The sequence below is a fragment of the Embiotoca jacksoni genome, unplaced genomic scaffold (assembly GCF_022577435.1).
Source record: "Embiotoca jacksoni isolate LCO1_2020_lvr unplaced genomic scaffold, fEmbJac1.0.p SCAF_1, whole genome shotgun sequence".
In the NCBI taxonomy this organism is placed as follows: domain Eukaryota; kingdom Metazoa; phylum Chordata; class Actinopteri; family Embiotocidae; genus Embiotoca; species Embiotoca jacksoni.
The window spans coordinates 12,823,985-12,891,210 of NW_027185229.1; the positions used below are offsets into that span (position 1 = coordinate 12,823,985).

At 41.6% G+C, this 67,226-nt stretch overlaps 1 protein-coding gene across 4 annotated transcripts; it reads right to left on the minus strand.

The window, feature by feature from the left end:
* Positions 1-423: 423 nt before the first annotated feature.
* On the minus strand, positions 424-46,172 carry klhdc8a (kelch domain containing 8A). 4 transcript variants are annotated; one of them, XM_069171678.1, is made up of 10 exons: positions 45,838-46,172; positions 41,331-41,382; positions 38,945-38,990; positions 22,103-22,539; positions 21,095-21,305; positions 14,890-15,054; positions 14,568-14,786; positions 4,511-4,612; positions 3,406-3,554; positions 424-1,658 (listed from the first exon to the last, which is right to left on the minus strand). In XM_069171678.1, exons 4-10 carry the CDS (start codon positions 22,265-22,267, stop codon positions 1,605-1,607), a joined length of 1,065 nt encoding a protein of 354 aa, XP_069027779.1. In that variant the 5' UTR covers positions 22,268-22,539; positions 38,945-38,990; positions 41,331-41,382; positions 45,838-46,172; the 3' UTR covers positions 424-1,604. The 4 variants fall into 4 exon arrangements, with proteins under 4 accessions (XP_069027779.1, XP_069027692.1, XP_069027867.1 ...); XM_069171591.1 differs by lacking the exons at positions 38,945-38,990; positions 41,331-41,382 and having other exon boundaries at positions 22,103-22,299; positions 22,452-22,539; XM_069171766.1 differs by lacking the exon at positions 41,331-41,382.
* Positions 46,173-67,226: the final 21,054 nt, after the last annotated feature.

Genomic DNA, 67,226 nt, shown 5'->3' on the forward strand with positions numbered 1-67,226 from the left:
TCATTATTGTGCATTTTGAATGGGTAGCAGTAAGTCTGCCGTCACTGCTACTGGCCACCTTCAATCATACTGAGAAAACTCTAGTAATCCAGTTGGTAATGGTGGTGGTGGAAGGGGTGTATGTGTGTGTGTGTGTGGTTGGGGTGGGGGGGGGGGGATTCTGGGGTGGACAAAACATTAGGAATATATGGCTCTTGTATTGGATAGCACTAGATTGCACGTGTGTTCCTCAGTAAGTGTAAGGCTTAAGAAGGTTTCTATTAAAATGAATTTACATGACATTAACTGACTTATTATGTAATGATATACTGTCAGTTTATGTTCCTTCACTGTGGAGGACATTCATCTGTTTAATGAGTCAGCCGGTGCCTTCACAAGTGTGTGTACGTGTGAACACTGCCATCTCGTGGGAAACAAGTGCAATTTCAAGCCAGAGGTTCAGTTTATTTCACTGAATGTGACCACTCGTATCCTCTAAACTACGTGTCGGGTGCAGGACAGAAACAGGATTGACCATTATGTTGCAGAGTTAAAAATAAAAAATATTCTAGAAGATAAATTTTGAGCACAATAAATAAAAAAATAAAAAAATACAGGTTAGTCAAAGGGTTTTGCTGCAAGAACAGCAAACATGACACGAGTCAGCAGGATATTTATGGAGTCACAACAACCAATCCGTTAACATCACAACCTGAGTGAAGTATCAGGTGATGACTAAAGCTGCACAGCACATGTTGCACAAAATGAGACACTACAAACATAAATTGTATTGCTGCAGGAATAAAATGGGCACAATCAGCTTGTAAGTCTGTCGTCTACAACAGCACTCTAGTCATTATTTCAACAACAAACATAGTGTCACTTAATACACTGTTTCCTTTCATGTATGCAATGTATTACACAATAACTATGATCATACCCACAAATGTGCTCTATTATTTCACAGAAGAGTGATATTACAGCGTAGTGTAATTACTACAAGATATTGCACGAGAAATTATTGATATTAAAAACCTCCACGCGGTGTTAATTGCTTTAGTACAATTTTTGTAACAGTACGGTTCATTTACCAAACATTAAACAGTTTGTTCTGCTAGATATTAAATAATATACAGGTGGCGCAGTAATCCAGACAAAATGAATAGTGTGAAATTCACTTAATCTACACCTGCTAAATTGTAAAAAGCTGCACACAAATAAACACATAAATAGACACAAAAGCAAACAAAAAATAAATACCGTAAATGCAATATAATAGGTCTTCCATATATATTCTGTCTACAATACTAGACATAATAGCTACAAAATTCTTCTCCAATTCTGAAATGCAGAGGTGTTACATACTTCAACGTATCAAGAAACAACTCAGTGTGAAGAAAGAGCCAGCTCCTCCATTGTGCATGTGTGCTAACTGGTTCTAAGTGTCAGTTAAATCCAGCAGGGGGCAGTGTTATCTCTTACATTACGTGAGATAAGCCATTCTGTCGGCCATCTCTCTCAGCGTTTTCAATGCTTCCTAAACATTGTACCCCAGTCTGTTTCAGGAGAGGTGAGAAGTGGAATCACTGCATTTGTCTGGTGTCAGTCACGTCAGTCACTGCAGGCTACAGATACTCTTCTTCTTTGACGTAGAGGATCTCATGGGCCGAGCTGGGAACCTGAAAGAGTCAGAAGGATAGGCAGTTAAAGTCTGCAGATATTTCCCTACAGACACCGGATTCAATACTGATACCCAAGTAAATTAAACACACATAGTTCCTGTCAACAGTTCAATCCCTATTTTAAATCTTTATCATATTTATTGTATCATATTTGAACTATAACAGGTAAACACCAAAGCGAGAGTACTTTATAGTACATTCTGTAACTGACTCAGAACAAAACAATTCAGACTCCCTTTCTTTCTATTCAAATGGACCATGACATAAGATTGATGATGTTATCTGAGGTGTCTCGCGTTGGAAAATCACTGCCGATCATATAAGGAGTAATGCCAAAAGACATGTCGGTCCAATGACTGGAACTGATTGCGAGGACTACAAAAATATTATCTGTTGGCTTTAATGACGCAGTGTGACATTGGTTGCTTATCTTGCGACACCATGTCCTACAATTTACTTTACTTTATGCACTCCGAACAAGGCAGCTTCTTGCGTATCAGCCGCACTCATCAAGCCAAGTGTACAAACCGGTGCTGACCAGGTCCTTTTTCTTTCATACAAGATCCAATGAACTGGTTCACAGTCTACACGGGCATCCATTTCTTTGGGTATTTTCCCGTTTCGACTGATTCTCTGTAATCCATGGGGATACACAGTGTACATTTGCTTACATTTCAGCAAATATTGTTTTCTGATCCATATCTGGTGGCACATGGCAGCCGAACCAGAACGAAACTCAAACTACATCTAGATGCCTGTATTGCTTGCAATCAGACTGTTAAATAACTCACCTCTGGCCAAATCCATCCTACATCAATAACACGGTTGTACTGTTGTTTACCGTGTTTGTTTACTTCATTGCACTGCTGTTTAGTTTAATTTAATATTATTATATTTGTATATAATTTGCATTTTAACATTTTTCATATTTAATATATTTTTTTTACTACCTACATTTTTTATTCTGTCATTTTGAAAGCTTTCGCAACCTGCAGATGCTGCTGTAGCAAAAACAATTTTCCATTGCGGGATTCAGGGTTCACTATGCACGATACATTATGCGTTATGTTTTAGATATTGAATCTTATGTGAAATTGTAATGAAAAAAAAAACATTTCCTCTGTAAATTTTAAATCCAGATGTACAACACAGAACAGAGATGATGAGCAATTTTCAGGGAACTCCACAGATTTTACATATCAAAGTCTGTTTACAGATGTTAAGCACTGTGACTGCATATGTGAACAAATATTGTACAAAGCCTTTTGCCGCTCCAGAGGGAGCTTTGTGAAACCTGATAAATTTCCTCAGCTGATGTCACTTGAGTCAATATGGGGCTTAAAAGCTTGAAAAAAAAACAAATCTGTGGGTGCGGAGCTAGAAAGATGTGAGCTCATCAGACCTGTGTGACCCTCTGCTCACCTCTGCCTGGTGGCTGGAGGTTACAGGCTATACGAGTCCCTACTACCATAACATGCCGTGTTGGTGGCTGTGTTGCATTGTGGGCAATGTATGTAAGAGCTCGGTCTTGACAAGGAAGAGGAAGGCATCGGATGAAAAAGACGGTACCTCTGGTTTTTGCTGCATCAATTTCGATCCAATATGAGTCTAACAGTGCTGCCGATGTAAGTGCAATGTTAGCATCTGTCACCATGGATACCAATAGAGGTTTTGAAGTTCCTGTAATTGTGCTCCTTTTAACTGGAAAGACTGTGTGTCACCTTTACAGTCATACTGATAGTACCTGGTTGACTCCTCCCACCACCAGGAGGCGGTCTCTAATGACAATGAAAGAGGCAGAGCATCTGGGAAATGTCATGGGAGCCAACCCCTCCCACTTTTTCCTCTGAGGATGAAAGGCCTCCACTGTGTCCAGAGCAGAGGGCTCATGACCTAAAGAGGACATGTAAACACACACATGTGAATCAAAGGCTCCGAACAAGTCTTCAGGTCTTACTATACCAGATACGATAGTACATTTCTCAGCAAGAAGTGCAGAAATGCATTAGGATTTCATGAAGGTTTTTTTTGTTTTTTTTTACTCAGACTACCTACATTTTGAGTAGAGTGGTGTGGATGCAGAAGTGCCACACGTGTGTGTGTGTGTGTAGCGTTTAAGCTATTTGTCAGTGAATAAATTCTACAACTCCTTAAGACCCAAGCCTGTTTAAAGAAAAGCGAGTTAGCACTGACATTAGCAACGGTGCGTTAGCCTAAACTGAGCAGACTCATTTAAGGTGGACTTCTCAAAACAAGTCAAGTTCTTAATAAGTTAGCTGCTGGGAGTGAGTGGATGGTGGGCTTAATCGTTGAATAATAGTCGAATCCTGTATGGGAGGATGAGAAAATCAAAGTTCCGATCTATTTACTGTGAGCCTCGTTTTACCAATGATTTGTAAATAGTGTTTTAATGGCACGCAGCATTTTCTAAATAAATATTGTCATGAGAGTAGTCACAATTTATGTGAAAATTGAGCATTTTCAGTCAAATAACTGCTCACCACCCACTGAAAACAGAGCACCTACACCTTCCAGCAACCTGAAGGGAAAACCCAGTGTGATTAAATAAATCCATGATCAAACCAGCAGTTAATCATAAAACAAAAGATAAGATAACATGTTATTATCAGGAGCCTAACACATGCCTTATTCTTGGCACTTCCTGCTGGATTTCTTTTATTTTGTAGATGTTCAATTTGCCACGGCAAATTAATTTGTTTGTATTTAATGAGGCTTTTCAAAGTAGACGTGCATGAACAAAGTGGGTGACACACAAGGTTCACAGAAACAAATCAAGTGTGAGGCTTTAATCCGTAGAGTTCAGCAGCAGGGATTATTTTGTCTCTTACCAAGTCCCCCTGCAACAACCATCCGACCGCGCAGAAAGGCTGCAGCAAAGTCAGCTCTCTTTGTTTTCATTGCCACTGTGTCCTCTGACTTCAGCCAGGCACCTGAAGAAGAAGAAGAAGAAGAAGAAGAAGAAGAAGAAGAAGAAGAACATATGACAGCTGGGGAGAGCAAATATGTGTGCACAAGCTTCTAAACAAGCTGAGTTGAAATTGGGGGGGGGGGGGGGGGGGCACTGGTGTCCACCTTCAGCTGGAAAGGATGCTGCTAAATTTTCAGAGCATGACCTGCACAAACAGGTGAACCATAAGGCAGCTAGCCAGGACACGGACAGTACGTACGAACACACACACACACACACACACACACACACACACACACACACACACACGCAAAGGCTATAGCAAATCCAGACTTTAAACAGTGCGAAAGGCAGGGGACAGGAGAGGATAGGGGGGGATAGTGTTGTCGTCAGCCCGTTGGCACATCAAGACATTGAAATATCTGAATTAGTAAATAGTGGGAGAACAACACAAGGATAAATGCTGGTGGATGTAAAGATAATCTCAAACAGCTCTCAACGATGTGTCGCTCATTGTACTGTATTTTAAGCATCAGTTTGCCTGTTTATGTTTCCAATATGTGACAAAGATGTAGGCGGCACAGTACTCTGTGCTGTAATGTGGGTGGCCTCGTTCGTCGCCATAAGCCGTGTTCCGACTTGTTCCGACTTGTTCCGAGCGGCCCTGGTCCAGTGGTCAGTGGTTCACCACCGCCCGGAGCAGAATTAATGGTTTAAAAGTCTGCGTCAGAGTGATTTTTATTTGAGCCTGTGGCTCGGAGAGTAAGATCAATTTCACGCCTTGTTGAGTTCAAGAGGCTGTCGCTGTGGCATGAAACAACGAGAGATAGCTGACCCTTTTTGTTTGAGTGGACCCGGTCATGCTGACCACTTCACTTCCACGGAGCTCCAGCTGAACTTTTTCAAAATTTCTTCCACATAGGAAATCTCCATCCATTCCACATGAGCAATGTGCTGACCGGAGGGTCGCATTTTCTTTCTTTCTCCAATGCGGAAAGCGCAGCAGCACACGCTGCTCCCCAGACATTACAGAATGTCAGCTACTGTGGTACAGAGATGCTTTCGTTACCACACTGGCTCGTTCTGGTAAAAGGGAAGCAACATAAAACCAGTTCTAATTTGTTATCCAAAAGTTATTTATTAAATCAAAAGTTATAACACAAATATAAGGGTGAACTAAAAGGGGGAAAGAGGGCAAACTGGGAGCTTCGAAAATCAAAAAACACCGAATGAGACTGACAAAGATCGAGCTAAAAAGTAAAGGCTATGAATAAAAAAATAAAAAAAAGCCTAGTTAACCTACTGACAACTTAAAAATACAACAAGTCAGTACCACCTTTTCCGAGTGTTTGGTCTGGCCCTTAGCTGTCATCTTCTCACTTAATGCGCACCAAACAGCACAGCCAATTCCAGGCTGTAGACCACACATCCTACTCTGCATACAAGAGAAACAGAGACTACACAGAGGATGAGGAATCTTAGGGGAATAACAGCTGCGTCGCTTAAGCTAGCCTACATCTTGTACTTGAGAACCAAAGAAAAAACAACATGCTGTGAGAAAGACTACAAATTCAAATTCATAACATCAATTTCAGTTTGGAGTGGGTGTAGGCGTTGCCACTGGATGGTGTAGACGTCAAAGAGACTTCTCTCATGCGAGGTGCGACCAAAGAGTTCAGAGTTCTTGTTACGTAACATATGAGCGCAATGCAGCAATACAGCATGGATCTGTTACTCCAACTGGAATTCCTGGGTCATATTTCAGTCCCTTACCTGTACCTTAAATAAAATGCCCCCACCAACACAGACTGCTACAGTCTGTTTTCAGTCAGATGGCAGCCAACAGTCACATTTATTTGCCACAAATATCCTGACCAACCAGTTGGAGCAGCTAGTACAGTACACATGATCCCTCAACAGCTTCTCAACCATAACATCACTGCAGCCAAAACTTGAGCCTCACTGCTGGGAAATGAAAGCAGGTGCAGTGATGAGTGAGGACTAATTCTTACCCACCATCGAAATAGCTACTGTCAGCTTTAATCCCAAAATATTGGAAACAGCATTAAAAAAATAATCGTTCAAGTCACAGGTGGGAAAGACTTTACCTTTTGAATGTATCTCCTTAATTACCTGACACTTTGAGAGTGACTGGGTTTTCCACAAACCTGTCGGATGTGGTTGGAGTTGAAGTGACAGCTGAAGCACTCCAGATGATAAAAAAAAAGTGTACTTGATAGTGATGGAAATGAAAACATAGCCATCAAAGTGGTGTTTCTCTTTCCCCATCAGATTCTGCAGAAGTTTTCTTTTTCACATTGAGGCTTTGTTGCTGCCAAGTGTTGTTTATCTAAAGGAAACCCAGACAAGAGAAAATCGTGACAGAGGGCGAAAGATAATTTCATTTGGGAGCGAGGAAGAGCGAGAGAGAATTAGAATGGTAGAGACAGGACAAGAAAGGAAAATGAATGTCTTACTCTTTATCTTTGTCTACCTCGTCTTTCCTCTGGATCTGTTTCTTGTTCTTATCTCTTTTTGTACTCGTTTTTCCAATTCTCCCTCATTGCCTGTCTCTTACTGACTTATCATTTCTCCCTTTTGCTCTCTTTGCTCGTTCTACCTTTCTTTCTAATTTATTCTCAATCTTTGTTAAACAAGAGGTTGAGGGCAACGAGGTCAAGAGAAACAAAACAGAAGTAGAGAGAATGAAAAAGAGATAAGAAGCCAGATGGCCAGTCCTCCTACATGTTGTAGCAGTGTGTATTGAAGGGCTGTGTTTCATTTTTTCAGCCTGGGTAAGTTACACCGTAGAGAACAGAACAGAGATCACAGCCAGCCATTCATTCTGCTCTGTTCTCTACTCAGCAAAATCCTCTCCTCTTTTTTGTGTATGCTACCGTTGTGCATCATCAATCTGTCCAGTTCAATAAATTCCAGAAGTTATTTTGAATGGGGCTATACCGCCAAAATGTGTCTGTAGTCTTTAAAACTGAACCAAAAGCAGATTGGAAGTAATGTTTTATTACTGACCTTTCTCTACTTAGTCTTTGATACACTCACTTTTGATTTAGATATACATTTTTACCATGTAAGAGTGAATTTAGAGGGTGCGGGCTTTGAGACTGATGCTTCCTATCGCCAGCTTTTAAGGTACAGCTTTAGAAATATCAGCTTAAACTGGCCTTGCTGTGATAATTTAGTAATTTTGTCTGCATGCCATTTTTTGTTTTTTGAAGTATACTAAATAGTATTTTGATCAAGGCTTTGGTTAGATATGTTGCCCATTATCCATTCTCCATCATTTTATAAGAGTCTATTCACCCTTAAAAGATTATGTTGCAAGCGAGATGGTTTGGTGAGTTAGTCAATATTTAACAACAATTAAATAAATGTAATCATCTCTACGTAAAGAACGGACAGTTCTTGGTATGAAACTGAAATTGGATTCGCTCAAAAAGGATTATTAGAATTAGTAATTAGCTGACGCTGGTGGCTAACACTGCAAGCCTACAACTCAGGGACCTCGTAGTGATAAATTCAACGGACCAGAAACAAAGATTTTGGATTGATACACACACAAGGACAAGGACTAAACTCTATTTTTGGATTACCTACTCCTTAAATTAAAGGAGCACTAGTTGAGGATTTCAACTTAAAGGACAATATTATTTTTGCACTATTTTATTTGTACTTTTGAAAGAGCTCTATTTTATTTTATTTTTTGATTTTATTTTTCTGTACAAAAGTCAGTGCTGTATATATAGTTATTGTTGCTGTAAAGCAAATACATTTGTCAACTGCTTCATAGTAACTCTGTCATTGAGTTATTCAGGCATACTGCTATCGAATCTAGCTTTATGTTAGCATCTCCTACACTGTCACTTGGTGAACACTAGGGGCGCTACACATGTCTCAGGAATTAGCTGGCTGACATTAGTCTCGTTAATTAAGCTGCCGCTGAATGCCGCCGCCATTACAGAGTGCGGCGCAAACTTAATTTACAACTGACCTGTATTTATGCGCATGGTAATGTGAAACTAAAATATTTCATGTTGCACTGTCATACGACAGGCCGGGTTTTGTTTTGTTTACGAGAAGCTTTTGGGGTTTACACACCCGAGACCCTGGAGTCGAGATGGCGAGCTACCCATAGAAAAAAAAAATCACCTTTGGTGGACACGTTTCTGCAGGATCTACCCTCACTTCACCATTAAGGACACAGATTCACACATCTGAGATCAGCTTCTTAAAATACTGGTTATGCAGCAGAGAAAAGTGAACTAAACTCCTAAATAGGCCCAACTGTGACAAAAAAAGAGAATTAACTCAAATAGGGTGAAACAAACTTTAGAAAAAAAAGAAAACTGAAGTGAGCCATGCAAAATTGTCACTGGGTTAAAAGGTTATTTTCATTTGCTTTAAAAAAAAAAAAAAAAAAAAAAAAAAAAACTTGCAGCAGCAAACAACAACAGGACCTCCAGTACTGGTAACTCAAGAGATACACGTTAGAACTTAAGAAAACTTAACTAAAGACAGACATGTTGACTGTTCAAAAGTTAACTAAATGTGCACGCTACAAATAGAAACTAAGGTACTGTCCAAAATGCTGAATAAAATGTAAGTAGGATAAATGAAACAAAGCCGTGTGTGTGATTTATTTAAATGAGAGATGCACTGTGACCAAACATAAATAAACCAGAATAACACTAATGAACTGCAAATGCACACTCAACTGAAGGTGTGGGACTGGGGGCGGGTTCCCAACTTAGATTCCTTGTGTGGCTGCGGGTGCAGAGGTGGACCGAATGAAGCCTGGTTGCTGAAACGTGCAGGAGGCGAGCTACTGTAACAGCACCCACCTGTCACCTGTTAAAGCGGCCCAATCCTTAATTCTGCACCAATTTAAACCAATACAATTTGAATGGGTAAGTTATATTAAGATTCACTCCCAGTACAGTTGTCATGAACAGGGAAACTAGCTATAGAGACCAAACTCGTGTTTTAGCATGCAAGTAGAAAAACAGAAAAAAAAAAAAGTATTAACAACAAGAAATGGAAGGGTGCCACACATTTAAATATCTTTCAGTATTGCAATGGATGACGTGTTATTGTTGGACTCAAAATGGATGCAAAATGGTTGTTCTATTAAAAAAAAGAAAAAGAAGAAGTCTTTGATCCTTTCTTATACATTAATTCATTGTACATACTGGAAACATACAGCTGCATGTCTCTGCTCTGTGATTGCCGGCCCCACCAACAGTTTCATGTTTTGTTATCTCTATGCTGTCCTTTTCTCTCTCTGCTCTCCTCTCACCCCGACTGGTCGAGACAGATGGTCGCCCACCTCTGAGCCTGGTTCTATCGGAGGTTTACTCCTGTTAAGAGGGAGTTTTTCCTTCACTCTGGAGGTTTTTTCCCTCCTAGCTTGTGAGAATTGTTGGATTTCGCTGTATAATGCTGTAAAGTTCTGCTGTAAGGACTTTATTGTGTTAAGTGCCATGAAATAACCTCTTTTGTGATTTGGTGCTATATAAATAAAGTTGAATTGAATACACCGATCTACAAAGAATGCAAATTGTGCTTACAGTGTTACAGGCTGGAATTGCAGTTGTGTCAACACATCATGCTACAGACTTAAGGACCAGTCCTCTGAGACTGAGTTGCCACTGCAGGACTGATTCCTTTTTGCTTTGGAAGGATTACGCAAGTCTTCAAACCCAGATTTCCTTTGTTGGGTGCAGGGAAAACACCAGCATGCATTATTCTACTCTGGTGGGAGATGTCAGAGGACAATAAAATGACAGAGAGAAAATACAGACAGAGGCAATACAGACAGAGAGAGGGGGAGACAATGGACAAGGATTCTCTGAAGACGGGGCTTTGTAGTCTGTGTGGTGGTAATTTCGTCCATAGCTCGCCTCTGTAATTGCCCCTCATGATTAAAACTAGAAAAGGATGGTCCTTGGTTCTCGGTGTTTGATGAATTGCATCCGTCACATTAAATCTTTGACACTGGCGACCGCAAAGATGATCCTTTTAAACAGAATGCATCTCACCACAATGTTGTGGCAGTCCTGATAATTACATATTGGCCTAAGAAGGCAGGCCACTCTTCTTCCTTCTGCTTCATTCCATCTGTTTTGTTGTGTTTTGGTCTTTTTACCATCTAAGGAAAGGCATAAACTTGCTGCATTATTTATTCTGTTAATTTTGACTGAGTTATATGTACTTCAGCAGGACATGAAAGTGTTGCTTTGTTAGATGCAGTAAAAACATCGGAGTTCATTAGTCTGGTTGAGGGTTTGATACAGAACAACAAATGCATTTTACGTTGACACGAAGACACCAACTTACATTCTTCTGGGCCTCATAGCTTTTATTTAGATGCAGTTTAGACATAACCTTTTCTATAGTCAAGAGAAAAAAAATAGGCTTATCTTCATAGTGAATTTACAATACACAAAGTGCCAAATTGATGCAGAATAACACTGCAAGGGTCAACTGACTCAATATCTGTCAAGCATCTCACTAACTAACACTATGCCTGCTATGCTTAAAACAAAAAGCAAGAACAACACAACAAAGCCTGAGAAACACGGTGAGAAGGTGCAGTATCTCACTGGGGTTATCAAGCGGGCACCTCCCTTCACCAGTGTTTTGTCAAGTTAGGCCATGATTTTCTTAAGTATTCTTCAAGCTCTTCCCCTGATGCTTCAAGCTGTCCACTTCTTTCCCTACTAAACAGCCTCTTAACAAAGTTAAATGGGTCCCTTAAAAAGGAAGCCCTAACTCGTTCCTTCCTCCCCCTTTTCCTTCTCAGCTGTTCTGCCCTCCAAAGTATTGCTAATCGATTTCTAAGTTCCTGCTGCAACACCTCAATGCCCTGTCTTTACTCCTCATTCGCCTTCCTTAATTGCTTCTTTAGTTGCCTTCTTTCCTTTACTAATCTCTCTATTTCTTTCTGTCTTCTGGTTTTAACTACCTCTTTGCCCTGTTCCTTCCTTTTCATCAACATCCCAAATCTCTCAACACCATACTGGTAGATTACATCTACTGGTTTCTCTAACTGCGCCCCCTAAACTGCAGCCCCAACGGCTACTTTCACCTACATGCACGAAATTTGGTGGACGTGTATCATACCTAGATCTACAAAAAAGTCTCTTGGCACCATGACCTTTGATACAATTGATCGCATTGTTTTATAACAGAGATTAGGACATGTTACGAGTTTAAATCGTACTTATCAGATAGATTTCAGTTTATTCATGTAAACAATGAGTCTTCAAGACAAACAAGAATTAGCTAATTTTAGTTAGCTGTTTAGGCTCAGTGTTAGGCCCAATACTTTTCACTTTGTACATGCTTCCATTAGGAGATGTCATCAGGAAGCACTGCATAAACTTCCATTGTTATGCAGATGACATGCAGCTATATCTTTCTATAAAACCAGACAAAACAAATCAGCTGGTAAAACTTGAAGAATGTCTGAAAGACATAAAGGCCTGGATGACCAACAATTCCCTATTTCTAAATTCACACAAAATGGAAGTTATTGTACTTGGTCCTAAACACCTCAGAAACTTAGTTACTCAACCAATGCCGCCTACGTGGCTCAGATTGTAGAGCGGGTTGTCCACTCATTGAAGGTTCGGCAGTTTTAATCCCTCGCTCCTGCTGTCCACATGCCGAAGTATCCTTGGGCAAGACACTGAACCACCAAGTTTCTCCCAATGGTAGGCGAGTTTATGTGTAAATGAGAGGCAAAAACTGTAAAGTGCTTTGTAAGAGTCTAAAAGCACACTATATAAATTCATTTTATTTACCATTTAAGTGTCATCACCTAAATCAATTTATAAGAAGCTTCAAGTGATGAAACTTCCTCTGGAGACATAAAAAATGTTGGGTGACATTGTTCACATGTGCAGCTGTACTACCCAACAACAATAAAATGCTGGTAGTACTTCCTGGCAAACATCAGCTGGTCACAGTGACTGTGTGCAGTCTTGTGAACAGTGAGGTTGAAATATTTCTGTGCCTAGCAACCTGTACTACAGAATAGTAGTGCTGGCTAGCCTTATAATCAGTTGTTTGTCAAGAAACAATTTCCTCAAAAAGGACATTGTTATTTGTACAAGATTTACAAGTTGATAATGATGTGAGAAGTGAGATACAATATGTTAAACTGTCACATTGAGATGCTACTCTTTTCATTGTTCATGCTAACCCTGGGTAACCATGTCTGAGCTCCAGCTTAATACCCCTCACACACATTAGCCTGATAGTGAGCTTTTGATTGAATTGTTTTTGGGCTTTTTATCCCTTCATCAGGTAGAGATAGTGGAATGACGACAGCAAATGAGGTGGGAACATATGGGAAAAGGAACTCCGGCCAGATTGGATCTGAGATTTGTGGTTTATGTTCGGGCATTTTAACATAAGGTCAGACTTGCAGAAGGGAAGCAAATAACTATGATTCTGGCTCACACACATGTCTCCATTGCCAGTGGGTCTGCTGCGGCATTGCTACTGCCTTTCTACATTGAGTTTCCTTTGGATAATGACAATCAGTTTAAGGATCGACAGGTGTGGGGATGCCTAAAAGAAGACAAGATATTCCAAAACAATTGCACCAACAATAATGTAAAAATGCTTAACTCCAATTTTTCCCCCTGACGTCCTAAAAAAGATCGAAGGGCTTTAGTCAAAGGAAAGACAGGATGCAATAGGTTATAATAAGGGATGAGACGAGTACTCGGTTGAAACGAGTATCCGGTACGGATAATGTACTTTGGACGGTTACGGGTATCATCCGAGTAATTGTGTCGCACTGACAGCCTGTTCAGTCTCCACAGCGATCAACTGCAACTCACAACTTTTCTGGTTAATTTCTGGCATCTGCTCGTTTCAATTAGGTTTGTGTAAAATACCTTTCGCCGAGTTACTCGGAAAACTTTGCTCTTACCGGACAAATCGCAAAGTACAGCTTGTGACTCACTGCTTTCTGCTTCTGCCAGTTGTTTCCTTTTTTCCATCGGCTCGCTCCTTCCTTGTTAAGATATATTCACTCAGCTGACCACTTTCAGTGAGAATATAGTGTAAGGCTGAATGCATATTGCGATGCGGATTGTCTGCATAAATCAGTCAGCTTCCCGCCGTCAGTTTATTTGATAAAACAATAAAACCAGGCTAACGATCACCCCCCCCACACACACAGACACAGACAGACACAGACAGACACACACAATTTGCTGATCAAAGTAAGGTATATTATTATTTTAATTTTATTTTTGATATGGCTAGCCAGACATTTGTTCTCACTATAGCTCAACAATAACAATAAATAAAGCAACAAACTTGTTCCATAAATAGTTCTCTTACTCTTGGGATAAAAACATTGCTCTGAAGCTCAATTCTGGGACTGTTCTGTAAATAGTTTGCTAATAAATAATAAATTTAGCCATTTTTGACCAACTTTTGCTTGCCTGGAAACTCAGTAATGTGAAAATAGATGTTTGGAGTTAAGGCACTAGTTTCATACCGGCCGAGAGACTGAAGGGATCAAATCAAACTTTTAAATCTATCTACCGTGTTCCATTGAGGGTAGAGTGGACATAAATTGACTTGACATGGTGTCTTTTTCATCATTGACAACTAATTTAACTCTAGAGGTTTTCGAATAGTTTGGTTTTGTACCGCTATTTTACAATGAAATACCAGTCCCATTTGTAAAGTTGGACTTTTTTGTTACATTTTGTCAAATGAAAGTCATCTTTTGTTGAAGAAACGCATGTTATCCTCATTTGCCTTGGACTCAGAAACAGGCGTTAACAGTGTTTGTGCATATGCGGAGTTATTTACTGTATTAATAGTGGCATTCGCAGGGTGAAGACTTTTGTAAGTGCTTTAAATACAAGTAACAGACCAAAAAAAGGAACTATTATAAGGTATTAATGTATAATTGGGATATGCTTCTATACCTTGGCTGGTGTCAAAAATGTTGACGTTCTTGGTGAACTTGGAGCTCTGGTGTCCTCCACCCTGCCGCAGTCCTCCTAGCAGATAAAGCTTCCCAGCTGAGTCCCAAATCACACCCCCATACGAACGTTTACACAGCATCATGGGTAGCGTAGTCCAAGAGCGTGTCTCTGTGTCATACACCTCAAAGGCTTTCAATGGCCGCTTACACTGACGGCCACCTGTAAGTAAAAATGTCCCTGTTTATTATAATTTTTATTAAAGACATCATTATATATATTTTTTTTAAGTACAGTGAACCCAGCCACCCTAGTCTGTGTATACCTGCCACATAGAGCTTGTTGCCCAGCAGATGCGTGTTGGCATCATAGCGTGGGGTAGGCATTGGAGGAAGTAGCGCCCACACGTCCTTTCTAATGTCATACTGCTGCAGGATGCTACGAGGGAGCAGGTCAGCACCCATTCCCCCTACAGCCAGAGCCCGGCCATCTACACACAAGACAGAGTTTTCAGCCATATCATAATACATGATGAGTAAAGTAAGGCCAAACTTTTTCTCAGTCTAGCTGATGGGAACACTTCCCCGGCATTTTAATTTATGAAGTGCAAAAAAATCTGATGGCTACATGCAGAGCCGGATGAGAAGTTAGCTTGTGACAAGGCAAGAGTCTGTGACAGACATGGGATGGACAGGGAGTACAGCAGCAGAATAAAAATGCAACAGTCTGGTACTTTGGAATGACACCTCAAGCATGAGAATGGAAGTGGGGGAGTGTATAGAAAAAAGAAAAAAGCCACATTAATCATCAGAGTCAAGAGGAAGAGGGTCAGGGGGAAAAAATATGCATTTTTATTATGTTTTTAACTTATTAATTTTCCAAATATTACTGCATCTACATTACATTTTGGGAAAAAGAGTAGCTCATTACCTGATGTTCATTATCTAATATTTGGAAAATAAGGATCCAACAAATGTCAATAAAAATGACATCTGGTCAATTCAGTGACTGACTATCCATTCAGAAAGACCATATTTGTTTTAATTTGGCTCTATCGATCATTTTGTCAGACAATTTGTCTCTTTTTCAGTTGCTGGGGATGAGTTTTGGGATGAAACTGAAAGCAAAGGGCCGAGGATCGAAGACTGGTCAGAGAGATGGAGAGTCCAGCGTGATAAAGCCTATATTCAGCCAATAAGTCTGTGTACAACATCTATCTATGTTCCAGCAGACACTGACAGATGCACCGCTGAACACAAACTCATCTGAGGCTGTGGAGAGAAGATCTCTGAAAAGACTGCTTATACAGACTGTAAAACTTGAGGATAAATCAGCCAGAAATTTACTCCATTGACATCAGACAGAAAAATTTCCCTGGTTTCTGTTTATTAGAATTTAAGTGTACTAAAGTGTTGATCTGAAGTTCACAGTGGAGTGCAGCTACTCTGACTATCTTCTCTACAATTTACACAAAAGTAATAATTGATGAATATGAAATTCTTATTTACAGCAAAACAAATGCTAAATTGTTGTATAAATGTGAAATCCAACAAATTTCCAAGTCCTTTTGTGGCATGTTGGCAGTTATAACTACAGTTATGTAATGCTACTCTGCAATATTATTCTTTAGATTGTTACCTAATGTTCATGACTGTCACATTTACTGTACACCTGCATTGTCAAATCCTATAAAATACTTTGTATCTATATTTGTTTGACCTGTCTGGGCTTTGGATGAACAGGACTTGAAAGTGGCAGTTCAGTAGCAAAGAGAACGGCAAACCTTAAATGTCAGAGGTTAAAATGAGACCGGTTCTTCCTGTCATTGCCTAAGGAGGGTCTGGTCATTGATCTGTAAACCCTGATCCTAGTTGGATGGATGTGAAAGTAGGGTTGAGTGTTATATTTTGGCTGAATGGCGATATACATATATGGCGATATACAGTGGGTACGGAAAGTATTCAGACCCCTTTACATTTTTCACTCTTTGTTTCATTGCAGCCATTTGCTAAAATCAAAAAAGTTCATTTTATTTCTCATTAATGTACACTCAGCACCCCATGTTGACAGAAAAAAACAGAAATGTAGAAATTTGTGCAAATTTATTAAAAAAGAAAAACTGAAATATCACATGGTCATAAGTATTCAGACCCTTTGCTGTGACACTCATATTTAACTCACATGCTGTCCATTTCTTCTGATCCTCCTTGAGATGGTTCTACTCCTTCATTGGAGTCCAGCTGTGTTTAATTAAACTGATTGGACTTGATTAGGAAAGGCACAAACCTGTTTATATAAGACCTTACAGCTCACAGTGCATGTCAGAGCAAATGAGAATCATGAGGTCGAAGGAACTGTCCAAGGAGCTCAGAGACAGAATTGTGGCAAGGCACAGATCTGGCCAAGGTTACAAAATAATTTCTGCAGCACTCAAGTTTCCTAAGAGCACAGTGGCCTCCATAATCCTTAAATGGAAGAAGTTTGGGACGACCAGAACTCTTCCTAGACCTGGCCGTCCAGCCAAACTGAGCAATCGTGGGAGAAGAGCCTTGGTGAGAGAGGTAAAGAAGAACCCAAAGATCACTGTGGCTGAGCTCCAGAGATGCAGTAGGGAGATGGGAGAAAGTTCCACAAAGTCAACGATCACTGCAGCCCTCCACCAGTCGGGGCTTTATGGCAGAGTGGCCCGACGGAAGCCTCTCCTCAGTGCAAGACATATGAAAGCCCGCATAGAGTTTGCCAAAAAACACATGAAGGACTCCCAGACTATGAGAAATAAGATTCTCTGGTCTGATGAGACCAAGATTGAACTTTTTGGCGTTAATTCTAAGCGGTATGTGTGGAGAAAACCAGGCACTGCTCATCACCTGCCCAATACAATCCCAACAGTGAAACATGGTGGTGGCAGCATCATGCTATGGGGGTGTTTTTCAGCTGCAGGGACAGGACGACTGGTTGCAATTGAAGGAAAGATGAATGCGGCCAAGTACAGAGATATCCTGGAAGAAAACCTCTTCCAGAGTGCTCTGGACCTCAGACTGGGCCGAAGGTTCACCTTCCAACAAGACAATGACCCTAAGCACACAGCTAAAATAACAAAGGAGTGGCTTCGGAACAACTCTGTGACCATTCTTGACTGGCCCAGCCAGAGCCCTGACCTAAACCCAATTGAACATCTCTGGAGAGACCTGAAAATGGCTGTCCACCAACGTTCACCATCCAACCTGACGGAACTGGAGAGGATCTGCAAGGAAGAATGGCAGAGGATCCCCAAATCCAGGTGTGAAAAGCTTGTTGCATCATTCCCAAGAAGACTCATGGCTGTACTAGCTCAAAAGGGTGCTTCTACTCAATATTGAGCAAAGGGTCTGAATACTTATGACCATGTGATATTTCAGTTTTTCTTTTTTAATAAATTTGCACAAATTTCTACATTTCTGTTTTTTTCTGTCAACATGGGGTGCTGAGTGTACATTAATGAGAAATAAAATGAACTTTTTTGATTTTAGCAAATGGCTGCAATGAAACAAAGAGTGAAAAATTTAAAGGGGTCTGAATACTTTCCGTACCCACTGTATATATTTACAACTCAGTGGGTTGAGTGTTTATTTGTAAGTCAAAGCCACATGTTGGCAGATCACAGATTGTGATTAAAATGCAAACAAAAACAGAGTGTTTTCTTCCCTGTTTGAAAATATACAGCTGCAAAATATATAAAAGTAAAAATAAAAAAAATAAAAAGAAGCCTAAATTAGATTTTTTTTTTAAAATAGGTGTCTCTCTTCAGTTGTTTTCAACATTAAACAGAGAGACGTGCTGCGGTAAGCATATCGTCTCATTTCCGGTTTCCGTGGTGTCTGTGTTACTAGTAGCGGTGTTGCTGCCCTCTCAGCCTCGAGAAGCCGGATAGTTAGCAGAGCCAAACAGTGCAGCTCCTTTATCCCCCGAGGGATAGCGAGGGCAGCAGCCCAGACCCAGAGAATAATGCAAGCCGGACTCGTTCAGCCCCTACTCTCCCCGCAGCAGCTTAAGAGAAGCTAAGGGTGACTCTTTGAAGGACATGCAGCAACAGACCAAAGAGATCATCAAAGGTTGAAATGGAGACATTTTATTGTTTTATGAAAAATATATATGCTTATTTTGAATTCAATGCTAGCAACATGTCTCAAAAAAGTTGGGACAAGGTCAAAAGTGAAGAGTTATGACTGAAAGATTGTGCGGGAAAATAGTGCAACAATCTAAGAATGACGTTCCTCAGCGTAAAATTGTAAAACAAAAAAATCTCTGTTCGCAAGGGACAAGGATGAAAACCAATATTGGATGGCCGTGATCTTCGGGCCCTCAGGTGACACTGCATACAAAAACAGACTCAAATCTGTAGTGGAAAACACTGTCTGTGCTAAGAAATACTTCTGAAAACCATTGTCTGTTAAGACAGCTCATCACTGCTTCCACAAATGCTGGTTGAATCTGTACCATGCAAAGAAGAAACCATATGTCAACATGATTCAGAAAAGCTGACGCCTTCTCTGGGCCAGAGGTTAAGCTTCACATCAGGGAAGGAACCATGAATGCTGAATGATATATACAGGTTTTGGAGCAACATATGCTGCCACCCAGACAACGTCTCTTTCAGGGAAGGGCTTGCTTATTTCAGCAAAACAACGCCAAACCACTTTCTGCATGTATTTCAACTGCATGGCTCTATTGTAAAAGAGTCCGGGTGGTAAACTGGCCTGCCTGCAGTGCAGACCTGTCTCCAGTTTTAAAAAAATTGTCGCATCATGACATGAAAAATACAACAAAGCAGACCCTGAACTGTTGAGCAACTAAAAACAACCTGTATCAGGCAAGAATGAGACAATATTTTACTTCCAAAACTCCACCAACTGGTCTCCTTAGTTCCCAAACATTTACAAATTGTTGTAAAAAGAAGTGATGCCACAGTGGTAAAGATGCCTCTGTCCCAACTTTTTTGAGACATGTTGCTGGGATCAAACTCAAAAAAGCACATATTTTCCATAAAGCAATAAAGTTTCTCAGTTTCAACACTTGATATGTTGTAATTGGTCTATTTGCAATGAAATATGGCTTTACAGGAATTGCAAATCATTGCATTATGTTTTTATTTACATTTTACAGAGCGTGTAAAATTTTTGGGAAACAGGTTTGTATTATAATCATGAAAACGACAACAAAATATCTGTTTAATGTAAGTATCACCATTATCGGTGGGGAGTGTATAAATGGGATAAGCTGTTTGCTTTTTCAAATACAGTACATTGACAACAATTTCTATAGGATGTATTTTTGGTGTTTTTTTCACATCAATGTATATGTGTAGGGTCCATCAGACATGATATCAAAATTGAATAACACTTCACCTTTTGAACCATAAACAGTTCCTATGCATTTTTTTTAGCAGCACAATCATGGCCAAAAGTAGGGAAAACCCCAAAGTGTCTTTTGTGCAGTACAACATAGTTACAATGTCATGAATCATAAAAGAAGAAAAAAAAACATAAGTTGAATTTCTCTAATAATTTATTTTACAGATAAAGATAAAATCTGAATATACATTTTTCCAAGTGCCCACAAGTGTGACCAATGCTTTACTTGCTATACATATTGAACTATTTACACTCTTAGAGGCTCTACAAACCTCTCTTTGTTCCCTCAATCCTCAGGCCTGCAGTTCAGTCAAAAATTCACAGAATTTATGTCACGTGAACATTGGTCTCAACTGTGTCATTCAGCAGTTAGTTTTTTTTTACAGAATCTAGATTGGGCAAACCAGTTTATTTTTGAAAAAAATTGAAATGACATGTAGAATAAGATCGTTCTGATTAAAAATCACTATTTTAAGCTCAGATTTTGTTATTTTACCCAATGGAAAAGTTTGGTACATATGAGTTCAAGGAGAGGAAAGGAGTCTGAAATGTGAAAATCTGACCATAATTTCTATTTCTACAGTTACGGGCTGTGATAATTACTGCCTCTGGCAGATTGTAGTATTGAGAGGTTTAAAATCATCATTAACTTTTTTGTTTAGTGCTTCTTGATAGTGTTTCCCTCCTACATCATTTTTCATTCTGTCTTGATGAATAATATGACACATATGGAAAACTTGGCACAATCCACAACTAATTAAATGTTTAGGTTTGATATTTTTAGACACGGGAAATTGGAAGCTACTTAATGAGACACTGAGTGGGTTGTGGAGTTTTTTCCCTATTTTAAGATGATCGAGGAGGTATATCTGTCACAAGCTGCACATAAAATGGTTGTCTGGATGCTGACTTTTTTCACTTAAACTCTGTTGAAATAAAAGTAAGTAAGATTTAGCCTAAACCCTTTTGGTTTAAATTAACCACACCTTTTTAGTCTAATTAATGTCTCTGCTCTTAAACTGGAGGCCTGCTTTCCAAAGTGGTAGCGTGCAGCGAGGACATAATTTATGTCCTAAACTGGTCTGTTATTTTTGTTGTTGTTCTTTTTTTGCAGCACCACCAATATGGTATAATTCATACCTTTTGCAGTGATGGATACACCCATCAGTGCCTCTCGCAGAGCACTCCTCTTCCGCCACCTCCCTTCCTCTGTGTTGTACATCTCCACTACCTTCAGAGGGCTCTGGTCCTCTCCCACTCCTCCCACCACAAGGATCTGCTTTCCCAGCACTACCACGGCTGCCCCGGCACGAGGGGTGGTCATGGGGGGCAGGCTTATCCACCGGTCCACCTGCGAACAGAGGTGAAAGATAGGTCAGCTGTCAAAGCTTCTGGTTATGTTTCAGAAATCAACTAACTTCAAACTGTATCAAATTATATTAACAGGTACAAGCACAGTGTGCAGCTCCTTAGTGACACACATAATAGATGAAGGTGAATTATTTTCTGTGTGTGTATCAGGCAGCATTTGGCAGCAGTTGCAGCAGTTACCAAACTTTTCTTTATTTTAGAGTAAGATCTTTTCTGAATTTCCACGTTCTTATTTGGTGAACCTCTAAATGCTGGGTTTGCTTTCTAGTTACGCAGTTGTTTTCTATACTTTACTGTTAATGTGCCTGGGAAATAGCTCATTTGGGAGTGTTCAACTTAAGACATAAAGGTCCCTGTTTCACTCTTAGCTTTTGGCAGAAGCTATCCAGGCAATGAAAATGGAAAAACATGAGTGGGAGGAGTGAATGAACAGTGTTTTCCTTTCAACATTCAAGGCTGACGTGTCCTTGAGCAAGGCATCTTCTCGCTGCTCCCTGTGTGTGTGTGTGTGCGTGCGTGCGTGCGTGTGTGTGTGCGTGTGTGTGTGTGTTTAACACTTTTAAATGGGTTAAATGTGTAACATAAAAATTCTAATTAAGATGGAATGTTCTCCCTAGATTTCCCCTTGCATTGCCTTCAATGCATTATCAATTACCTGAATACAGTTCATGTGTTACCAAATTCACCAGTAACAGTATTGTGTCAGCTTTATACTGTCTGTTCCTACATGAAAAATTAAACATCAGCTCCGGCATCCAGGTTTCATTTGTTTCATACCTCAGGGGAATAAAGCTCCAGACCTGGACAGGGCATTCCTGCAGCATCGCAGCCCCCTAGCACGTACATCTGCCCCCCCACTTCAGACAGTGTGTGATAGACGCGGCCGCTGGGCAGTCGTGCCAGGCTCTGCCAGTGAAACTCTTGGGCGCTGGGCACCGCCATGACCTCAGCACCCCAGGGTGAACTCGCCACGGCTGTGGAGGGAAATAGGCAGGCAGAGGTCCAGAGCCAGCGAAGTTTTAGGGGTTGAATTGATCAGTGGAAGCGGAGAGGATGGAGGTGTGGGAGAGCTGGGGAAGTAGAGTCAGGGCCCCAAGGTGAGGAGGTTGTGTATTTGGAAGGTTACCTCTAGGTAAGCACTGGGAGTGTCAGATCAGTTAAAGGCCAGCCTGAGGTCCCCTCTTCTGCGGATGGTCGCCACCTTACACTGGGCCCTGGAGAGTATACAGCATGGATTTAGGAGTACAGCAGAGCAAAGCATAAACATGTGAATCAATTTCAGGGTGCAGTACATTTTCTGCTGAGTTACAGAAATGGACTTTTCCAGTAGCATACAAGATGTTAACACTCAGTAACATTGACAGTAAACAAAGATTGGGATGAAGAACACGCTGCTTTCAGATGTCCGGAGCTTTGCAGGTGAAGCTATTCCGGTATTAGATGTCCCAGTGGGGAAACATGCAAAGACAACTACAGCCGTCTGTGTGGAAGTCCTTCAAAACAGAAATAATGATGAGACGCAGCGCAAACCATGCAGGTAAAGCTGGCATACAAGCCTTCCGCCACCAAGCACACTCATTAGAATGTGTGTGTGGGGGGGTTATTCAATTAATAATCAAATAGTTCAAGTTTTGAATAGTAGTTTTGCTTGAAATGCCCATCCCTAGTCAGTGACAGTTCATTTGTTTGGTCACATTTGTTTAACCACAGTATTTAACAGGTCTGGCAAGTTTAAATGTGTCTCATTGAAATGAACCATCCATCTGTTCTTATCTTCTGGCATAGCAGAGTAATGTTAACTGTTGGATTGTTAAATCACATAATGTGCAAGTCCATGACACAAAATGCCGTGCTTCTTATCAAAGACTTTTGCAGCATGGTAATCACTGATTAGAAGTTCCCATCGCCCACATTTCCCTTTCACACCACATCACTTCGCCTGTAACTGTGAATCTTTCCTTAGATTAGTATCAGCTGTAATCCAGAGGATTTGAACTGATGCAACGTTTCTTATGTTTATGTTTCCTTATTGTTGTTGTGATGTCAGTTCCTATTGATTTTTTCCTGTGTCATCCCTCAGGAGCTTTCTGTTTCCTTTCTGTAATCCACTTCTCCTGCCTACATATGGTATCAGCGTGTAAATGGGGAAGAAGTCTGTCACTGACGTGGGAGGAAAGATCCAAAATAAGCCCACGATGCACTGCAGGGCTAATTTTGACAAAATCACAGACGACATCACCTTAATTGACAATTGTATCACGACCTTCTGTGTCTAAGAAGGGGAATAACAATAGTCCAAAACAGGTGAGATTTGAGGTTACAAGAAGGCGATTTAAGTGAAACTGTGACTGCTGTTAAATTATCCAGTGATTTAACATACTCTCTCAACACTTAATTCTTTAAAGCTTCACGTCCCTTTTCAAACACATGCCCCCTCCCCTTGGACACCTCCATACCTTCCCCTTTCCTCGCCCTCTCCACCCTTCTCTGTCCATTTTACTACCACATTTTATTTACCTGTCACACCTTTGAATATCTCACAGTTGGAGGAATAAAGGATGGAGGGTAAAGATAAAGAGGACTGTCCTTCAAAATAAAATCTCCCCCATTTTAGTGTGCAAGGATAGGTTGCCATAGCAACAGCTCAGCTTTTCTCAAGAGGCAAAGCTTTTGTTTTTTTCTTCTTTTGCACATGATTGCTTATCGCTTGGTTTAGCTGTTAATAATGGCTTTATGAAAAAGGATGAAAAACAAATAAAAAAATATAGGCTGACCCTAGCAAGCATGCGCTTGCTAACGAGGCGGGGTCGTTCTCGCCCAGCCTGGCTCACAGAGTGCATTAATTGCAATCTGTAACTAATTTGGTTCGCACATCATTTTTTTTTAATTAACTGCTTGAACAGCTTGAGATCAACAGTAAGCCCACCAGCATCATCTGAAGTCATTTACAATCAGCATGCCTCCAACTTGAAACTTTTAATTAGGTTGCGTAGTTACTGTGCTTTCTCTGTGCAGGGACCGTCTCTAAATATGAAGCCATTGTGAGTTAAATGAAGCATGATGAAGTGCATGTTAATGTCATATCGTGTATTTTCATTGAATAATGCCTGATCAACCTTCCATCCAAGTTTCAGTTACAATAAACATATTTTATGATAAACAGGTCATAGTGGAGAAGAAACATCTGAACTGAGTCTGGTGGTTGTTCTGCTCAAAGGCCGCAGACACATGAATATGCAAATACTGAGATTGCAAAAGCTAACCTGAAGCCACAGCACAGATCTAGCCAGTAATAACATTTGATACAACAAATTGGAATATCTGAATGCACTGCCATGTGAGTTAATCCCTTATTAATCAAACCCGCAAGGAAGAAATTCACCATTACTCTTCCTAAAGACGGGCACACCCAAGGGAATCTGATTGAAATAACTCAAGCGTTTATAGCCGCACTTAATTCATTTGTCACGTTGTTGTTTTCAAATATATTGTAAATGACATTTTCCACATAAATACTCTAGATTTTTTTTTTTTTTTAAATAGTTGTTCATAAAGAATTTGAAGATAAATTCAAACAATAGATGTCCATCAGAAATAAGCCCGGCTTTGTGTGATTTTACACATTAATATCTGTTTCCAGGCGTTGTTGAGTACTGCTCCATTATGGGAAAAAAGTTGTATAAAGCTTTTTGTGTGAGGAAATTTGTCAGCCATCACATTCGTCACACTTTGTATCTACATACAAATTACTATGCTAATCAGGGCTAGTGCTTGTGGCAAATTTACACCCCCCTTACATTCATTGTGCAAACCGTTACATTAGTCTCCACTGCCTCTGTACCAATGCTGCATCCTCAGCCCTGTAGCTCAAATGGCCCTAAATCACTGTCTCAGAGTGAGTGTTGCGCAAGGTAAGTGTCAGCTATTACCAGCCAGTATACATTCAAATGAGAGTTACACATGTGACTATGGTTCTATGCATTCCTGATGGCAGCCATGATGATATTGAGGCCTTAAAATAGCTGAAACATATCAGTTTAAACAGAGAGACAGGTTTTTATATGTGAAGGTTTGCAGCAACTACACTTGCTGCTGCCATTCCACATGTTATCATCAGAATTTTGTTATCGACTTGTACCGAAGTATCAGTTCTCGTGACATCCTTAATATCTACTTGTGGTAGTGTAGTAGCCCAGTGTACCTTAGCACGTGGAGGTAGACGCGCAGCAAAAGGAAACGCCGGCGCAACCGGTTGTCGTTCTGGGTCAGATGCTGGGTGAGATTGCGGCCATGCAGAGGGATCACACCGACTCCAACAGGCAGTTCCTGCCAGACTGGGGCCCAAGGACCAGCCCCTTTGCTTATGCCCAGCAGCTGAGAGACACTGCAACCAGGTGGCTGCAATTGGGAAGCTCAGTGAGGGAGCAGACACTGGTGGAGAAGGTGGTGCTCGAGCAGTTTGTGGAGTGACTGCCAATCAACACTGCTGCTGCCATCGTCCTATGTCGCTGGAGTCCGCCATCACTCTGGCTGAGGACCACCTCACTGTCCACCCCAGTGGTCAGGATGACGGCGGTCACCCGCTGAATCCGGCTTGGCTTATGCCCGCCCCCCGGAGGAGGTCCCTGGCCGAGATGGCTTCTCAGAAACAGCTCCCAGCCTGGCCACTACCTTCTCCACGGTCAAACCCTCTTCCTCATCTCTTGCACCCACAAGTCGTCTCAGCTGTTACAGGCGCCCTCCCCAAACTACAGTGGGCCCCTCAGACGTTAGGGTTAGTACGTTGGAGGTTAGAGCAGCCGGGCATTCCAGAAGGAGTGTTCGCTCAATGGAGGTGGGCCAGGTGATCCGGGTTGCCGGCACTCCAACACCCTCCCCTGGTCCAGGGGCGACGTACCATGTTCTAGTGAGGATCCAGGGGGGTGTACATCAGGCAATGGTGGATTCTGGCTGTACACAGTCTATGATTCACCGGAGCCCGGTTTGGCCTGTGGCATTGGTGGCGGTATTGTGGGTGAAAATCAGGCGTGTGCATGAGGATGTTCACAAATATCCCATTGTGTCAGAAGAAATTAGATACATGGGGAAAAAGCATAGAGTTGAGGTTGCAGTTAGTTCCCGCTTTACGCACCCCCTTATCTTGGGAACCGATTGGACTGGGTTTCATAAGTTAGTGGAGCAGTGTGCGGGGTGCATTCACGACAGACAGGGACACAACATGTGTGCTGTGCTCAACGGTGACGCAAGGTTGTCCAACACTACAGACGGGGAGAGGGAACCCACGGAGCCTCCTGTGGAGCCGCTGGTTCCCAAATTACACTCCACGGAGGAATTTCCACTTGAGCAGTCTCATGATGATTCTCGACCCCTGCATCCTCTGCCTTTGATAGAGGTCTCATTTGAAAGCATTGGCATGGACCTCATCGGGCCATTTCACCAGAGTGCATGCGGATATCGCTTTATGTTAGTCCTGGAGGATTATGCAACGCGATATCAAGAGGCAGTGCCATTGCGGAGCACTTCTGCAAAGAGTATCACGCAGGCTGTGTCAGGTCATGTCCCGAGTCGGGATCCTGAAAGAGATTCTGACTTACCAGAGCACTTCGTTCACGTCACGAACGCTGAGGGAACTTTATGGATTACTGGGCATTAAGTCTATTCGGACCAGTGTGTATCACCCACAGGCCGACGGTCTCGTGGAGCGTCTGAATAAGACTTTAAAGTCCATGATCCGTAAATTTATTCACAACGATGAACGCAATTGGGATAAATGGCTTTGATCCTCTGTTGTTTGCAGTGCATAAGGTTCCCCAGGTCTCAAAGAGATTTTCTCCCTTTGAGCTGCTCTTCGGGCAGAAAACCAGGAGGAGAGCTTGACCTGCTTAAGGAAAACCGGCTGTACAACAGAGAGGCCAGGCCGAGGCAATGAACACTGGGAAAAAAAGAACCTGTATTGCCTCCTTCTTCTAGCTCGAAACTCCTCGCCAAGTGTCAAGGGCCCTTTGTGGTCACACGGCGAGTGGGGGACTTCGACTATTAGGTGCTGCATTCTGACAGGGGCGGAACTACACAGATCTACCAACTCAACCTCCTGAAAGCATGGAGAGAGGCTGAGTCTGTTTTTCTGGTGTCCGTGGTATCCGAGAGAGTTGGGATCCAAGTTGCACCGCCTACCTGGATGATGTTATGCGGGAGCATGTGCAATGAGTGGGTGAGGTGCTGGAGTCCCTGAGACGGGCTGGGCTCACCGCCAACCCAAAGAAGTTAGCGGTTGGATGGAGGGAGGTACGCTATTTGGGATACCACTTGGGTGGCGGGCAGGTGTACCCTCAAGTGGACAAGACTGCTGCTATCACAGGCCCAAGACCAAAAAAGAAGTGAGATGTTTTTTTCTTGCTGGCAGGTTATTACCGATTGTTCATGCCGAGCTTCGCTATTCTGACCTGCCCCTTGACCGACCTGACCCGAAAAGGGGCCTCAGATTCGATCCAGTGGATGGAGCAGTGCCAGTTGCCGTTTGAGGGGGTGAAACAGGCTCTGTGTGGGGAGCCACTCCTCCACACACCTAACTTCTCTCTTACCTTTATCCTGCAGACTGACGCATCGAACAGAGGGCTGGGGGCCATTTTGTAACAGCAGGTACGGGGGGGTTGACCGCCCGGTTCTGTACATAAGCCAAAAACCTAGGGAGAGGGGAGGCCAGGTACAGCACGGTAGAGAAGGAGTGCCTGGCCATCCAGTGGGCAGTCGACTACCTGTGCTACTACCTCCTGGGACGCCCGTACACCCTCTGTTCGGACCATGGTCTGCTCCACTGGTTCCACCAAATGAAGGATACCAACATTCGGATAAGTTGTTGGTATCTGGTTTTATAGCCTTTTAAATTCAAGGTGGTCCATAGGCCGTGGGCCGGGTGACCATGGCTGACTTCCTCTCCCACTGTCGGGCGGAGGGGGAGTAGGTTAGGCCGGATGCCTCCCGGGTCTAAATTGGGCGGTGGGGGTATGTGGTAGTGGGTCAGCTGCAGGAAGGACTGATTGGAGTGGTTCAGGGAATGGTGCCAGGGAGGAAGTTCATTAGTGCAGGTGTTTGGTGTTACTAATTGCTCTCTCTAGACATATACCAGCTGTTGTTGTGAGGTGGAGTTGGCCTGGACCCAAATGCAGACACAGACTCAGGTCAAAGCTCAAAAACAGTCTTTATTTTGTACACAGGTGGTCACATGCCTAAAGTCTTTTCACCCGCTCTCTTTCCTCTTCCTCGAGTCGGGAGGGAAACTCTACCAAACTGTCACCGGGGGGCGAAGCCAGCTGGTGCGAACGCGCACAGAGCTCTGGTCCGGGCAATGTCTGAGAGCCGTAGACAAGCCCGTAGATACGGCAGTCAGGCTGGCAGGAAGGCAGGCAGGCAGCAGACTGGAGCCACTGGCATGGTTTCCCGCGGTCCGACACCAGGTGGCAGCAGACTGGATACTGGCGTGACAGGGTCGCAGGCAGGATGGAATGAGTGAGGTCCACGACACGTCGCCAGCACAGAACGGAACGGGAACAGGAACAGGAACGGGTATGGGAACGGGTACGGGAACGGGTACGGGCGGCTGGTAGCACTGGTGACAGGTTGTGGATGACAGGCTCTAACTGGCAGTATGGACCAACACCTAATGACTGCAGGGCCAGGGTTGATATAGTCCAGGGAAGTGATTAATGAAATGAGCAACCTGCAGGTGGTGATCAGTGGGAGTGGTGGCAGCTGTTCAGACCGGTGAGAGGTGTGGCCATGGGAGGTGACTGGAGGCGGGGGAGAGGAGGACACAGAACACATGGGAAAACAATAACAAACATACAGGGGAATGACAGCACACATGAAGAAAGGTGATTGGGAACAAAATAGAGGGAGACACACTAGGGTCAGACAGGGATCCTGACAGCTGTAGCACGCCGGACAGCTCTCTTTCACCTGGGGACGCAGAGCAGCAGGGTGGCTGCAGAAGGACTTGATGTGTGTTCGAGGGCAGGGCTGGAGAGAACATTGGACCTTGAGGGATTGTGTGTGTCCTTAAAAATAAACACGTTTACCAGCATCTAAGCGGTTGTGTGTGTCTATGTGGTAAGAGTAACACTATTTGCTAAGAGTAACATTAACTAAGGCAACAGAAATATGTTACACTACTATTATAAGACCCGGTGGTTGTTCCATTTGCCTTCACAACAAAAACCAACCATACCTAAGTCCGTTCGGAAGTGAAGGGTCTCTGCTTCTCTGCCGATTTTGGTCCACACCAGGGTTTGATCGACAGATTATGCACCAAGTTCACACAGAACAGACTTTAAAGCAAGCGCACCAGAGTTTGTTTTAACCGAAACTGAAAGGTTAGATGTAAAAGCCTGGTTACTAAATCTCCATGCATCATAAAAACAGTAACGTTGGCATCCAGAGAGCATTTAGTCATTATAACTACCCCTCACATGTAGCTAAATACAGCACATCAGTCTCCTCTGTCACCGATGTCTGTTTTACTGTAACACTTCCATTGTGAAATAATTCTGCTAGAGCACAGACAAAGAGGACACATTTCCATATAGGCAGCAGCTTGTTGTTTCATTCTGTATTGAAAAATCACAACCTCAGCAAAGCATATGCATGTATCTGGGTTGTTACCACAGCGATCGATTAAAATAGATACATGATGCCTGAACAATTAAATCTGACGTGATCACACACTATGATCTGGAAAGACAGACATTTTTTCTTATCTATTTTCAGAGTTGTTATGTCTGAGGTCTGGAATTTTCTAAAACTATCTATGTAATCACAGTTAGATGCATCAAATTGCATGGGGTGTGTGATTAGCACGATGTTAACATGAGCTTTGAGACGACATATTTATAGCAGAAAGTGGAGTTGGAACAAATCTGATCCAATATCGGGTGCCGATACTGGCATAACTGACTCATCGGATGACCGACTGACGTCACAGATCCACATACATACCAATCCAGATGATAGTCCAGTGTTGGGGGGGCGGGAGGGAGGGGGGGGGGGAGGGGGGTAAGATATTAATGGACAAACCTCGACCTCAGTACTGAAAACCAGAGCAGAATATCAGCATTTTATGCACCCTACCTATATGTAATGAAAGTAGTAGGGATGCTAAGGAATAGCTAGCAGTCAATCTTAGACCTGCACCATCCGACGAGGACAGTCCACCCCAACCACCACAGTCGTGACCACCAGTCATTCTGTCTATTTTGACTTTATTGTTTCGGTTATGAAGGAATCCCTTCATAATTTCACTTGGCTGTGGTCTTGCACAGCCGTGCAATGACAATAAAGTTTCTTATGTAATAATACCATTTCCAGCCCACAGCCAAAATATTGATTTTGAATTATTTCAAAACAAAAAAGTGTTTGCCAGCAATTTGCACTCTTTGGCTTGTTTGTCAAGAAAATTGTTCTCAAAGTTAATATTTTTCAACCTCTGCTGGTTCAATTTAGATTTTTGTAATCTGTCGCTTGTGAATCCGTTTTTGAGATTATTTTGAAAAGGTCTATGAATATACTACCACCAAATTAGAGTTTGTTTTAAAGGGTGTTTCCTTTATTTGTGATTTTATGTATTCACAATATGTGAAAACCCAATTGGATGACTAAACAGGTGCCAATAATACACTGCTCCTTTGATCTGCATGAACATGTTCGTTTCAACTTGTTTTTCCAGGATTATATCCAAGGGAAAATCATGTAAAAGGACAAACAAAAAAACTGCATGCGTGCTGTTCAAAAATACAAAGAGTTTGAAGTTAAGGATGAAAATGGCCATCGTCTTGGCTTCCGCATCAACAACCGCATTACAGCTTGGAATAGAGCTGCGATCTTTAACCTGCCGTTTGAGTGTTTTAAAAAGCACCAATATCTCCCTTAATCCTCCTTTCAAATATTTTTTTTCAGGTTGGGCTGTGATTTGGGAAAGGGCTTTAATAACATCCCACATCAGGTTGTTTTTAGCACTGTTGCCTAGTTATAATGTTTTGGAGGTCAGATAAAACGGCCGGTGTGCTTTATTCTGGTCTACAACTGACCATCTGGGTGCTCTCTCTCTCCTTCTGTGGGTGCAGCCAGTTCGGCAACGGATCATTTATTGACTTGTATTTAATTAGTTTGCAGTATTCAAATAGCAATCTGTGCTGCAAGTCTGTAGCTGACCTCAGGTCACGCATGTGTGTTTGTATACTCGATATGGATATGTGTGTGGAGGTGTATAAAAATGCTTGCAAAGCTTTATTACACTAACAATTTTTCCCACCAGCTTGGATTTAACCATGCTGAATTTGATCACGAGAAGTTCCCCCATCCACAGTATGATACAATCACCTCTGTTTTGGCAGACAAGCGTTACCTGGTAAAGTTCAGCACAGGCCAGTTGCTTCATTGCAACAAACTGGTATCGATAAAGATCTGTTTAACGTCGGGATCAAAAAAATGTCAGGATATAAAGGAAATTGATGACACAGCAGTTTGGGGGCGCCTGTGGCTCAGATGGTAGAGTGGGTTGCCCACTAATTAGAAGGTTGGTGGTTCAATCTCCAGCTCCTCTTCCTCCTGTCCACATGCAGAAGCATCCTTGGGCAAGACACTGAACCCCAAGTTGCCTCCAATGGTGTACCATCGGTGTGTGAATGTACTCCTGATGGCGGGCACCTTGCATGACAGCTCAGTCTCATTAGTGTGTGAATGGGTGAATGGAAAAAAACACATCAGAGCACTTTGAGACCATAAAGGTGATAAAGCGCTATACAAGTGCAGACCATATACCATTCCTGTTTATCAATGCAGGCATGTGAGTAAATAATCTGGAACACTATTATGTAAAAAACTATATCTCATTGCTTTCCTTTCTTCACTGATGCAGCTCAGGGATAGCCTGTTAAGGAGCTGCATTTAGCTCACCTGTTCTCCAAAGAGCTAAAGAGATGCAGGATTAAATAAAAAATGCATGTAGGTCATGCTTGTGTTTTCACAGTGTAGCTGATTACAAAAATATACTATCATGGATCCGCACGCAACCTGGAAACTCAACTTGGTCAACAAAAGACAAAGACTTTTTGACACTTCTAAACAAGAAGAGCACAGGTGTTTCCACAACAATAATGAATGGCTGCGTCATACGAAGGGGAGGTCCAGCTATGCAGTAAGTCTACTGGCTCGTTATCATTATTGAAAACACTACCCTTGTACCAGCACAGCTTCCTTTCTCAAACTTTCAATCACATTAGCAGCCAAGACAAGGCCAAAGCAAAATACTTCACATACAAAATTTTTGCAATTACCATCTTTTAATGTTATGCTGTTCAACTGTCTGATTATATAAATCTTATAAAGCAGCATAATTTAAATTCATGCGATAACTAAGTTTGGGAATTGTTGTGACAAGCAGGAGTGTCCCTCATGGTGCTTCAACAGCAAAATAATTTTGCATATTAATCACTGAAGAAGAACATCCAGCACAGAGCATTGCTCTGCTCCCTCTCACACACAGGGTGCACAGGCTGTAAATTCCCTGTCATGCCTGGATGAAGCCATAAGGAAGATGTACATGCATTAACAGACGCCGGGTTCTCACTTTGGCAGCTTGATGAAGTCATCAATGCAACATATCCCATGTCTTTCAACTGCAGCACTTCAATAGTCAATATTTAACAGCTTCTGCACATCAAGCTTTAGTCCAAGGATTTGGTTTATGTTTCTGACTCCTTTGGAATGAACAGAGGAAAGAACTGGCAGTGAGAGCTACAGTAGCTGAACTGACACGGTAAAGACGAATAAAGAAGCTCAAGAGCTCACCTAAAGAAAATGCAAAGAAATAGTAGAAAGAAGTACTACCCACATTGTTTCACTGACAAGTGATGTCTGGGGAGCGCAGTGCAAAAACCCATAAAAAAAAAAAGGTGAGCGCTGAGGATGGAGCCAAAGCAAAAGAGAAACTTGTGAATTGCTTTTGGATCGGATTTTCGGGACAGCAGGCCCTTTTGTCTACTTTGTTTAGCCCAAAAAAGTGTGCAGTACATGACATGTAAACTGCCTCTTAGCCACAATAGCTCGAGATGCAAGAGCTCTTCTTCACTACGTGAATATACGGCACATTCCAGCGTGGGTAAATTTAGCCTCTCTGGCTTACAAATCAACAGCTGAGCCAGCTGAATCACCACCTTGTTCACAGCCACAGCTGCAGACATCCTGCCACCAGTCTGCCTGAAGATAAACCGACGGTTACCTGACTGCCCAGCGCCAGCTGATCTAATGGTCCATACAGGATTAGGAAAATGGGCTGTGGTAACGGAGCGGGGCATAAAGCACAAATCTGAGGGTTTGTGGGCTACAGAGAGTCGCTCAACCAACACTCTCCACTGAGTCGAAGCTGACCTCTGGATCAATAGGCGAGTAGGAGAGACGAATCCCTCAGCCTCTAGAGAGAGAGAGCGAAGGGCTGCTCTCTGTGCTCATCATATCTCCATTGCAGGGACCTACCGCCCTCCCCGGGAGAAAAAAAAAACACCAAAACGAACGTACTCGTAGAACCGCAGTTTTGTACAGTAACTACTCTTTATGTTCTTATTTCCTGTGCAACCGTTTCATTTCAACTCAGTATGAGAGTTGCATTTTTCTGGCACTGACAGTTGCGCTTATTTGTCTGTTTATCTGCTCTGCTGCGTGTTTCATGAAGGGGCGGTGTGCTGTGCCTCAGCTCACACAGACACGCAGCGCAGCCGTGCAGAAGGTGGACGCAGGTGAACGTTACTCGAGTTGATCAACTACACTGCAGTGTAGTTTCTTTTTTACGCGCAGTAGAAGCCTAAAGTGAAGCTGTCAATGGACAAACCTCGACCTCAAGTTGCTGAAAACCAGACCGGACTGACTAACTAACCAGACCAGCATTTATAAAACACACCCTACATGTATCTACAGAAAGTAGTAAGCATGCCACAGATGTACCCCCCCCCCCCCCCCCCCGACATGTAGCCCAGTCGTGATGATCTTTTTTTCTCCTTTGGCTGGGGTGACGACCCATCCCGCTTTCCCAAGGCTGTCAGCCAAGGGGAACACTGCACTGTGTGCACATAAGCACGCCGTGAGCTATCATTAATATAACGCCCTCAAAAGACAAAGAGACTCTGTGGTGAGTAAAAACAATGCGGCGTAAACATGTTGCCACAACCTCAGGAGAAGCAATATTACCTGATTCTGTCACCAGAGCTTCTTTGTACGCTGCTGCTGCTGCTGTTGTTGGCCACCTGTCTGTGAATGTTGTCATTTACATATTTTACACAAGACTGACATGGCAAAATGCTCGAGCCCAGCTGTTTCTCTGTCTCTATTGGTTCTGATGAAGTGAATTAGCGGACTAAATCTGGCAGCATAAACTCCAGGTCCTATAATGAGAGAGCTCAGACAAAATTAGTTGTGGCTGATTGCTGGCTGAGGCTGTTGTGGAGCAGTTGGTGTTCTTCTTGTCTGCCAGAGGATAACTCTGTACTCCACCCCACCACCCCATCCTCATGCCTTTTTGTCTGTCTTTTATTTAAGTGTGTTTGGGCACACGTCTGTTTGTTCTGCTGGCAGATGCTGTAAATGTATAAACACTGTCGCTGTAGCAACTCCAGTGTGCTGTCATGTTAAAGTGGAGAATAGAGCGCCTACTTCTTTCCCCTGCTGTGACTTTTGTGTAACTCTCTCAGTTCATTGAAGCTGAACAGGCTGAGCATCCATCAGAGTAGAAAAAGAAGTTGTATTGTGATGGAGGGAGATGACAACCGATCGTTAATGTTTAAGCCAACATAAATCCCTCTGTGGTGAACTTCATGTATAATCAACAAGTAACTGTATGTAAGGACAGTCTATCAAAGTTGCATAAATGGACGTTTTTCACACATGCCATCTGAGAGTGTGACATCATATGCAGCCCTCTGAATCCACCACCTGTATTTAGCATCCTTAGGCTGAGTGATGATTAGTCATTTACAGATCAGTTGGGCAAGCCACACATTACTATTTACAGTATAAGCTCAGCTCCTCAGAAATACTAATTTAGTGGCACGATACGTCAACAACTGTTTTGTTTTTTATGAAAAAAAATATATATATTCTAAACAATAGCAACAATAGTGAAATGTGTACAGGTCATCAACAGGAATTCAGCTCAGACATTATGTTTATATTAATGGATGAGGAAAATGAATGTTTTCTCTGGATCTGAGAACCATGCTGATCTGACATTTGGTGACTTAAGTAATGTCACAAAATCTACTGAGTTAGATTTTTTTTTTCCTTTTACTCAATTTGGAAAGAATTTGTCCACAGTTCCCATCTTGCTTTGGGTGGTGCAAAACAGAAAGGGTAGTCACCATTACTGCACTGGCACCCCAAATGTAAACCCACATTCACGTGTTAAAGGCTGAATATAAATTCAGATTCTTTGTTGATTATAAAGCAGGTTTAGGTGCTTTAAAATGACTGAGAAAGTGTCAAAACACACAGCCTGTATTCAGAAACTGTACCATTTAAACGTCGTTTGGACTTTTGTCAATTTGCTGTTCTTAGTATGAAGCTCTCCAACCTTTTATGTCAACAAAAACACCCAGCGGTCATTCCATCCCAGGGCCAGCAAGTTACAAGACCAAATTAAACTTGTGGTTGGCCTGAGCGTGCGTCACTCTGAGAAGAGTCAGCCAATCGGAAGAGAATGTACTTTAAATTGAGACATGTTGCAGGCACAAATTTAAAATGAACATATATTTTTCATAAAACAATAACATTTATCTTTGGTTTATTTTCAATTAAATATGGGTTTACGTAATTTGTAAATTATTGCATTCTGTTTTTATTTACATTTTACACATAGTCCCAACTTTTTGGGAAATAGGATTGTATTATGGATATCGAAACTGCAAATAAAACACAAGCAAAGTGTAAAATATGGGACCTTTAAGCACTTTTGCCAATACATTTCTCTAAAAATTAAAAAGAAACTTTTTTGAAAAAAATTGTTATCAAAACTCATTAACATAAATAATATAATAATAATTAAAAAATTTTTTAAAAAAACACCAGTGCCGTTACCAGCAACACCAACAATAAATTAAACTAGATCGTGTAAATTGTGTTTAGACCACATTCTGCCACATTCAACCTAAACACTATTGTATTTTCCTGATTTTCATGAAGTAATCCATTAAAATACAAGGAAAAAAATTATGGACTTTTGTGATTTATAATCATAAGCTAAGCATATACCTTGCAGGGTTAAGTAAGCTCCTCCAAACAGACTTGTCACACCCAGACAGTGGGTGTCAACAGTGAGCATATTTGGACAAGCTGAGAGGGGCCAAGTGGTGGATCTTACTCGATCACAGTGGAAACCTGACCATACTACGCCACGGCCTCCGGCAGCAGAAACCTGACTGCACCACAGGCCTGTCAATCAAACAGACACAACCCCCAAAAACAGGGCTTTTTGAGGATCATTTTCTCATTAATAGCAGGATTATTTTTAGATAAACTACCAGAAAACTCATAAGAAGGAGTGACTTTAGCTAACAACACCAAAAGGACTAGTGGAAAAAATTGATTGACTTCGGATTTCATCAGACAAGTTGAATGATACCGGTGATACCGGTGATATCGGTATTCCGCTGCAACCCGAGGGCAAACTGCTGGGAAGTGTAGAGCCTGTTTTCTGATGTCTTGTAAAACATGTTCAACTGTGGAGCACAAGAATCCAATAATGGACATTGCCTCAGCTTGACATTCCTTACAAAAAAAACAGTCTTTTGATCTTGTAAGGAATTTTTTAATTGGCTAGACAACACCCCCCCCCCCCCCCCCCCCCTTACCCTCCTTCCACTCAAGGACAGTGGGACACTCTGAAAGGGGGTCAAAGGTCATCAAACAGCAGTCATTGCACGACTGGAGATAGATCCAGGAGGACGTTGAAGTTTACCTGTATCATTTATCCATACTCATCTCAAGTGAGGACAACTCAACCATCACCATGTAAACAAAGTAAAAATCCATCTGCTAAGAAAGACAAGAACACGCTGCCAAATGCAAGTGGATAGTTTTTTATATTTACATCTACTTGCACTGAAGCAACTAGCACTTCAAGAATGAGTTTTTTTTAATGAATAATTCAGATATAAAGACACTCAACTCAAAAGATGCTTCAGAAACATGTAAATGGCCTTTGATGGGATTACTGATGAAGGTCCTCATGATGTTCACTGACTGGAGGTCAGAGTTTACCCAGCTTTTTCAAAACTAACTACACGCCATATAGGTTATACCATCGCAAACACATCAACACAACACCACACACTTTGCTCTTTGATGCTCAGATGCACAAAAATAGTTTTCATCTGAGAGTTGGATTCAGTTGAAGCTGGAGAGGCTAATCAAAAGATGCTGCTGCACCGAGCCATGGAGACTAGACAGAAATAGATGCAGGCTCTCAGGAAATGGCAAACATTAGCAAGGGCTGAGAAAATGAAGCTTGTTGTATGCTTGGAGATGACATGCCTGCACCCAAGAACATGCCTGGTCACGTAAGGTCAATGTATATTAAATTACCACTGTACTAAATTGTGTCCCTGAAGCGTGCCCCCTCACCCCCCCCCACCCCCCACCCCACCCCACCACCCCCACCCTTTCGCCTTAAACACTCTCATATTCAGGACATAGTCGTTCTGCTCCCTTTCACTGGCTGCTGTGTAGGAGTCAAATTAGAGAGAGCTGATCCTATGTGGCGGTGCTGTGAAAGGCTTGAGTGGTGAAAAGAGCAAAGGAGAAGCTCAGAGGAAAGACACTAAAGATTGAGAAGCGGTAGAAAGAGGAGGGAGGAGTAAGAGTGAGGAGTGGGAGAAATGGGCTAAGTTAATTGATGAAGGATATCACATGGAGGGATAATAGGGGGGAGGGACGACTTAATAAGGGGGGTGATGGGAGTCTGGGTAGGGAAAGCTAAAGGGTTATATGGAGCACAAGCTCTATTACAGAGGGGAGTTGGGGACATATTAATCCCTGTGGCCTTATAAGTAATTACTATGTGAGAGAGAATAGTAAAACCTATCTACTGTCAGCAGAAATGGAATTAACTCCCTATCGGTTCCTTTACTGCACCATGCTTTTATGTGTTTGATTCTGTGTGTGCGTGTGTGTGTGTGTGTGTGTGTGTGTGTGTGTGTGTGTGTGTGTGCGTGCGTGCGTGCGTGTGTGTGTGTGTGTGTGTGTGTTGGCAGTACTTCTAGCCTCTAAAGATTCGGTTGGTTGACTTTCAGAGTGAGAACATTTGTGCTTATTGAGGGTATTTTGCTCAGGCTACACTTCCATACAGAGTGAGTTGGTTTTAGAGGTGTGTTTTCAAGAATCTATAGCACACACACAGTATGTGTTTCACCTCCTGCGTGTATGGATTTCAAAACAGCAGGAGGTCTGGACAGTGTATTCCGGATCTTAACACAATGAGCAAGCTGGTTTCCATCTGACTGACACAAAGTGACCAGGCAGACTGCTCACCTCCAGTGTATTAATTGCATGCATCTTGTTTAACAGCGGAAGATAAACACTAACCGTGTGCAAGTGCAGAGTTTTTACGGCAGCTGATCCATTTTTGGACCTGTCAAGCAAACAAAATGTATAAGCCATGCATTAGTTTTAGCTGCACAAGGCCTCCCCGCCTCCATTGAAACTCTCTGTGCAAACGTGAAAAGTAGTCACTGCTCCAAAACATTACATTATCCGTAATGTCTTTATCACTAACAGAAAACTGCTTCAGTTGATTGCCTTCTGCAAATAAGCCATCAGGAATAAATACAATAAACAGCTGTTTCAAATATCACCTTGTATCACTTCAGAATATTTACCACCTGTCGAAAGTTTGCCGTAATACTAATGGCTATACAGTATATTACCGCGTCACCAAAAACTTGTAGAACGTAACAATAATAGAACAATAATTGAAACCTTACAGCATACCGCCTGTTGTCACTTAAGATAGTTTATGTTTTTTAGTTAAGCACAAGTTGTGTCCTAATTTTACACTATAGTTCATAACATCAGGTCTACCCATGGGCCCCCTTTTTTAATCTTTCTTTATTGATTACACAATATATTGGGAGGTGCATTGTTTACATTTCTCCATTTAAATACATAGAAGCATAACATTTTGGAATTCATGTAACATCTGAGGGCAGAGTTACAGCCCTTTGACTTAAAGCTCATTTGCAAAATAACAACAACAACAACAAAAAAGGCGTGAATGCATACTTTGCGTTGCCCATCGAGATGAGACAAGCAACGTACTTCATAGTGACAGTAGCCCTGTGTCCAAACAAGCAGCCCTCATTTGAACGGAGCTGGTCCAGCGGTGCCAGTGCAGAGGACAAGACAATGCAGATTTGTTGAACGTGACTGAATTTCGCAACGTGAAAAAGCGCTTATTGATACATTACATACATGCAAGCACACATTCCTGGATACCTCTAGATGTCATATCTCTAATGTTTCCCCCGCTGCTGTTGCAATCTAAAGGACGTGGTTACTCTCCAGAGAAACTGTAAACTAATGTGTCTTTTACTCTGGCTGCACCTCCTGCATCACATTTTATTGCCACCAGTATCTGAGGTAACACATCCCCATCTTTGCAGCCCCTTATGTTGTTTAAACACAGGACTAATTTTGTTCTGACCACCCACTTAACAGTGGCCTACACAATTTTTTAAAGCGGTGGAACTTTTTTAATACTCTGCTAGGGCTGGGCAAATAAATTAATTAATCACCATATCACTTTCTAATAGTTTTACTCGTGCGCATGTTTGATAAATACATGATTTTACATGGGCAGTCAGCACACCCTTAATACTCTAAAGATGGCTTAACTTGCCTACAACAAATCAAAGCTCACCTCAAAGAAACCACCAAGCTCCGTCTGTGTGCGATCTTTATGTTCAAACCCACATGAGATCCAAAATAGCGGATGCAATCCTGGCAAGCAGCTAGCAGTTTTAACTTATGTAACTCAACTAAAGGGTAAATGAGGACAGCGACAAGAAGCGTGTTGGTTGGCTGGTGCGAGACTGGATCCATGGGAGGGACGCCCTGCCTGTGATTGATTGTTACGTTGTGTGAAGGTCATGGTTAGGGTTACGGACCAGTTGATTGACAGTGAAACATCCAGTCACTTCAGCGTAGAGTTTAGGCCATGCATCCCTCCGGTTGATCCGATTTAGCACCAACCATCTTGGAGAAACACAGGCAGACACGGGAGCAGAGCAAGTGGCAACCAACAGGGACATCACCCATTGGCTTGTGAACTGCTGTTAAAGCCCTGAGTTTCCCCATTTTGGCTGTTGCCATCTCGAGTGCTTAGAGCGATTTGAAGCCAGAATTGACCATATTGGACAAACTGAGGAGGAGCGAGCGAGCAGTGGATCTGACTTGATCAAATTGGGAAGCTGAGGACACTAAGCGACCTGACTGCACCACAGGCTTGTCAATCAAGCAGACACGCCCCCAAACACGCCGCTTTTTTTTTAAGACGAATATCTAATTATTGATTAAATAATTATTTTCAGATGAACCGCCAGAAAACGGAAAAGATGGAGTGACTTTAGCAGATGACACCGTACTGATGGGGGAAAAAAATTATTCACTTCGTATTTCATTAGGCAAGTTGAATGGGAGGTTATGGTGGACGCACACTCATGGGAGTGTGGTTTGACTTAAGATCCACACAGCATGTCTGTAAACACACACGCCCCTTGCTCCCACCACACAGCAGAGCACCGTGTGTTCAGTTACGTAGCGGCCTGTTTACTTTATATTGCTCATTTATATTGAAATGCTTTGAATTAGTTATATTTCACGTTGTCAATGCTGTCAGCATGCCGACCCCGTTAGCAGCATCTAACTCTTGTTGGCTCTTCAACATTAAAACAAAACAATGATACAACTATACCTTTAGGTTGGAATCCCACGCAGGAAACCCTGGATAATTTCCCAACTTTTACCTGTGAAGTCAAGAAGTTGTTACTTTAAACTACACCATGTAATCCTCAGACTTCAACATAGCCAAACAAATTGGTCAAAGCTGTATTATTCCTCCATTAACAATCGAACCCAACCGATACATCAGCCAGCCAATTTTAGTGGCTGATAATGCCCTATCACAGACATATCAGAATCAGCATTTACTGTATGTTGGTCATTATGCATCAATATGAAGACTTTTTTTTATATAACTTAATGGAGAAAAAAAATGTTTTGGGGTAATTTAGAGATTATTCTTTTTGTGTTTTTTTTAAAGAGTTATTTATAAATCCTAAATTCTGAGTTTATTGTTGCAGTTCTCTGATGTCAGTGGGGACAATAAACTGTAAAATATCTTACAACCACAATTGACAGATCATTGCAAAAAAATGTGTCTATCTATACTCTCCATTTGTCTTCATCTTAAGTTTTTTACTCACTTATATTGGTATCAGTATTGGCCCCAAAAATCATTTGGACTCTAATTAAGACTGACTGAAACCACTGTGTTTTGGCAGCGGGGTCTTGTAGTGACAAATACCACCCAACTAAGGTTATTTCTGTAGCCTCTTTTAGTGCCTTGTTTTGGTCATTGGGCTGATTATCAAACCTCAATACTGTTTTTTAAACAAAATGTGTCCAAAGCACTGAGTATGGAAATCTGTCAATTAAAAACTAACTAGTTACTTTTCTTTTTTGGCATTAATCACTTGTTAAAACAGTTCCTTGTCCAGCTGTTACTATTTAGTCAACAATGACAAAAGTGATTCTATAAAAAATAATATTAATAATGGTAAGACCTAAATTAATCTCAAGTGCTTGATTAGCATGCCACATTGTCCCTATTTCCAGAAGCAGCAAACCGCTATTTTCAGGAGAAAAAAAAAAAAAATCCCTGATAAAACGTTTGTGGTCCCCGCACAGCGCAAAACAATTCTATTCCATTTAAAACAAAATTATTTAACAGCAAACAATCTTAGCAACTCGCTAACTAAAGACAGACATCATTATCAGACAAAACAAAGTGAATATTGGTCTTTGATTTTGAGTTGCCCAGAAATAGGACTCCAAGTGAATGATGTTGCCTGTCTGCTGTATGTGTAAGTATGCAATTGTTTTCATACTAGTGTAAATTTGCGTAACATATTAGGCATAATAACTGTGGGTTTGTCTTTTAGCTTGTTTGGGTGTTAATCTGCCTCCCAGTGGGCAAAAAGACAGGGAAAGAGAAAGGAATGTAATTTCCCCTCTTTTGCATCAGTGCCGAGCTTGAACCTAAACAGAGTGAAGACAGAGAAGCCTGGTGAATATTGAGTGAGTGACCTTTCAGATAAGGACCGGAAGGTCTTTATATCTGCTGTCGTCACTGTCATGATGCTGTAACAATAGATCCATCATCATCAATCATCGTTTTATGGGACAGGGAAGGAGTTTTAAAAAAAAAAAAATAAGTCATCTATGACAAAATGATCTCAAATCTTTCAAACGTCATTTACAGGACTAATACAATCTACCCTGGAATAAATTCTACCCTCGTGGAGGTTATAATATTTCTTTGTTGAGACTGTTTTGGTGAAGTGAGGATTCAACGTAAAACTTGTGCTATTCCTATGGGAAAAGTATGTTTTTAATATTTTGTCCACCCCATTTATATCCATGTTACTACTAACTTTCAGATGGGATTTTTCACAAGAACGCTGTTAGACCACAACAGACTTCCACCATGTGTACCTAAAAACTTGCAACCAAATCTATATTGTATTACAGGTCCTGAATTTAGCTGCGGCATTGCAGGTATTGCGCATAATTTCATAGATTCCCGCAAATCTAGCATTCATCTGCAGCGATGTCACGTTAGGTTCAGCTAAATTCAGCTCATTAAAAGTGCAGAACGAGAGGTGACGGCCCGGGGCGCTGCAGCAGACGGCCCACTTCCGACCTGTACTTAGCGTGCTGTGTGTCCTTACCTAAAAGGCAACGAGCACCCTCTGCTGTTGTAGTATTTGTGGCTTGCGTATACACACACACACACACACACACACACACACACACACACACACACACACACACACGTTTCAATAATGTAAATTTTAAAGCATGCCGACATGAACCGCTGGCTAAAACATAATGCTGAACCATCCAGTGATGTTTACGTTAATCCTTTGGATACTCAAGACAGGTAACTGTCAGGTTACTAAGAAGCAGCAGTTCAAAGGTAAGTTTCAGGCTAACTGGTTTAAAATATATCCGCGGCTTGAACTCAGCTGTGAGATGAGCTGCTTAAGTTGTAAAATGTACGGTGGTGCGCCTTTCACCAGCCGATGTTTAAAAAAAAAAAGTCAACTTTAAGTCGCCGCTCAGATGGCGTTTCTCACACAGCGGCCTTTAAAAGGAAACGTGAGGCATAATCAGCAACGAATGGGATGGCTAGTGCTTTTGAAGTGACTTGGTTGCAGTGTGCATAGGAAATGAAGGGGCTTCTCAAAACCGCCTCCTTTATAGCAGAAAAGGAAATGGCCAATTCAAAATTTGGTCATCTGGTTAAATTCATGACAGATATGGAGCGTCCTTTGTTTAGAAAGCTAAACACGGACACATCAGGTTATGTAAGCTACCTTAATGGAAAAGGTCTGTCAGATATGCATTAGCTATTGCAAGTACTCTTGTGCATAATGACAAAAAGTCCTTGTGTTTTTCTTATGACTGGATGAGTCCGCAGACACAAGTAACAGTAAGTGACTCATTTCATAAAGAATAAAGACACTGATGCGTCTCAAAAAGATAACCACTAAGAAAGGAGAAAGAGACACATTACACCAACGTATATAGTTTAGAGGACTGTAATTGGAGGAGAGCAACAAAATGCAATCTAAGGTAAGAGTAGGATGAGTAAGACCTGTAGTTAAACGCACAAGCAGAGTGTCGTCGTCCCCCCCCCCCCCCCCAAAAGTGTATAAAGGGGGGACCTTAAAGCACTAGCTTTTAGCCATTGCTTCGTATGTTTTCTCCCCATTACTGCTTAAATGGTATGGTATATCATGTGATGTGTCGTTCACTGCCACTTTATGGTATTCTTTCTTTTAGAGATTGCAAAATTGTTGACTTTATACAAACTACAGCTGCACGTTGTTTTGTTTTTTTAGGTGTTCATAAGTTTGCTCTTACTCTGATTGTACAGGATGATATGCGTTGGATTCCTGGATCTGTAAGGGAAAATGATAAGACTTTGGAATCGTTTTCTTTAAATATCCCCAAAAAAGAGTGACAAAGACAGTTTTGTCTGGAGTAAATTGCAGAGCTCTCTATGAGCTGCACGGTTTCATGCTGTTTTTTTTTTTTTTTTTTAAAGGAAACAGAATTATTATACATGTGTAGCAATACATTTTAAAAAAAAAGAACAAAACACAAAACAGGATGTCACTTGATCAATTTGAAGACAAATGGTCAAGCGATATCCTTTTAGAACCAACATTTTAAACTTGTGTTCAAATCAAGCCTAGTAACCAAAACCTAGTAACCAAAAGATCTTTGGTTGCACAGCTAAGAACAGGAATCCTTCCTTTAGCCCTTGAAGTTGGTGGATTTAAAAACATCCAGAAGTACAAGTTGAATTATGTGATTTACGAGAATTTAAGAATGAATCACATTTTATTTTGTTTCCTCCTTACTATGATGAATTATAAATTAAATGTATTTCAAGATGCAGAAAAATTCTGATGCACTAATGACGACTGAACGGAGTAGCCTAATGTTTAGCTTTAATATTTTTAAGTTGGCTTCATTTGTTTGCTTAAGACTGGGGGAGAAAAAAAAACACGAGGATGGATTATTTGTTCAGAACCTGGTCTTTTGTTGTTAATGGCGTCTTAACCTTTTTTGAGCTGGGCATAACATGACAAAACAATAAAACTAATCAATCAATTGAAACCTTTGGTATCATTTTACTCTGTAATTAATTCATCTCTGCCATTTGTTGTTTTGGAACAGCAGGCCCCTGGGAAGTTGATGTTGTTGTTGTTGTTGTTGTTTTACCAGTTGTAATGGTTGATTTTAGGTGCCCTGGCACACATTGGTCAATATCTCTTGACCTCGATGTAGCACGAAGGCTTAGTGTGAGAAATGAACAGTACTTCAAGGAGAACACGAGCGAGCAACGAGGCAAAAATAAAAGTGCCAGCTGTTTTAACATTGGACTACGGCAACCTCAAAGCCCTTACGAGCTTCGCTCCGCATTAGTCTCATCAAACAGCCCAAGTTTAGAGGAGATAACAGCAACTTCTCGAAGTTTCCACCGTGTCGCCTAAATATTGTAAACGCGTAAAGGCATACACCGCCTGCTTGAGCACAGGCATTACTTCACAGCTGAGCTAGGAGTCCTGTCTTCACGAGGAAGAGCGACTACGTTTCCATTCGTGTCCCCCTCCCAAGCCACTTACTTGTCCCGTTTTCGTCGCCACTTTTCTCGGCGTGTGTAGCTGAGGCTTCTCCCTCCTCTTCTCCCTCCTCTTCTCCTTCAGGAAGCGAGATGGAGAGAGAGAGAGAGAGAGAGAGAGAGAGAGAGAGAGAGAGAAAGAGGAGGCGAGTCGGGTCCAGGCGGAAGGAGGAAGATGAGGAGACGAGGCGAGGTGCGCCGTTAAAAGCTCCCTCCGCATCGGGGAGCACGCAGCGGAGGAACGGGCTGTTACACGGCAGAGCTGCGCTCACCGAGCCAGACGCGTCGCCGTAATGTGGGTCAGAGATGAAGTATTCATCTTCAGCTTTCGTTGCACAAGTTCACACTCATTCTCTACGATGGTACAATCCGAAGAGAGAGAGAAAGAGGGAGAAAGGGGGGAGGGGGGGGGAGGGGAGCTTGCGTGTTGAGATAACCTGCATTTGGTACAGGGGAGCCCACTGATACTATTTTAAGGATTTGCCAGAGGTATCGTGATGTTATATACTGAAGTGGATGATTACTGGTCTTTCAGTTCATTCTAGGTTACTTTATAAATATTTTTTTTTTTAAATTACACTAACCCAGTTCATGTGTTTGATCTCCTCTACTGTTCAATATACAGCCAGAGTGGAAATTATTTTGGCAAAGGATTTGTCTTTATTGTAATATTTTATGATTATTGTAATGAGGTCAAGTCTATTCAATGTAAACAGTCGATAGATCAACTGTCACAACAGACATTTTGACGGGTCAAAGCAGGAGGCACAGGTGTAAGTAATATAATAAACAAGGGCTGTATTCCATTGAGGCAGTTCCACTGTCGGTAGATATTACATACTTTGTTGTGAGATGCATCTCTGTTGCTGACTCTGGCCAGTTCACAGCCTCGAAAATGCCAGACGTTTGTACTGCTTTTTGATATTCAAAAGAAAGATATGCCAAAACCAAGCCATGGGAAATAACATTACATAGGTGAGAGGGTTTTTTTTCTTTTGTTTTTTTACAGTATTTTACTGGTGCTGATATTTCTGGATCTTGAAAAATATATTTTAGCTTCTCAAGATGCATCCCAAATTGCATGGAATTGGACACACTTGTCAAGAATGAGTTTTTGATTCAATATAAAAATAAATTGTGTAAATACACCTGAAGTGGCGCCATCAAACGTTTTCAAGTTATACCCTTGCTCGAACTTATTATTGCTTGGATCATGCGGTGTATGTTCTCGAACCAGAATATAAAATTTTATGCAAATCGGCCAAAAGGTTTTCTTCAAAAGTTAGAAAAACTGTGTTTCCCAAAATGCCTTGCAAATGCGCTTCAACGAGATGCTTCCTGGATTTGAAAAAAAAAAAACACTAACAGTGACTGTACTGCTGCCACACTGTAGGTGGTGCAAAGTTAACAAGTTAACAAGATAGTGAGCCTCGAAAGTTCTCTTCTGAAAAGATTTGACACGTCAAACATTAGGGGCCGTTAATAAAGGTCAACGTGTTTTGTTGAATAACTCCTACACGTAAGTCGCATCGCACATAGCAAACAATCATTGAAACTGTGTTAAATCAACGTTATTCTGTTAACATTCATTTAATAGAATCAACGTTGAGCTTTAACGTTGATTCCTAATCACTTTTGCACCCTCAGTTAAAATTGAAACAAGATTGAAATCATAACTAAACAACAACAGTACTTCAGTGGTACTTCAACCGTTATTAAACCATAGTAAATTACTATTAATACTTCAAAATATTGTAAAAATAATATACTTCCCTGCTTTATCTACAGCCAGGATAAATGTTATGAAATCTATGTCTGTGCCCTATATAGATGGCTTTATATAATATTAATGACAATGGATGACTATGTAATTTAAAGAAAAAAAACATATTTATTAATTTCATTCAGTTTGATTTCATGCATTTCCATTACTCCTGTGTCTGGCGTCCAGCCCCACCAACCCGGTCTGGAGTGTCATGGAGCCACTTTTGTACCGCCTGTGCAAAGAGGAATTCTGTGATTCCTGTCCCCTTTTGTTGAGTGAGGGAATTTAAAAAAGAAAACATAGAAGAAAAAAAAAACATCGTAAATGTCAGATATGAGGACAGAAATAAATAGGAAATAGGAAACAAACATGGTGGCTCAGCCCAAGTCATTAATTCCAGCCAAAATCAACCTTTTGCTTCAGGAGAGCGGAAAGGAGAAGTGCAATTTGATTGAGTGTTGAGCTTAAATATGAACAACCTTGAGCCAGAATTGTGGACAGAGAGAAACTAGCACATACAACAAAACATGGTCAAAGTTAGCTATTTAAGTAGCAGTCCAAATGATCAGGCCTACACATTGCAAAGCAAGGCACGAGACTGCTCAAGTGGAAAATCCTCCATGGAGTGTAATTCGGGAGCCGGGTGGAGTCTCCACGGGAGGCTCCGCTGGTTCCCTCTCCCCGTCTGCAGTGTCGGACAACCTCGCGTCACCGCTGAGCACAGCACACATATCGCATGACCCTGTCTGTTGTAAACGCACCCCCCCACACACACACACTGCCCCATTAGTTTATGAAACCCCGGCCAATCTGTTTTCAAGATTAGGGGGTGCTAAGGCGGGAGCTAACCGCAACCTTTACTCTCTGCTTTTTTTCCCATGTATCTAAATCCCACCACACTATGGGATAATCATGAACATTCCCATGCACACACCTGATCTTCACCCACAATGCCTCCACCAATGCCCCGGGCCGAACCAGGCTCTGGTGAATCAGACTGTGTACAGCCTGAATGTACCGTTATCTGATGCACTCATTTGCAAATCTCAAACAGGGCGCTATATTTAAAGCTGCTTCAGCCTGCCTACTCTTCCTGCTTCCTCTGCTAGCCACTTTGCCACCCGCCACCACTCCAGCCCTTCCTTAATACTGTCTGATTTAATCAAAGTAATTTCTGTTGTCATTGATGCCTGCTCTGTTCTGTTTTTGCCGCTGCTCTCCCTGCCTTAGTGTGCTCTCCCCATCTCAGGCTCTCCACGTAAGCACGTGGAAGGACGGGGAGTTCCCAGAACAGTACCATACCACCAAATGTAAATTACTGTTGATGCAGTAAAAGCCTTCTTTGACAAAGTGGTCCTGACTGAACTGCAGCGTGTCACCAGCCTGTCAGCTGCGTTTCTGCGGCGGCAGGTCCTACAATTAAATCGATGAGTTTGTCTTTGATAATGGCCATAAGCATAGAAGTTTTGAGGTCTGACAAGTGATGAGTTGTAACCAAAAAGCAGCCAGGTGGTTTTATATTTACCCTCGCCCCGAGGAGAGACACAGACACACGCAAGTACTCAGCGATACAGAGCGAGAAGGAGAGAAAGAGCAGCGAAGACAAACCCGCCCCGCACCTGATGAAGTACCATCATGATATAATTCGAGCCTACACTGTGGTTTTGCTATGATCAGTATAGTACAAATGTGCTCACGGATTGTTTTTTTGCAGCATGTGTAAAAAAATTGTTGTCGGGAGTTTTTGAGCTCAGAGAAGAGATTCAGGTGTTTTAGGATGAAGAGAGATGAACCATTTTTTATGAAACTGGCCTATCTCGGCGATATCTTTGGAAACCTTTTTTTGTTTTTATTTCATTTTTCTCTATTATTGAAAAATGGATTGATGGAGCAGTCTAGGGACAAATATTACAAAAAGCGATTTGTTGAAGTGAAAGTTGCTTTTTGCACATTGGCACAACGTATATTACTGAGAGCAAGGACAAAGGAATGTTTATGATCTGACTTTAGTCCAATAAAAGATCAAGTTTGCCCATTTTGTGACCATTTTGTTGGGACGAGAGGGGCATGAAATTTGTTTTTTTTCCAAAGGTGGGCATGACAGAAAAAGTTTGAGAACCGCTGGCTTACGCAGTGACTCATACATTGATTGGAGTACTGACAGTGTACTCTGACATGCCGTTAGCAGATTCCTCTGCGACTGTGCCACTAACTGGTGAGGACCCATTTGACTATGAGAGGTTGGAGGAGCATCGGAGGGAGAGCAAAGCCAAACGTCTCTCACGCCCACCCGTGACATTCTCCACTCCGAGGCAGGAGGTGTCCTCTCCGCCTTCGCCAGCAGTTAAACCAGAGTCGGCCATTGAACGTGCGACTGCTTTATCGCCAACACCCCGCCGAGTTCATCTGAACCCTTGGCCCGTTTCTTTTCTGGAGCATGTGCTGGAGCAGCGCCCACTACAGACAGTGAGTAATCCTGGGCCCCGGCCACGGCAATCTAAAATCTGAAAATCTATCAGAACATTCAGACAGTGACTTCTAATGACAATCTATTCTACATGTGTTGTTGTAAATGACGTGATGAAGATCAGAGCAATGGTCGACAGTGGGTCCATGGCCTGCACACTGAGCAAAGCCGAGGTATCACGCCTGCAGGAGGCCGGAGTGTTATCAAGCGACGCACTCAAACCAGTGGATGTGGTGCTAGTCGGAGGAGAGACCAAGTGTGTGGGTGTCCGAGCTGAGTGACGTGTCAGATGAGTAGAGACCAGACCACATGGAAGGGTGCAGGTCAATTGAGGATCATGGGTCGACAGTCTATTCTGACATGACGACTGATGCTACTGTGGAGGAAACCGTGAACGACTTTGCAACCATGGACTCTGACAAGACACACTGTGATTCAGGTCCTGTCCACCACCTGACTGTGACCCCGTACAGCCCGATTAGAACTCTGCCATCACTGACTCTGCGAAACTTGTTCCTGACTGGCAGGTTCTGGAGACTGATGGACGTACCAGGACAAGGGCTTGGGCGTTATGCAAAACCTGTTAAGAGACTCATCAAAACAATGCAGACACGGATACTCTTGGGTGATGAGTTCAGGCCAGTGGATGTATTGGTGCGACTCGTTGATTTTATGTTTCAGAGTGAATATTAGTTGGCCGACTGGCTGGCCTAATTTATTGGGGCCAATCTTTAATCAGCATGTTTGCCAGGGGATTATGTTATATTCCCCCTTTCTGGTGTTGAATGGTCTTAAAGACAGGAATGTTTGGGGACATTTACAGTAATTGCAAGGTTTAGCAGGTCTCCCATTTTATTTTGTGAGGGCAAGTGGAATTCAGAAGGGGAAGCTGTAACATGGTCAATAATGCTTCCACTTGCTACTGTATTAAGAGGTGTATATACAGCCTTGGCCAAAAGTTTTGAGAATGACACAAGTATTGGTTTTCACAAAGTTTGCTGCTTCAGTGTTTTTAGATCTTTTTGTCTGATGGTACTATGGTATATTGAAGTATAATTACAAGCATTTCATAAGTGTCAAAGGCTTTTATTGACAATTGCATTAAGTTTATGCAAAGAGTTAATATTTGCAGTGTTGACCCTTATTTTCCAAGACCTCTGCAATTCACCCTGGCATGCTGTCAATTAACTTCTGGGCCACATCCTGACTGATGGCAGCCCATTCTTGCAAAATCAATGCTTGGAGTTTGTCAGAATTTGTGGGTTTTTGTTTGTCCACCTGCCTCTTGAGGATTGACCACAAATTCTCAATGGGATTAAGGTCTGGGGAGTTTCCTGGCCATGGACCCAAAATTTCAGTGTTTTGTTTCCCAAGCCACTTAGTTATCACTTTTGCCTTATGGCAAGGTGCTCCATCATGCTGGAAAAGGCATTGTTCGTCACCAAACTGTTCTTGGATGGTTGGGAGAAGTTGCTCTCGGAGGATGTTTTGGTACCATTCTTTATTCATGGCTGTGTTCTTTGGCAAAATTGTGAGTGAGCCCACTCCCTTGGCTGAGAAGCAACCCCACACATGAATGGTCTCAGGATGCTTTACTATTGGCATGACACAGGACTGATGGTAGCGCTCACCTTTTCTTCTCCGGACAAGCTTTTTTCCGGATGCCCCAAACATCGGAAAGGGGATTCATCAGAGAAAATGACTTTACCCCAGTCCTCAGCAGTCCAATCCCTGTACCTTTTGCACAATATCAGTCTGTCCCTGATGTTTTTCCTGGAGAGAAGTGGCTTCTTTGCTGCCCTTCCTGACACCAGGCCTTCCTCCAAATGTCTTTGCCTCACTGTGCGTGCAGACGCATTCACACCTGCCTGCTGCCGGTCCTGAGCAAGCTGCACTGGTGGTGCCCCGATCCCGCAGCTGAATCAACTTTAGGAGATGGTCCTGGCGCTTTCTTGGGTGCCCTGAAGCCTTCTTCACAACAATTGAACCTCTCTCCTTGAAGTTCTTGATGATCCGATAAATGGTTGATTTAGGTGCAATCTTACTAGCAGCAATATCCTTGCCTGTGAAGCCCTTTTTTTTTGCAAAGCAATGATGACTGCACGTGTTTCCTTGCAGGTAACCATGGTTAACAGAGGAAGAACAATGATTTCAAGTACTACCCTCCTTTTAAAGCTTCAGTTATTCTAACTCAATCAGCATGACAGAGTGATCTCCAGCCTTGTCCTCCTCAACACTCTCGCCTGTGTTAACTTGCTCAGCTGGTCCTTTTGTGGCAGGGCTGAAATGCAGTGGAAATGTTTTTTGGGGGGATTAAGTTCATTTTCATGGCAAAGAGGGACTTTGCAATTAATTGCAATTCATCTGATCAATCATTATAACATTCTGGACTATATGCAAATTGCCATCCTAAAAACTGAGGCAGCAGACTTTGTGAAAATTAATATTTGTGTCATTCTCAAAACTTTTGGCTAGTGGTGCATGTGTATTCTGAAATAGTTTTCTGTCACTTAAGTCATTAGTTGCTGCCTTAAGGGAAGGATGCTCCGTGCGCTCTTTCCAGTTCAACCTCTATATGAATGCGGTACGTCACGTTTATAACACAGTTTGTTCAATTTTGTTCGTATTTTATTTACAATGTTAATGCATATGTACCTACAAGAATTTGAACATGAACAAGGACTTCTGTAACTGTAGTTTCGTATCCTCGATGTGTGTGTTCTATGAGCAACGACATGAAAGCTACGTTGTTAACCAAGTTAGCTAACTACTGAACTGTGTAGTGGCACGAGTGTGTTTATATTTCTAGTGTGATGAGTTTGTGAGGATACGTGTTCCAGAGTACCATTGACTGTGTTCTGTCCTTCGCCAGAATAAAGATCAACTCAATTGGGATTCCTGGTCTGTGGTGATTTAAAACAACACAACGTTACACATGTAAAATAAATTTCATCAAATATACACGTAATTAGAGTCAGATATTCACCTGCGCTATGTTAGGTGATATTGCCTTTCAATATGGGTTACTCATTCACGCAGTCTGCGATTATTTTTTTGCACAACCATTGTGCATTTGGCAGCTGTGGCTTTGCTGCAGTCACTTTGAACTATGTGTTTAACTTTTTCATATTTTTCTAATTTGCTTTGATCTAAAATAAAGGGTACTAAATTGCGTGTTCATTCCAAAAGTTTGCACATCTATATTCCACCCGTTTTGCGGGTGATTTATTAAGAGTAATTGTGTCATTGATATCAGGTGCAAATCGCTCAATTTAAATAAGGGGTTTACATCTTTTAAAGTGATTTCAGCCACTTTTATTACTATCCAGGGAATCAACTACAATATATTGTCAAATGGATTCACTCTAACCAGGCTCACAATTATTGGATAAAATTAGAACCAGCAGAATGCAAAAACATATACATCTCGGACTTAGCTTTTATTGGCTTTAACATCAAACCTCACAGTTGCTATAAGAACCCACTCATTTTCTCATTTCTGTCAGCCTGGTGGAAAACAATCTAACTTTACAAGTCACAACTAACTCCCTGCATGTACACGTCTCTCTGGTACAACAAATTTTCAGTTTAACAAAACTCCCCTTCACTTTAACACTTGGGAACAAAAAGGATCACACATCCACCATCTATTTCAAAATAACTCACTGATATCATATAAAGACATGATCCAGAATCATGGGGACAGAGGGGGGAACTTTCTCCTGTACCTTCAAATCAAATCGCTCATTTGGAATAAAATCAATATAAAAAAAACAATCCAATCCAACCACCCCAACCAGCAGAACAAATAATGTTGTTTTTTTTTTACAGCCACCAAGATATTGGGGCCAAAGCCTTTTTGGAGAAAGCTTCTAGTGGCCCTCTGTGGTATTGCACTTTTAAGGAAACCTTCAAATTGCCTACTCCACCAATGTCACTGTATCTTGCACTGGTGACATATTTTTCAACCAGAGTTAATACAAGTCAATAATTTTTTCCACAAGTCATAATGGTGTCATTTGCTAAATTCACTCCTAATGATCTCTTAAGGATCTCTGAAAATAATTCAATAATTAATTAAATATTAGGCCTCAAAGAGTGGTATGTGTGGGGGGCATGTCTGGTTTGACTGACATGCCTGGGGTACAGTCTGGTTACCCATATAAGTTGGAAGGCATAGTGTATTCAGGTTGTCAGTCAGATCAAGTCTGATCAATTGCTTGCTCCTCCCGAGTTTGTCAAAATATGATTGTTTCTGTTTCAGAAACATCAAGGTGGCGAAGGCCAAAATGCCAGACTGGTTGCCAGCTTCGTTTGCCCTTTGAGAATATTGAGTGATGTCAGGAAAAAAATTTTTTTTAAAGTTAATTAGTAATTTTATAGACGACAAACACATTTTTGGTGTGTTTGTTACTGTTACTACGCTCTGAAACGTTACAAGCAATACGATTTGTTGATATACTGTTTAATCTGCCTCATAGAAGTGCTAAAATGTAACAGTGTTGGAAAAATTACCCATGCATTTTAACAGTTAGCTTAAAGGTCATACGGTTATATAGTTTAAAGATGTAACACTTGTGACCTTTTTTCTGTAGGTACTGCTGTCTGAGTACAATCATCCCCATTCCTCACTCAACAATCTATTCAATTGCAGTCAATTTGGCCATGTGATTTAAGCTGGTAGAAAGTCTAGCTTTTCTGTTACTGTCAGTGCCTCTAGAATATCAAGCCCCTTTATTTTCTCTTCTCAGTTTTTGTTTTTTTTTGCCATCTTTGCATTCATATCCTCTGGCCCTCTTGCTATTTTTTAAAAGCCAGGCAGAAGGACTGTGGCCTAGAAATCCAGCACTGAAGATGGGTACCAATTCGCTGTCAGCACTGCTGTACACCCTCCAGGGACCTAGCCTGATTACAGCACCATCATTTTCTTTCATATAGTTCCGGACACACATATATACACACACACAGTTGGGGCACTGATCTCTCAATGCACAGCTGCACTTTGCAGCTCATTGAATATGCTCTTTAAACTACATTATTATTTTCCAAGTACCTTGCATTCGTGTGGTCTCCTGTCACTGTTATATTCAGGCTCTCTGAAGCCTCAGACTGTGAGACCGAGATGACTGTGGATATATTGTTGCTGATGACAGCTGGCCAGTCACGTAATTGGCTTGTCGACATGTCACTCCCTTTTACTGATGTTTCCATCAGAGCAGAACACTGGTTGGCCAAAAGGAATCCTCAGCTCCATCTATAATTCAACTGTCTACTGCCAGCAGTTTTTACTTGGAAAAATGTGCAGAGTACTTGGCACATGTATGAGGTTTACCAGGAACTGTCACTACAGGGTTTGTTTCATACTAGGTCAACAGCTGCAGTAAATTGGGAGCTAACTTGTTTACAGTGGGTACGGAAAGTATTCAGACCCCTTTAAATTTTTCACTCTTTGTTTCATTGCAGCCATTTGCTAAAATCAAAAAAGTTCATTTTATTTCTCATTAATGTACACAGCACCCCATCTTGACAGAAAAAAACAGAAATGTAGAAATTTGTGCAAATTTATTAAAAAAGAAAAACTGAAATATCACATGGTCATAAGTATTCACACCCTTTGCTGTGACACTCATATTTAACTCACATGCTGTCCATTTCTTCTGATCCTCCTTGAGATGGTTCTACTCCTTCATTGGAGTCCAGCTGTGTTTAATTAAACTGATTGGACTTGATTAGGAAAGGCACAAACCTGTTTATATAAGACCTTACAGCTCACAGTGCATGTCAGAGCAAATGAGAATCATGAGGTCGAAGGAACTGTCCAAGGAGCTCAGAGACAGAATTGTGGCAAGGCACAGATCTGGCCAAGGTTACAAAATAATTTCTGCAGCACTTAAGGTTCCTAAGAGCACAGTGGCCTCCATAATCCTTAAATGGAAGAAGTTTGGGACAACCAGAACTCTTCCTAGACCTGGCCGTCCAGCCAAACTGAGCAATCGTGGGAGAAGAGCCTTGGTGAGAGAGGTAAAGAAGAACCCAAAGATCACTGTGGCTGAGCTCCAGAGATGCAGTAGGGAGATGGGAGAAAGTTCCACAAAGTCAACTATCACTGCAGCCCTCCACCAGTCGGGGCTTTATGGCAGAGTGGCCCGACGGAAGCCTCTCCTCAGTGCAAGACATATGAAAGCCCGCATAGAGTTTGCCAAAAAACACATGAAGGACTCCCAGACTATGAGAAATAAGATTCTCTGGTCTGATGAGACCAAGATTGAACTTTTTGGTGTTAATTCTAAGCGGTATGTGTGGAGAAAACCAGGCACTGCTCATCACCTGCCCAATACAATCCCAACAGTGAAACATGGTGGTGGCAGCATCATGCTATGGGGGTGTTTTTCAGCTGCAGGGACAGGACGACTGGTTGCAATTGAAGGAAAGATGAATGCAGCCAAGTACAGAGATATCCTGGAAGAAAACCTCTTCCAGAGTGCTCTGACTGGGCCGAAGGTTTACCTTCCAACAAGACAATGACCCTAAGCACACAACTAAAATAACAAAGGAGTGGCTTCGGAACAACTCTGTGACCATTCTTGACTGGCCCAGCCAGAGCCCTGACCTAAACCCAATTGAGCATCTCTGGAGAGACCTGAAAATGGCTGTCCACCAACGTTCACCATCCAACCTGACGGAACTGGAGAGGATCTGCAAGGAAGAATGGCAGAGGATCCCCAAATCCAGGTGGGAAAAGCTTGTTGCATCATTCCCAAGAAGACTCATGGCTGTACTAGCTCAAAAGGGTGCTTCTACTCAATACTGAGCAAAGGGTCTGAATACTCATGACCATGTGATATTTCAGTTTTTCTTTTTTAATAAATTTGCACAAATTTCTACATTTCTGTTTTTTTCTGTCAAGATGGGGTGCTGAGTGTACATTAATGAGAAATAAAATGAACTTTTTTGATTTTAGCAAATGGCTTCAATGAAACAAAGAGTGGAAAATTTAAAGGGGTCTGAATACTTTCCGTACCCACTGTATTTAAGACTGCAAAACATGAACAAATAAATATATTTTAAAAAGTGTTTTATAGCAGATTCCCTATTGTTAAATGTACATGTTAAAAGATGAGATGTACAGTTCAGCACAGAATCCATTGTACCAAGCAGGAATGTGTCTTTGGAACAGTGTATTTTTATACAGACTCAGTTTAGCCTGATCATTTAGAATTGTGTAAATAATACATTTAGACCAACTAGTGGCCACAGTGTACACAGTGCACACAAGCAGATATTTATAGGATTGAAAGCACTTTCCCACACAAAGAGGAAGTTGTTCAGGTCTTTCCACACACACGATAGGCACAATCACCAGTTAACATGGAAACTATGATTAAAATCAGATATTAAAGGTGAGACTGGATGATTAACGGAAATTCTTGATCATGTACATCAATTATTTGTCTTTCCAAAGCCAATGTTTCTGTTTTTTCAATATTACATTGTATCATTAAATGGCAGCTTCCATTTGGCAAAGTTTACTGAAAAAGTGTCATCACAGTAAAATAAAATGGCAAACATCAATTGCAAGTCAGTAAGGGGTTACATGAAGTGCAGACATGGTCCACGCATGTTCAATCCAACAACCACACACTTTCTGACTCTAAATTGGCACTAAACATTGCCAAAGGACCAGTAGAGGCCTGATAATGCCAGTCCACTTGCAATTATCCTGAGAAAAAAAAAAGGCTAAAGCATATTAGGCATAAATCAGTCATATAGCACAATAATTAGGGAAACATATGTTTTAGTCCTGTGCACCTAGAACCTATGTCTGCATTATTAAAAAAAAAAATGCCAGATTGTATTTGGTTAATTTTTGTATTAATACATATACTTGTATGTATAGGAGGTCCTTCAATATTTGGTAAGCAGACAAGCTGAGGCTGCTCTCTTACTGGTTGTTTCAGATTGTCGATGGGACGCGGCTCCCACTTTCATTCGTAATATATTGGTACTATTTTTGTTTTACTGACCTCCTGTGATTGGTCAATCCTCTAGTCTATACTGTCTCGCTCATCCACACCATGAACTGACTCTCGCACTCAGCCTCTTATTATTTTAAATGGAACCCGTGATTTTCAGGTTGGCACAGTTGCTAAACTGGCAACAACATCACACCTATTGATTTGTTGATTTGTGACGCAGTGGTGCTTCAGCACACCCTGCTGGTGATACAAGGTTATACCACTAATGTGGTCAAATGTCAAAGGTTAGTGTCAAATGACTTTTAACCAAGCAGCATCCCACCGTGACGTCACCTACTGGTTTGTGAACTGCTGTTTTGAAGCCTTGAATCTTGCATTTCGGCCAATTACATCTTATTTTGGAGCCAAAATTTCACACTTTTAGTATGGATTTATATTGGAGCCACCCCTTAGTGGCTCTTAGCGGTACTGCTTAATTTTACTTTTCTGAGACTAGTTCCATTTTTATGTACATTGTAGGATTAAAATATTAATAAACTGATCTCAGCACTGCTAATAGGAAATGTTAGTAGATGAAGCCATGCCCTGTGTGAGCGACACAAGACAATACATATTCTACAGAGAAGAGGCTGCAAGGCAGAGAAATATTTCTCCATACAAAGACCAGAATGAGCCCCAGGCAGAGCTACACTTCTGGGGCCATCATGCTAATTGCCTGCCTCAATCTACTTTGATCATGGAAGCAGCTGAAGAAATTCAGGAGAGCTCAACTTCAATCATCCAGCAGAGCTCTGTCTGTGAAGAAATTCAGTGTAGTGTGGCATCGTGTGCTGGGAGACTTTTGTATGGTAATTTGTTATGGGGGTTAGGGTTTGGGGAGGTTGAAGAATCCCTTTGAAGTTTGCCAGAAGTGTACATGGATGCATGGCAAGATTAGAATATACAGGAGTAATTGTTCTGGCCCAAGCAGAGATGAAACAACGAATAAATTGCTCAGTTATGACCTTCAAATTTGAGTCAAACAGCTTTTGTTCATATCTCATTTAAGACAGTAATTTGACAGTTGAGACTGCGCTGGCCTCCCCTGTGGGGCTTTACAGACTCAGAAGCAGGCTGGGATCTCATGTCCTCATGTACACAGCAGCTTGGGGGCTGACACTTATTTCAGCTATTTTATGTGGAGATTTCAGATATTTTATGAGGCTTTTTTTCATATCTATAGAAACATATACACATAATTCAAACCATAGGTTCAAAAACTTAAAACCTTTAGTGTGGGACTTTGAAATGAACATCTGTTATATTTAACCCATTGACAGGGGACTTCACACAATGATACTAGCTAAATCGCTCAGTATTTCACAATATACAGAGTTTTTAAATCTGGTGTCTGGTGAGACATTCTCGAGATGCCTGTGTAGCGTGATGTCAATTTAATTCGTGAGGGATTAAATCTCGCTCTCGTTATTAGAAGGGGCACCAGTCCAATATTGGACAAATTATCAATTCAAATCAATGTAAAATCAGTCAATCATAATCTAAAACATGAATTCTCGTATCGGAATTCTCATCCTTTGATATACTCAGAAAGTTACCACCATGATCCGTCGTATTTCATGGAAACTGAAAATTAAATTGTATTTCCTCAAAACCGTGTTCTGTCGGACCACTTTTTATGAACATTTGAAGTTACAATACCGGACCATGCCATGTAATGCCATTACAGTAGATGCTTGTCAGATAATGCTGTGTCCAAGTTTAAGGAAGCAGTTACATGTTTATCCTCTTCTATGCCATGTGCTAAAGCAGTGGAAGGCAGCTACGTTGACTTTAGTCCCACACAAGTGGATCATCTGGTAGAAAACACTGCAGCATCTCTGCGCACAACTCTAGATGATGTCGCCCCTCTGAAGAAGAGAGTAATGAACCAGAGGAGGCTGTCTCCATGGTAGAACTCACAATTACGCTCTGCTAAGCAGGCGACTAGAAAGCTGGAAAGGAAGTGGCGTCCCACTAATTTAGAAGAATTTCACTTAGCCTGGAAGGATAGTCTAATATCATATAAGAAAGCTCTTCGTAAGGCCAGGACGACATATTATTCTTCATTAATAGAGGAAAACAAGAACAGCTCCAGGTTTCTTTTCAGCACTGTAGCCAGGCTGACAAAGAGTCACAGCTCTGTTGAGCTGTCTATTCCTGCAGATCTCAGCAGTAATGACTTCATTAACTTCTTCACCAATAAAATTCTCACTATTAGGGAGAGAATCAGGCAGACCCTTCCTGCCACTGTTACTGATGTGTTGTTAAGCACAACAGCCCCGAAAGCAACCGTGGGACCAGATTTATACTTTGAACATTTCTCTCCGGTTTAGCTGTCGGAGCTAACTACAATTATATCCTCATCTGGATCATCTATCTGTCTCCTGGATTCCATCCCAACTAAACTCCTCAAGGAAGTCTTCCCTTTAATAGTACTTCCATATTAGATTAGATCAGATCAACCTATCTATTCCAACCGGCTATGTACCGCAGGCTTTTAAAGTGGCTGTAATTAAACCTTTATTTAAAAAGCCTACTCTTGATCCAGCTGTTTTAGGAAACTACAGACCCATTTCCAACCTAACTTTTATTTCTAAAATCCTTGAAAAAGTTGTTGCAAATCAACTTTGCGATCATTTTTAAAGGAATGGTCTGTTTGAACATTTTCAATCAGGCTTTACAGTACATCATCGCACAGAAATACTACTGATGAAAGTTACTAAAGATCTTCTAATTGCCTCAGATAATGGACTCGTCTCTGTACTCGTTCTTCTGGACCTCAGTGTTGCTTTTGATGTTACGAGGATTAAAGGAACTGCATTAGACTGGTTCAAATCCTACTTATCAGGTAGATTTCAGTTTGTTCATGTAAACATTGAGTCTTCCAGACAAACAAGAGTTAGTTATGGAGTTCCACAAGGCTCAGTTTTAGGCCCAATACTTTTTACTTTGTACATGCTTCCATTAGGAGATATCATCAGGAAACACTGCATTAACACTCAGGGCCAGATCGGGTGTCGATTTTCACACCTATCGATACCCGCAGTCTCAGGGGAAGAGGAGGTGTCATGAGGGCCCCCATTTGGCATGATTTGATTCGAACTATGTATAAAAGAAGTCCCTTATTTCACTCCACCATGAACAGAATGTAAGATGAAATAGATCATCATAACACAGATCACATTTTAAACAATAAGGTCATTATACCTAATTAATCAGACAGAGAGATGAAAGAGGGTGGAAAAGAGTGAGAAAGAGAGGTGAGAGACATAGAGGAGTATAAAGTGTCCACATTTTTAACATAAGGACATAGTTTGTGATACAGAACACTTTCTACCAATATCACACTGTTAGCAAAATAATATCATAGAATACATGATAGCAATGGCTATAATTAGAACTCACAAAGTCCATCTTTTCATCGTATTGTTTGTGAGTTTTTGGGTGACCTATGACCACCAGAGGGGGACATCGTTCTTGGAATGGTCAAGAGTGTGGGACCATCTTGGTCTGGAGTGTCTCACCTTTGGAATGTGTGTATTGCAACCAAAGGGGATTAAAGGCGTCTTGTGGTCTCCGGATGGGTTCATGGATGGCAGGATGTTGTCTCCAATTGACATGTTTTATTCATGGAATAAAATATTGGATATTGGACATCGTCACTTGTGACAGAAGGTTTGGGTTTTTATGAGGTAAAAGGGTAATAAAGAAGGGCCAAAGCAGTTTAACAAAAGTTCACATCTTCCATCAAGATGTGGGGGTTGAGTGGAAAGGGCTCCATCCTAGGGTCAAATGAGATAACTGGGGAGGACATGTGGTTCTGGCACTTGGAGAAGGGTACTTCAAAGTATGTACGCAACACCTGGTAAAATGAATACAGAGCATGCTCCATGGGTAGACTTTCACCAGTCAAACTGGCTAACTTCCAGTTTAGCGCAATGCTAAGTTAAATGGGGATAAAAACTTTCAAAATGTTAATGCACTGAATGGTGAAACAATTATGTTGCGGCAGTTGCAATGCTCAAATCAATTTATCCACCATTTTACAGCCACACCTGTGGCTATAATGGAGCCTGTGCCATAAGGTTGGTGCTAAATTGGATCTGCTGGAGGGATGCATAATTGAAACTCTATGCTGCTGTGATTGGTAGTAAAGTGTACACTGTTGGTTGGTTGTTTCATTGCAGTCAACTGGTCACTAACCCTATGCCCAACCAAACCCTCCAATAATGTAAAAACAAATCACAGGCAGAGCATCCCTCCCGTGGATCCAATCTAACACCAACCATGACACAAACTCATGTCCACAATGATTTTGTTATTTAGACAGGGTGGCAAAAGTTCCATACTGCAGATTTTAAGCTGCCACAACTGAATGAATGACAATATTGCTTAATGTCTGCTGGATTTGTAAATTAACCAGCAAATTTACAATATGAATTAAAATTTTTGTTTCTGCTGCCCCTTTGTGCCCACCTGATGAATTTAAGTGCAATATTCCCTCCCATTTAGCTTTTTACAAACTCCGGAGGGAAACATCAGTCTTTTTTAACTCCTAAATGCTCCACTGTGTTCACCAGCTAATCTCTAACTTTATCTGCCAAAAGTGACATAATAAGTAGGGAGAACACACTTAAGAAGTAAAGTTGTTGGCCAGAAGGTTAAATGATGCCCTGAAATTCACTATGAAGCTTCATAGAGTAAATGGGTAATAGCACACAATTTGGTTGTAAATAAATATCAACTTTCACAAGGCCAGGATTACCAACGTGCTTTTGATTGTTAAAAGCAGCTAATGATTTATCATGCCAGAGAGAGAAATATGCCATGGTTTAGGTAAATGCATTATTAATAGGCTATTTCAGTCCTATTGATGCTAGAATCCAACCACAGAACAAGTTGTATTGTTAGAGATCGATCCATCCACACCTACTACCTAAATTTTGATACATTTTCATTGTAAAAATATAGATACGTTAAAGCTACATTAATAATATTTTCATCTTAACAATAGAAAAATGGATTGGGCTGCAACACAGGATTGCTGTGCAGTTGTCCTTTGTTTTGAAGCATTTTTGCATTGTTCAAAGTCATTAATTTGTTTTTTGCGGTCTGCATTTTATTTGTTTTGGTTCAGTCTCACTTCTCTTATTCCGATATTTTCAGCCACAGCATGCTGCTGTTTCAGCAAAAAAAAGGCACAATAGGTTTATCTATTGTACACTACCTGACCAGTATAAAACAATAGATGAATTCAGTAAATGACTAGGGACCATAATGGACAATTTAGCAGCTAAACAGCAACATATTTCCCCCAGGAGTTGAAGTTGAAATACAAACAGAGAAAACAAGAGCCGCAGCAAGAGCACTGATGGGATTTAGTAAGACAGATCATATTTCCCCTGTTTTAGCTTCTCTTCATTGGCTTCCTGTTAAATCAAGAATATAATTTAAAATTTTCCTGCTGACTTACAAAGCGCTTCATGACCAGGCTCCATCTTATATCAGAGATCTTATAGAACCATATCATCCCGACAGAGCTCTTCCCTCTCAGTACGCTGGTCTGCTTGTGGTTCCTAGAGTTTACAGAAGTAGAATGGGAGGCAGAGCCTTCAGTTTTCAGGCTCCTCTCCTGTGGAACCAACCAGCTCCCAGTTTGTGTTCGAGGGGCAGAAACCCTCTCTAGCTTTAAGATTAGACTCAAAACTTTCTTTTTTGATGATGACATCTCATTAACTTCATGCTTTTTCTTTCCCATAATTTTTGCTTATTGCTTTGTTGCTGCTCGTGTAGTTTCTATTTCTTTTGCAGATGTCTCCGGCCATGGAGCTGCATGTCTCCGCTCTGTGATTGTTGGCCCCACCAGCAGCTCATGTTTTGGATCTCTATGCTGTCATTTTCTCTCTCTGCTTTCCCCTCGTAGAGGCAGATGGTTGCCCACCTCTGAGCCTGTTTCTGTCGGAGGTTCCTTTCTGTTAAAAGGGAGTTTATTTACATGGGAATTATTGAATTGTTTGGTTCCTCCATTCTACCAAACCTGACACAAACTTCAAAAAAAGTGACTTGATTTAAGTCATTTATGTGACAGAATTTGAAGTCCAGTGATTGGATGTTTCCTGCACCTTGGGAGTTTCAGTTAACTTGTATCTTGTAACTTGTAGCAAAGAACCAGATCTTTTTCAACACAACTGTTTATTATTTGGACTGATTATTGAACTGGGAGAATTGTTGATGCAGCCATATAACAGCTCCCACTGAGTCACCTAACATTTGCTGAGGGAGATAAACATTTTTATATTTTTACTTCCAGAACCAGGGCTCCCCAAAATAGCTTCTGTACCAAATGTATTGGTAAAAAGAACCAGGTTTCCTCAGTATTCCTAAATCTATACTGAGTACCCTCTTTCTATCAGTTTTGTACCATTTTCCCTCCTGCATGCTTTCTTTTATTCCTTCTGTGAAATAAAACCTCCATAACCTTTGTTTACATTTATACCATAATCATCTTATAAAAGTAGGCTTTTCTTTTCTTTCCAGTGCTGGATATTACATTTTGAAAACCGCTGGTGTGTACATCACGAACACTGCCTTCCACTGCACTGCTGGATGTGGATGCTGCTGTAATCCTCAGGATGCTGAGCAAAACCCATCATGGGATTTCACGCCTCCTTCCCTCAGCTCCTCATTCATTCACCTTCTCCTTTCCTCGCCCCTCTCTTTCACTCAGATTTCTCCTGACCATCCTGCTCCAGAGTGATTTCCGCCCCACCCATTTCCATTGAAAATGTGTTTGGGATCAGGCTAATTAGTAAAACAAGAAATATACAAGAGGAAAGGTAAGCAGAGTGTAGTGTAATCAATAACAATGCTGTGGTTGATTGGTGTGGCAGTAGCGAGATCATTCATACACACACACATGCACACAAACACACACACACGCACACACACACACACACACACACACACACACACACACACACACACATAGTCACAGTCTCAAGGTCATAGAGGTTAAGCTTAGCAAGATGATGATGAGGAGTCATCAGTGTTAAATGGTGGTTGCCTAACATTAACAAACGGGAATCTCTCAAAGTAGGTCTGCACCTCCTCTGACCTAAATTCCTCATTTCCCCTGTCAGCACACACACATGAACACAGACCTGAATACACATACACGCTGTTTAACACACACTCTCCCATGTGAACACACAGACACACACACACACACACACACACACACACACACACACACACACACACACACACACACACCACTATTAGCAGTTTCTCTTCATTTGGGAGCACAGCTGCTGCCGCCATGCATTTTGGCTACTTTACTTGATCAGTTAATGACACTAATTTCCCAGAAAGAACCTCCACCTGGCTTCCATGCCACTTCATCAGCCTCTAATTAAAAGCTGAGTGTTAATGCAGCACTCTGGTTATCTGCTGTGCTCCTATGTGTAAAATAGTTTCTTGGATTGAGATGGAAGACAGATTTAGAATTTTTGGAAAGCATTAATTTTTTGTTTTAAAGCAGTTCAAAGATCTAAAGTGGGTGAGCTGACAAGCTTGAGGCATATTTGCTGCAGTGCATTATGGGATGGATGGCTCAGAGCAGTAACTTTTTTAAATAATTGGAGTGATCAACAGTTTTGCATCTCCTGCATCTCACCTGCAAACAAGGCTGCTGTGGCTTATTCAAGGTCACCTCGCAACAATTCAAAGCCTCTCCATTACTTCTGTCGGCCCTCTGTTGTTCCCATAGCAACCCTGCTGAGCCGACAGATGAGAGGTGCGGTAGTCAGCCTCCCACATAGTTGGAAAAACACACACACACACACACACACACACACACACACACACACACACACACACACACACACACACACACACACACACACACACACACACACACATGCAGGCACGCATACACACATGAAAACAAATGCACACGTACACACATAATTTCATCTGGGGAAACATACGCTGCATTGTTTAAAATAAACCAGGCATCAGAGGCGAGGTGTTGGAGCGTGATTGCCGTACACAAATAGGCCATTATGGTAAAAGTGGAACACAAGGAGTCTCCTATGAAAACAGAGTGCTCTCTCTCTCTATTCTACTCTCTGTGCCTCCGTCGCTCTCTCTGTGGGCAGGCCGTGTGCGCCTCATGCTCGTTATCAGAACAAACAGAGATGACGCTGGAAGAATAGGGTACACACCATGTACCAGAGAGGGAGGATGAAAGACTGAAAAACAAGAGAAAGTCAAACACCAGGCATGAGGGAAACACTGGGGAATTTCTAATGGCGCACGCCTTCTTCCATAGGGAGCTTTACCGTTTTAAGGCATGAAAGGCGGCACACCAACATGCAGGACAGCTCGAGAAGTGAAAAAAAACTAATAATAATTCCAATTTCAGTTGATATCTGCTGTCCTTTTCCCTGAAGGTCAAAGAAATTAAAAGAAATGATAAACTTTACGAAGACTTGTAATGAATAAGACATTGCATCAGAATTGGAAAGATAGTGAAATCTCTTGCTTGTCTGTTTGTTGTAAGACGATGGATATGCGACTACAAAGTCTGTCTTTTTATGTCCTTGGAAGTGTGAATCACAGTGCAACGAGTGGTGAAACATTCCTAAAAAAAATCTAGCAAGTCACTGCGCTGAGAGAATCAGCTGTGTCCTGAAGTTCAGGGCTCACTGGGGATCTGATGTTTCGCACTGGTTACAAAACAGAACAATAAAAAAGTTTACATACAAAATGTTTAAATATAGTTCACACCTCATTCCATTTTAATTCAGCCTTTGGATAAATTCCAGTTGTCACACACCTTTTCAATAATTTTTTTTAATTATAAACATAAACTTGAATTGAAAGCAAGCACCCCCATGCAACTTGGACCAGAAGCCACATTGACCTAAGCCAAGCATCCTCACGTAAATAAGACCTGAAACTAACCCCCACCTCCTTGGGAAGCAACCTGTTTTGTTTTTTTTAATTCCAACTTCTCCAAACACAGTAAAAAAAAAAAAAAAAAGGTCAAGAGCATCTTCCAGTAGGATTTTAACCAGTCGATTGTTACACGGTGACATTATTGGCTGCATCTAGAAAGAACACTTTGAGATTTTATTCTTCTG

What these genes read in the sequence shown, in the direction of transcription:
- klhdc8a (XM_069171591.1), bottom strand. Translation starts at nt 22,267, where the DNA reads ATGGCGGTGCCCAGCGCCCAAGAGTTTCACTGGCAGAGCCTGGCACGA. An exon ending in CAACAAGCTCTATGTGGCAG is followed by an intron (nt 14,787 to 14,889) that starts GTATACACAGAC and finishes TTTTACTTACAG; the next exon opens with GTGGCCGTCAGTGTAAGCGG. An exon ending in TGGTGGGAGGAGTCAACCAG is followed by an intron (nt 1,659 to 3,405) that starts GTACTATCAGTA and finishes TGACTCTTTCAG; the next exon opens with GTTCCCAGCTCGGCCCATGA.